At 30.9% G+C, this 72,089-nt stretch overlaps 4 long non-coding RNA genes across 4 annotated transcripts; 1 reads left to right on the top strand and 3 right to left on the bottom strand.

Moving 5' to 3' along the window:
• Window positions 1-39,275: 39,275 nt before the first annotated feature.
• On the bottom strand, window positions 39,276-40,609 carry LOC128997257 (uncharacterized). Its single transcript, XR_008491113.1, has 3 exons — window positions 40,504-40,609; window positions 39,933-39,992; window positions 39,276-39,371 (listed from the first exon to the last, which is right to left on the bottom strand). It is a non-coding gene; the product is annotated as an uncharacterized LOC128997257 (long non-coding RNA).
• Window positions 40,610-46,894: 6,285 nt separating this feature from the next.
• LOC128997258 (uncharacterized) lies at window positions 46,895-48,373 on the bottom strand. Its single transcript, XR_008491114.1, has 3 exons — window positions 48,269-48,373; window positions 47,584-47,643; window positions 46,895-46,990 (listed from the first exon to the last, which is right to left on the bottom strand). It is a non-coding gene; the product is annotated as an uncharacterized LOC128997258 (long non-coding RNA).
• An 8,687-nt stretch (window positions 48,374-57,060) lies between these two features.
• On the bottom strand, window positions 57,061-59,503 carry LOC128996117 (uncharacterized). Its single transcript, XR_008491021.1, has 3 exons — window positions 59,390-59,503; window positions 57,735-57,800; window positions 57,061-57,167 (listed from the first exon to the last, which is right to left on the bottom strand). It is a non-coding gene; the product is annotated as an uncharacterized LOC128996117 (long non-coding RNA).
• Window positions 59,504-65,559: 6,056 nt separating this feature from the next.
• On the top strand, window positions 65,560-67,161 carry LOC128997063 (uncharacterized). The gene is made up of 3 exons (XR_008491087.1): window positions 65,560-65,686; window positions 66,394-66,453; window positions 67,014-67,161. It is a non-coding gene; the product is annotated as an uncharacterized LOC128997063 (long non-coding RNA).
• The last annotated feature ends 4,928 nt before the right edge of the window (window positions 67,162-72,089 follow it).

Raw genomic sequence — 72,089 nt, 5'->3', positions numbered from 1 at the left:
GGGGGACAAAACACTATCCGTTCAGATTCATACATATTAGACATTAAATGTCATATATAAAACATTTTGTAGATTTCCCACATTGATAACTGCTTTCATTTTTAGGTCCACGTAGCCTGAATACTTACCCGCATTAGAATTATAATGTGTAAAGCATCCATTCCAGTTTAACCAAAAAGAGGCCTTTCTTTACCAAAATGTTGATACTCTCTTCTGAATCGTTGAGTTAGATTAGAAAAATGAGAGTCTACAACAATCTTTGGCCGCTAAAACATACGGAGTTAATTTTAATACACGAAGGTAACTCAATCTATACCAGAATTAGTTAAAAATTAAGCTGTAAGGTAAAAATAAAAATAGCCTTAATGAGATCGAGTACAATCTTTAGTTTGGAGATATTGTAACTACTAACTCAATTTTGGTTAAAAATTTAAATTTTTCATTTTCTTAACTTTATCAGGCCTTAAGCCCTGAAGCAAAACAAACTCCTTGAAGTTTTTAATGCTACCCTTTATTTCCTGTTTGCAATACTCGATCCTGAAATAGTGCCAGAGTGTACTAGACAAGTGAGTGATGAACTGAGATTGGAAATTCCATTCTCCACTCTAGACATTATTGTTCTTCACTATACATTTATTATTAATTTAAAAGATTTACCAAAATAACCTTTATTTGATCATGTATCTTAGGTAATGCAGTGAAAGTATTAAGTACAATGTGTAATGGTGTACGGACAATGTTCAGACATTTTAGGAGCTTATGATATACGTAAATCTATTTGTTCTAAGGTATTTGAAGATATGGTTGCGTAGGTAGAAACCAACTAATATATACGTCTAGTAAATAATAAGAGAAACAAACACAAACACGCATTTAATTTATATAATCTAAACAATGACGTCAAAATGTCTGTTTTTAGAGTTATTAATTCATTGCAGTGTCATACTAGGTATATACATAATTCTATAGAATACTAGTTTTAAAATCAAAGCTTAGGCATTTATCCTACAGATATGCCTTTTTGTGGATTTGTACTTTGTATGACATATCGTGAAATGCCTTCTTCCTTCTTTCTTTTAAAATTTAATTTTTTCAATAGTGGGGGATAATAATGTCAGGAATATAACAATATAGCGTAAACGTACAGGCTGATTCGGAATTTCAAAGTTACAATTTAGAAACTCTGTAAATTAAACCCATACAACCTATCATCATAGGGTGAGGCTTAATTGAAAGAGGAGATTCTTAACTTTTTTTGACTTCACTTTGGTAAATAGAGTTGCAAAGTTAGACTCTTCAGAGATGTTAAGATTTTAATTACGATTTAAAAATAAATACATACTTTTACCTGTCTGAATCTTAAAACTTCATGCACTATGTTGAATTGTCAACAGTTTTTAAAGTAACATTACTAGGGATTACTTAGTTCTATACCTCTCAGTTATTGTTGTCCACCATTATTGTAAGCTGTGAGGAACATGATTTCGATAGAGCATAAGTGTTCTGTATTTATGGTTTCACTGATTTTAAATTGTGTAATTAATTTTAGATATAGGTAGACAGGTTTAAAACATCAAAGAATTTAGAAAATTTTGTTAATTTAATTAAATAAAAGGTTCAACTAAATAATCCAAACTCACTAGGACCAAAAAATATGTATGATAAATTGTATCATAAATTAGTAGTCCTATAGTTAAGCATACAGGCAAACTTCAGTGGTGTTCTTTCTTTTCTCCCCAGCTTCTTTGAAAACTTGATCACAAGCCTTATTTTTGCACATAATACCCCTAATGCCATTCAATGTCCCACATTTTGGTCATTTACGAATACCCCTAAGGGTTGATCTACCAAGATCAGAGAGGAGTGCTTTTAACCTGTCTTCATTTGGCATTTCTTCGAGTAGAATGTGTATTCACTAGCCTACAAAGAACAAAAAAAAAATAGGTTATGAAGGGCTCACGTCAATAAGTAAATTTATAGTTATATGTAAACACTACCACTTCAGTCTTATAACCTATAAGTAATTGCAAAACAAACAAAAATAACAAACAAGTAATAGCCCAGTAACTTAAGTTAAAAATCAAGGCCAACAAAGACATGAAAGATGTAAAGCTGATTTTTTGCATGGTGATAGTGTATGATAGGAAGAGTGTTTTCTGAAAGTTCCCCGAATTTCCCCCCCTTGCTTCGCCTTAAAACCCCCCCCCCCTCCCCCCAAACACCAGGTTGAAAGTGTAGTGTTTTACTAAAATTACCTATATATTTTGATGTAAACGAGCTATCAGCATAATTGTTTTTTCTTTGGACTCCCCGTTAAATTTACTTTAATAAAATAACCTTACATGTATCATTATCGCTATTGGGTGGGGTTTTATATGTGATAGAAAAATAAATATTATTTTACTTAAAACGTGAAGTTGTAGATTAGGCCAAATGTCGGTTTTGCAGTAGGTAGAACGTCAATGTAACAAAACTTTTTGCCTATTTTATGAGCTTTCCAAAAATGTATAACAATATATATTTCAATTTAAATTGTTACCACATGAAGCCATTTAAATCCATGCTTCAAACAGCCACAAAGCGCACTTAGCGTTAACATTCCAACTTGTCCAGTAAATATTACTATCTATTCTATATACAGGGTGGCTGAAAAGTAACTTGCACCCCCTTTAATTTTTCAACCATTTGAGATATTCGAAATCGGTTTGTGGCAACCTTCTTAGATATGAGGGGCTACAATAGTTATGTTAAATTTTGAAAACTTTGCCCTTAGGGGTAGCGGGGATAGGGAGTGGCTCAAAATTTTCAAACGACAAGTATAGTCGAGTTTGGTATCATTTTACAGGTCTTGACATAACTAAACAATTAACATAAAGAAAATTGAAATCGGATTACTAAAACAAAATGGCAGTTAAAAATTTTAATAACCATTGTTTTAATAATTTTTAGCTGTCATTTTGTTATAAATGGTCCGATTTCTATTTTCTTGATGTTCATTGTATAGTTATATCAAGACCTGTCAAATGATACCAAACTCGACCATACTTCCTGTTTGAAAATTTTAAGCTACCCCCTACCCCCACTACCCCTATGGGCAAAATTTTTAAAATTTACCATCATTATTGTGCCCTTTATATCGAAACAGGTTGCCGCAAACCGATTTCAAATATCTCAAATAGTTAAAAAGCTAAAGGGCGGTGCAAGTTAATTTTCAGCCACCCTCATGGTTATTTGGATTTGATACGTTTTTGGGTGCCATTTTGTTATTAGTAAGCCGATTTTCGTTTTCCTTATGTCAATTGTTTTGTTTTGTTAAGACCTGTAAAATGATACCAAACTCGACTATACTTGTAATTTTAAAATTTTGAGCTACCCCCTCCTCCGCTACCCCTAAGGGCAAAATTTTCAAAATTTACCATAATTATTGTAGCCCCTCATATCTAAGAAGGTTTCCGCAAACCGATTTCAATGTTAAGGGGGGGGGGTGCAAGTTTAGTTACTTTTCAGCCACCCTGTATAGTTCAGTTTTAAAAATCTTTGTACAACTAAATCTAGAGTTCTACTGGATCGATTTTATTAATTATTGTGCTGTTGGAAAGCTTAATTTATTTAGATTTGCAAATAATTATGAAAGTTTATTTTTGTTATGATTTATGGTAAAAAAAAAAATGTTTTCTATAAAAACACATTGAAAACGGTGTTTTTCACATTTTTTATTTGGGTGCGACTTTTGGCTGCTTATTTTGAGTATTTCAATAAGTGCATGGTACCAATTTGTAGGAAATTTTATTCTCTTTAAGAATATCACCTCCCACTCTGGTCGATTTCCTCACCATTTAAAAGTTATTTGTAAAAAAGCTAAGCAACCTCTTAATTTATAGTAATGATAAAATACTGAGTAAGGGATATTTTTGTTAAAGTTTGAACAACTAAATCTAGACTTTTACTGGACCGATTTTGTTAATCAATGGGTCATTAGAAAGTCTAATTCATGTAAATTTGCAAATAATTATGAAAGTGTGATTTTATCAAATATTTGTGGTGAAAAATAAAAAATACAATTAAAAACTGCTTTTTCAAGTTTCTGTTTTTAAGTTTCTATTTGTAGCCAGCTTTTGCCTGCCTTTATTAAGTATTTTCTAAAAATGCATAATAGTTATTTGTATTAAATTGTATTCTCTTTCAGAATATCACATCGACTTTGGTCGATTTCCCCTCCATTTAAAAGTTATTAGCAATAAAGCTAAGTGATCTCCAAATTTTAAGTGGTGAAAAAATACTAAATTTGATATATTTTTGTTAAACTTTGTACAACTAAATTAATTGTATAAATGATTGTGTAAAGCATTGATTGTATAAATTCACTCCCACCCTTCATTGTCGAAGGAACTGATGATGATGAGGGAAAAGAAAGTTGATATGTACTGTATCTGATAGTTTATGCCTTACTTTAAGTGTTTTTTTAACTGCAATTTAATAAACTTGTTGAGCATATATTTTCCTTTTCTTATAACTACTGATTTCTTCATTTTCAATCCTTGTGAGTACTTATTTTCTTTCTATTTTTTTAATTCAGTGTTCTTATTTTGCTTGTTAAACATTCTCACAGGGTGTGTAAACAATAAATAAATAAAAAAGTAATCATTTAGTAATATTTTTACTGAACAATTTGGAATGATGCGCTAAGTGAGCTATGTGGCTGTTTGAAGCGTGAATTTAAATGGCTTCATTCGGTAACAACTTAAATTTAAATATATATTTTTATACACTTTTGGAAAGCTCATAAAATAGCGTACGACCTACTGCAAAACCAGGGTTTGACCTAATCTACAATTTCATGTTTAAAAAAAATATATTTTTTGTTATATCACAGATATAAACCCACCCAATAGCGATAATGCTACATGTAAGGTTATTTTATTAAAGTAAATTTAACGGGGAGTCCAAAGAAAAAAACAATTATGCTGATAGCTCGTTTACATCAAAATATATAGGTAATTTTAGTAAAACACTACACTTTCAACCTGGTGTTTGGGGGGAGGGGGGGTTTTAAGGCGAAGGAAGAGGGGAAATTCGGGGAACTTTCAGAAAACACTCTTCCTATCATACACTATCACCATGCAAAAAATCAGCTTTACATCTTTCATGTCTTTGTTGGCCTTGATTTTTAACTTAAGTTACTGGGCTATAAGTTAATCAGCCAGCATTCATCACATAACTCTAATATCAACAAAAACATCAAAGAAGAATGTTGACATCACATTCACATTAATGGTTGTGTACATAATGATTAACTTATTTGATACGTCTAATTGTATGACAATGTCAATAATATTTGAAAGGGTCCGAAAACCATATAAATTTCTACAGAAAGTTGAATAAAGATGAATTTTGTTGTTAATAGATAACAAAGAAGCTTAACTATAACGTATTTGAATTTCATAACGAGGCAGAATATTATACAAAACTCTAAGAAAATCTTTCTTTCAGTTTTGTATTTCATTGCGGCCACTAATGACTAAAGCCTTCGGCAGCGAAAGCTTGGATCTCTTAAGTTTTGTCCCATTCAAAAATTACATGAACAGGGTTTGTTCAGTATCATTTTATTCTCTAGAGTAAAAATTGCATTGAAATAAAATTGACATAAACTATTGACATTTCTTTTGAAGCTTTGATATTTCATATTGTGTTATTGTGTTGAAATGTAAATGCAATTGAAACCTTTTTTACATTCTTGGTATTTTTTACATGAAGCTATTCGTTTAGGAGTTATAGCGTGTATCTTACAGTATTTATCCTGTAGCCTCTAAACAAGTGGGTTTAAAAAAAAGCAAGGTATAAATTAGTCTTACAATTGCATTTACATTCTAAAAATACAAAAAAAACTCCTAATTTTAAAATTAGTTGCCATTTTGGAAAATGTTGGTAGTTTAAGAATGGGGTTAACATTTTAAATTTATTTTATGAACTTTGTAGAATGTAGATACAGTTTTAAGACTTGTTTATTGCGCGCATTTCCTCTCCAAAACTACTCGTTTACCTTAAGGATGACAATGTACACTTCAGTGTTACCTTAATATTCGTCAAGCTAATATTAATTTTCATCGAACTGCCAAATCCGTTAGCGCAGATGATCTTATTATGTCGTAAGCATGTAAGAATGGTGACACGTCCCTTGTTTTGGGTTGAACGTAATTATAAAATAGCAGAATCCACAGGTAGAAAAAATTATTTACACTACATTTTTATATTAATGAACAGGATCATAACATCATTTTAAGGAAGAAAAATAGGACAACAAGAGTTGGTTTAAAAGTAATAAACAGTAAATAAGTAGATCATGTAAACATGGGTTCACGAACGGTATAATATTAGTTTAAGGTGAATTATATAAACTGGGTTTTTATTTTCGATGATTAAAGTTGGCCACGTGTGTCACAAAGTAACATGATAGAGAAATTAATTAAACAATGCATTTGCAGAACAAAGGTATAAAATTAATTTAACACTATACTAATGGAAATGATGTCAATAAAATATAGAACTTTGCATTGTTATCAAAAAAAGTGTTGGAAGTTACAATTAATAAGATAAATTAACTACTTCCGATAACTACAAGTTCTGTTGTTGAACAGAACGTCAAAAGTAGTTTAAATTTTCCGCTTGAAACTTTATACGTTGCAATCTCATTAAAACTTCATACTCCACTAAGTATCCTTAACTGCTGGTGTTGCTGCATATAATTTTAACGTTTAATTGTATGCAGGTTTCTATCACATGAAAAGATTTCATTAGTATTTGGACATAAGTTGTGACCTAAAATTTCTAATACAACTTGAAATGTATTCGACTCCAAGCAGCATGGTAGCTCATATACAAGTGTACCGTTGTGGTGTTGCTACATAGCTTGTTTAAATAATGGATTACCCAAAGTACGTGTGGGTAATCAATATAAGGGCCAATCGAATAATATTTTTTATTTTTTGATGAATCTGCAAAACCAAACTTCAGAAATAGGATTACCTCTTCAATTAATTAGATCAATTAGCCGCCACTATGTGTGTATTTCAACCGAAATATGAGTGTAGGATGATTGGCGAGATCTTGTAGTCTTGTTAGTGACTAAGGCCGACATGTTCCTTAGACACAGCTGTTAATTAATAGCCCACACAACCAATGGCAACTAAGGGACCTACAGTTTCCTCCTAGAAGCTGGATTACAGGATGACGCCTCCGTCCCAGTTATTATATTCAGAACAAACAATCAAACCTAACCACATTCATGCAAGTACAGTTTGGTCCGGAGCTTTGTTGCTTTTACAAACCATTCACTGTTCATAAATTATACCTCAGTTATCACCTGGTAGATTAATGGTATCGATAAGCCGTTACTTTCAGGAAGCTATTTGAAATGTACATACATTTATCTCAGGTACCTGCAGTCCGCATGGAATCAATTCGTATGATAACGTTCTTCAAAATTACAAATGAAATCTAATGTTACAATGTCAAAAGATTTATTAAAAACATATGACGAGCTTGGTTGATTGTAATTTCACGTTCAATTCCTATACAATTGTAATTTGGGTATTACTTACAATATTGCTACGTATAAATGGATAAAAAATTTACGTATTGGTATTTCCAACACGAAATTAGAAAATTAAACAACCCCTTATAAAATTATCATTCAGGAGAAAGAGGGAAGCAACATACGTATACGCTATTGCTTAATACTTAGGCCTTGTTTCGTCACTAAACCAGGTTCCTTATCAAAGTAATGTAGTCAGAGGAGATGAAATTGCAGGTAGCTTTGACACATTTAAGCAACCCCACTCTTCATAGAGTTTTGATCAAATTAATAGAAATGTTTGTATATAGGTTATGCAGTGTAAGCTATATTATGTATCATAAGCTATACATCGACCTACACTTAACTGTGTGTTCCCTTGTTAGGCTGAAAAATGTTTCTGCATAAAAGCAAATCTTCACATGTTAGTGTCAAGAATGCTTGTAATATAAAGTATAAATTGACTCCCACACTTATGTAATAATAATGTGACTAAAAAAATTTAAAAAAATGTAATAGTAAAAGGACCAGAGGTGAGAATATAATGTTAGTGAAGCCACAACTATGGTGTCAGCCAATTTCTTTAGACTATAAAATTCATTACAAAACGAATGTTATATCAAGCGTATAATGAACATATAGTAAAATAAAGCTGTAGATACAAAAGTTTCTACTTAACACTGACAGAATCACAAAGATGCAAGAGACAGACGTGACTCAATAACAAGACGTTGACGAATCTGTCACTCACTCCCAGCGTTCTTGGGTTTAAATAATGGGAAGAAGGCGTAGTAATATACACTTTGTTGAAATGCCTGTGATATTGAAATATCCATTACCGAGAGTGCATTTATTAATTTGGATCTAGATCAATTAAAATTAATGCACTACTACAGTTAACAGCTGTGAACATTTATTTTTCTTATTTAAAACAATAGAGACAGCTTTTAATGAAATTCTTGAAATCAATTTTGTAATTATGATATGACAATTATATTATATTACTATTATTTATTGCCTTCTCTGCACAAATGTAAACAATCTGCACAAATGTAAACAAAATACATGTTGAATATTTAAGGTTTTCAGAATTTTTCACCGAAACAAATATTATACTTAAACATAATATATAAGGTACCAAATAGAAACTCTCCTGGTTATTTTATTGGTGGAACCACACTGATCGGTAAAAGAATCACAGAGAAATTGGTGAACATTCATAGAAAAAAAAAACATCGCCACAAACAAATTGAGAACCTCCTCCTTTTGTTGGTAGTGGGGAAGTCGGTTAAAAACAATAGAGACAGCTTTTAATGAAATTCTTGAAATCAATTTTGAAGGATTAAATGCAAATATCTAGTATTTTTTTAAGTGTTGTATGGGTTCTAAAACTTTCTTACCACGAAATACCGCATACATTTGAAACACAAAAGCGAATACGATACATCTGCAGACGTAAAACAATATATTCCCGCTGCAGGGACGGTGGTGAACCGTTAACTACTGTGGTCTGGCATCTTACGTTGGTTTGGTTGTTTACAAGAATTACTATTCTTGTATTAAGAAAACGGACAGCATTACATATCATGAATGACTGTTGAGATAATCTTTTTTTGGTAATATTAAAAATTAAATCCACTATTCAGGCCTCAAGCCAATTGTTTGACGAGAGAAAGATCAGAATAAGAAGTAGGCCTATAATTTTTATTCTTTTAGTTATTTAATGAAATAGTTAAAACAATGGTATACATTTTAACAGCTTGATTACTGCTACACTTAGTAATAAGCTTTAAGTTTTGTGATTTATAAGGTCACACGGGTTTTTTATACTGTCTAACCCTTTCCTAGAGCTACTTAAGATCTTCATGAACAAAGCTTGCGTTAGCAATATTCGTAGAATTTTATCTTTAGAATTTTTAAACAGTTTATTGGTTTTTACTTATGGTGTCTGATTGAATTTGTCTTGTTTCGTTACATTAGGAAATCTGTTTTGCATTTTACTTTTACATGTATTAATAAAAGATTCAGCGTGAGAAATTGAAAATATATCAAAGTATTGATATTAGCTAAACACTATTAATACGCTATATACTATTTAAATTTATGTGGTACATTTCATATACCATCTGATTTGTAGAGGAAGGAACAGAGTATTTATAACCATCTCTTCAAACAATATGGAATTAAAAATGGGAATTTGATGTAATTTGAGTATCTAGATTGATTACAAGACTACACATAATTTGGCTTAGCATCTATCGAAACTCCGTATTTCTTGAATCTGTTAGCTGTCCTTTGTGTTGTAGTCCCCACTTAATAATATTAGGTGTTAATTATTTCGATCAATTTTTTTATTTCCACTTAGAAACAGCGTCTTACGAAACAATCTGCGTCTTTTGTGCAAACAACAGTCGGTGTAAGAGCATTACTTCGAGTAAAACTTAAACCGAAGTTTGATTGAATTCGCCAACAATGTCGTATGTTTATGACGTCATAAGTGGTCATGTCATAGCTATAACAAAGGTCATGACATGGTTTGTGCTGTTGATCCACGTCATCAATACAGGGTTTTCTAATCCTTTGTCCACTGAAAACAATAGGGAATCATAATAGTCCATTGACTGAATGATTGATTGATGTAGAGTTCAACATCAGTCTTTAAACTTATATTTGTTACAAAAAATAGCAAAACTTTATACAGCCCATAACAATATACAGTAAATATTAAATACAATGTCTTTCGATAAACTTTTTCACCAAAAAAATTTCTGGTTCATCCATTCATTTCATTTTATAAAGAGGTTGGTTACCTCTTTTAACCTTGCATTTGCCCGTCGACATAGACAACAGATCTGTCCGTGGAACGTAAATGGTTATGATTTTAATAAACAGCACTTTTCTCTGAGTGTGCGGTTATTTATTATATGGGAATAAAATGAATTATTGCGATTAACAATTTCAATGAATGGACTGCGTCTGTAATAAATGGATAAAACATGCCAGCCGAATCCCAGTTAAAAGATATGTCACAGTAGCATAGTGGTTAAATTGTAAAATAAATACAACGCTGTGGATATTTGATTTACTTTAAAGTAATGCTGAAAGTATTATTTTTTTGGTAAAAGTACATTTGAAAAATATATGTGGGATTAAACACTAAGTAATCTAAATAGCAACAACTTTTGTTCTATATTTATCACTGAAGTGTCTTCTTATAATGATTTATGTAAATCAATCAATTATTCAATTTTACACAAAATTCTGTATTTGAAAAATCAAAACACGGTTTAACCTATGTTTTACGTACGCATCTTCTTGTGATTTCATTGAATGACCTTTTTGGGATGCAATGTTTAATTTATTCGAATTTTATAAAAAAAATTAATATAAATTTCAATCTATTTTGAATACTAATCTAACAAGTTAAGACCCTCAAGAGGTTTAGATAGGATAAGAAATAGATGAATGACATTGAAAATTACCAAAATTACCTAAATCCATTACCTATACTCCATAATAGCTTATTTTTACTCATAGAACAAGAATAAAATCAAATAAAGAATATAATAAAGCTGCATATTAAAAAATACATCTGCCTCAGAAAACATGGCGCCTAGCTATTCTCTGTTAACTTATCGCATTTAATCTTAAATTTCCTTAAACATGTCAGATTTATTCCCCAATTAAATAAAGGTTCAGTAAGTACAAAGGTTGGTTCTCTAAGGAATGCCATAAAACGTTATTAAAAAAATTATGTTAACAGATTTAGTCTGAAATAAATAGATCTACAAAATTTAATAATAATTCCATAATAATCAGATGATTCTTAAAAACCCCAACATATAGAGGATGGAACTTTACAACCTACTACCAAATCGGATTAAAAATTTTACAGACAAAAAATTGACTACCCAAGTGAAAAGCTATTTCCTCGAACGCCAAAACTACAGCTTTAATGAATTCCTGGATGACCATATATTTAATGGAAGGCAGTAGAAACCAGAATCTATAAACAACAATACCAGAAAACAAGAAAATGAGAAAGCAAAACAGAAAAAAATATGACGCCTCCCCCAATCTTGACGACTGTGGAGCAGAAGAACAGCGCAGTAAGCAGTAACTTACTGTAACAACATATTTATTTCCAATTCACGAATTTATAGTATCTGTAGTGTGAAGAATGATAAGAAACCCCGGCATGACAACAATTCTATATGATTTACGACGTTTGTGGTTTAATATCCGCTACCCAGGCCAGCTCAATCACGTCTAGCTACTACCATAATTTATTTATTTTTAACGATAAGTTGGTTAAAGATTATTTTTAATTTTTAAATACATTAAGCAATAAATATTTCAATAAAGCATCGCAATCGTCCCTGTCATTAGTACACCTGACTGGCCTGAAATAGGGTGTAGCCTATAATAATGAAAGTGCAATGTATTTTAAAGTGCGATTGAATACAAAATTGGTTACGTTTCTCTTAGAAAAACCTAACGGTATTTAACTACAGGATGCGACGACTTGTTCTGAATTAATTTCGATTTAGAAATATCACTGATTTACACAAACTTAAAAAAACATGTAATTTTTCTTGTTTATAGCAACTAATGTAACAATACATTTTCGGAACCCAGTATCGTGAATTTTGCTTTAGCAACTTCGTGGAGTCAGTTACCAAAATGAAAACACTGTAGTTTATAAAAATATATAATGTCTCTGATTAAGTTTCACACTTTGAGCCAGGTATGTGATTAAATAAGATATTTTTAAGATGTATTTACTCGTATGTTTGTTAATGAACCGTATTAGTGTGACTACAAAACAAACCCACAAAGTAATATCAACAAAGCAGTTGAAGCTAACGTAATCCTTTTATTAAAATTGCAAACTGTAGCCATAAACCATCATCCATGGCAATAGGACCCCCCAAATAGGATATCCTTATTTTTTCTCAAAAATAGAAAAAATTATCGTTGTACAGTAAAACAAATAAATTATTTACCATTTCTTGTTAAATAAATTCAGAAACCCTTTAAACGAGTATGAGTTAGATCATTACCAGACCGCCAAACACCGTCCACAGTGCAAGAGAATAAAGTAGACTGCTCAATTTGGAATATAATTCAACGAACGGCTTAAGCTATAGATAACAGAGTAATGCATTGTAATAAAAAACATTAGATTGCCGCAAATAGCTCCAAAATCTGGTATAATTAAATCATTGGAACTAATTTTATTACTAAAGAGAACCTCTTTATAACTATGGCCATTTCTAGGAGGATCGCCAATTTATATTGCAATTTAACTTAATCCGCTTGGGCATTTAATTAAGCTTTTATATTGGTATGGAAGCCGTTCATATTGAATATGTGAATTCATTTAACATTTATATAAAGGCAAGAATACCATGAAATGAAATAGGCATGAAACATAAACTAAACTAACCCAATATAAATCGTATTAAACCTCGTACAAGAAAAGTTTATATCATACTTTGGCATTGTCAGGAGGTTTATTTGCGTAAACTTAAAACAACACGATTAAGTAAATTAAGTTGTACTACATATATTTACCTTTTTATATCACTCATGTAAGGTTTATATAAGTCACCTATGTGGATGTTTGTATCATAACTGGTCGTTATGCAATTTATGACAAGTAGAGGACTGTTCTATTTCCAATCCAAGAATATTAAACACACATCTTGTTTCAACAAACTATTTCACAACTAAACCAATGTTTACAAACATATGTTTACAAAAATCATCTGTCAACAAAACATATTTAAACACAAATATATCATATGACTAAAAGATACCCCCGCCGCAGCAAACCTGCAAACTAAGCGAATTTCAACTTGTCTGATTACATTTTTACTAAAATATTTCCATAAATAAGACATATTATTCCCTATTTAAATAACATTAGGTTTAACAAGTGCTTAGGTTTGCTGCTACGGGGAAGGTAAAAAGTGTTTTTTGACCATACATCAATAGTATAGGATGAAATAAATAAATTTGCCAAATTTTATCAATATATACCCATAAACAAGTAAACTACAACAATTTTCATATTCTCCATAAGAATAACATGGGAATTTTTAATTACACTATTTTTGAATTTTCTCCGTGACCGTTAGGCATACAACAGCGCTTCAATATACTAAATTATTTCTTTTTTTAAGCTCTACAAAACGTTTTAGAAAGAAATCACAAAATTTTTTGTTTTTAGGTTCAAAAATGGGAAAAACCCATTTTTACCCCATACAACCCCCCATAATCCCCCGTTCCCATGGTCCGATTATGCTGGATCGCGAACTCGTTCGAATAAACGTAGGTTTACACGTTTGTACCAAATTTCATCAAAATCGGATCATTTTTGCTCGAGTTATCGCGCCAACGGACACATATATATGTATATATAAATATATATATATATGAATTTGAACGGATGGTGTTTTTGGCCTCTAGGGACCTCAAAATGAAAAATTAGATCGGTCTCGGGTCCAGGTCTTACCATGAGTACTACGGTAATAGCTTATTCCCTATATGGGAAATTCGCTAAAAACAGACTTAATACACAAGGACGTTTGTCATTTCGTTGCCAAGTGCCCGATACTGCGTCATTTTAAAATTTTTTGTTCGGTTTAGAGGAGTTGAACTGGGATATTTTCATATCCTTGCTAAACGGGGCTGATTAGATGCGGCTTGCCCGATTCCTACAGCAAGCTTGGCGGTACAGGTGGGAAATTATACAGGAATTTAATTAATTATCTTCCTCCCAGCTCTGAGTAGGCCTACTCTCTTGTTCTCTTAAGAAATTAAGTTACAATAAAATATATGCATGGTATAAGTAAACAGCCAAACTCCGGGAAAAAGTTCTATGGGTCAAAATAAAGAGAAAATCAAGAATAAAATCTTTCTAAAATCACTTCGTTAACCAAATATCCGCCATTTTGTATTTTTTACATAAACATTTTTTATTTTTGAATTTTGCTAACCGATCATTATAAAACTTGGTATGTATGTAGGTTAGGGTAGAAAAGACCAATGTTAAAAAAAAAATCATAAATTTTTAAACATAAATTAGTCAAAAACGGCTAATTTTATAAAAAAAAACTACAAGAAAACTTGTATTTAGTATTTTTAATTCCCTATCAAAACGATAGGAAATTAAAAATGCTAAATAAAAGTGTTTATAAAGATTTTTCATAAAATTAGCCGTTTGTAAGTAATTTAAGTTTAAAAATTAAAATGGCCGCTATTTTAAAATTTTAAGTTGAATCAAGATGATTTTTTTAGGAGAATGAAGAATGAGTGATAGTTAAGGTAATAAATGATTTATCAATCAGGGAAAAGGTAGATTAAAAAGGAATGAACCATTCAAAAACAATGTCTTTCTCGAAAATGGATATTCAGCTAATTAATTGAACATGGCCTGTGTGGTCTTTGTATCTGATTATTATACGTTTCATTTACCTAATTACATAGTAATAGCTATTAATCAGATCGATGAATCTAATTTGACTATTGAACGTTGCGTGCAATACGAATAGCGACAACATCACTACCTATGTCATATGTTAGATTAACATTCTATAATTAGTAAAGTTTACTGTTAAGTATTGTTCATATTATGGCAATTATAGCAAGTTTACAATTGATATTTGCAAAAAAATATTCATAAACTTCAGTAACATAATAAAACATTTATTTTTTCAAGAAATTGTTATTCGCTATTTTTGAAAAACATTCTTATTTCGCTTATACTTGTCTTAGGAAGAAAACTACCATGGTTATTCTATTTATTTCAAATTACACAGGCAAATTCAACTCTAAAACCTTAACCAAAGCATTACAAAGGCTTCGCCCATTTAAACAACTTACGATATGTGTGTTTGAGTTGTGTGTTTGAATTGATAAAATAAATAAATAATCTAATTTAAGTATTGCCTATCTTTCTATTCCATATACATTTTTCTAGTTTTTCATAATCAACGTATTTGAACAGAATGGGCCTAAACTTAATGTTTCATAAGTAAAGGTGTTCAACTAACAAATACAAAAGGCAATATTAAGGACGAAATATTGCCTCAGTTACTAGGTCAGTACCTCAGTGCCCAAGTACTGAGATGGTTTAATAAACAACCCTGAACTCTGAATTCGATTAAAGGTACAAATAGGTACAAATAGAAGCAACGAGTTGGCAATAACCATTTGAATTAACCTCACTATTTATATTTTATTTAATATATTTGATATAATTAGATAAATGCACTAGAACATTGTATTTGCTCCAAAATTATTAAATAAATAATGTAAAGTATGTCTACCTGCAACCGTGTTTTAAACTAGCCTTTTCAATTCCGCTCTTGTAATTAAAAGATTTTCTTTACCGCATTTATTTACCTTACAGCACTAGTCACGGACCAATGAGGTTCCAGGATTGAGAGAAAAGTGGTAAAATTGTAATGCTTTGACCGTCAATTTATCAGCTGTGAACACCAATTTAATGAGTCGTTGCATCACTGTCAGTGGCAATTAGAGGTTATAAAATAAAACATAACCACTCATGGAGTAGTTTTTTTTAAGGAATTGCCTAGGATTCGAGTCATGGATGGGCATAGTTAATTTCCATTGAACCCCTACATCGAGTAATCTTCAGTGTAATCTATGCTCAATAGTTACAACTGTTGGTTTCCCTTTGTACTGTATTTTGTAATTTGCAGTATACTGTGGATGGCTTATTATAAACACGTGTTACAAGTCTTTCGTTTACTTTTTTCTTGTTATTTTGTTCAACCAACATGGTTACTTAGCAACCCTGGCCAATTAAAAAAATTATACTTTCCATGAATTTTTTTACGTAATCAGATTTTTATTGGCAGTTTCAACTGCTGTAAAAAATCCTTTGAAGCAGCTTATGATATCTTTTTGCAAGCATACACGGACTTCAAGCTAATACATTAAGCATAATAATAAAAAAACAAGCTTAGGTAAAGTAGTTACGCAGCTGACATAAATAGTGTTTGAGCGATCGTTGCGTAAACTACTATTTGTGTAGTCAGTTGTTTATATCGAATATGTAAACAATTTTATATGATGCAATAAATAAACAGAAGCACCACAAGTTAAATTAAAATTAAAATGAATTAACCATACATTAGTTGTAATTTAATTAGTTTATCTAATCACACAACGTTTCGTAAGGGTTTATTCACTATAAAACCAACATTGAGACTTAACAAAACACTTAATTACCAAGAATAATCTCGAGATCTTGTTAAAATAAAAATTTGGAACCAATATTATTAATAAAGTGAAACCCTGGTTTTAAACATGAACATTTTTAGGAGTGTTGTCAATTTATATTGTAATTTTACAAATTCTTCTGGGACATTTAATTAAACTGCTTAATTAGTAAGGAAGCTTTTCATATCGAACCTGTGAGCTAATTTAAAATTAATAGTAATGGGACAATAGCACCATGCGATGGAAATTGGCATGCATCATAAAGTAAACTCACCTCACTCATATAAATCTTATCACGTTCAAGAAAAAAATGCGTTTAAGGAAGTAATAATAAAATGCTTTTATTTGGACTTACGTTGTTACATAATCTAGACGACGATATACTAATACTGAATCATTAAAGAACATATTGGTTGTGTGCTCTGCTCTACTAGTTGATTACATACACTTCCGGTTCAATGCTAAATGTAGGTTTGATTATTTATCCCTCTTCACTTCAGCTCACCTTACCCTACAATCCCAAACCTTCAGCTACCACATTGGTGTCAATAGTTACATATGTCCTAACCGATATTGACTTTGCACTTAAATCAGTCCACCACTTGATATCCTCAAGTGTGTTTAGGTTGTTCTGAATGGAAATTCAGTTCTAATTTTTAGTTAACTTTGAAGTCACCATACATAAATTATAGTAATTGGATTTTACGTATCTCATGACGCGATGCAATACTACGTAAAACCCCTTAATGCAAACGCCATCTATTTAATGTAACAAATTAATTATAAATAATATACATTATTTTATTTCGTGTTTAATTTTTTACTACCTCATTCCCCACTACTATTTTTGATTAATTTGGTATAAGGGGTTACCTACAGCCATTTCTTAAAATTGAAAAGATTCACATAACAGCATTGTTGTTTTACTTAACAACACGGATAACGGACCAATGAGTGTCAAGGATTGAGAGAAAAGAAATACAATTGTAATGCTTCAAACGTCAACTAATCAGCTGTTTAGACCAATTAAATTTTTAATGAGAGATGCATTTGTGTTTGGTACAATGATTCGTTGAACCACTGTCTGTAGCAATGAAAGGTTATAGATGAAAACATAGCCTATCTTGTAAGTTATGAGTTAGTGATTTAGTAGTTAAACAACTGTCGTAGAGTGTATGTAAAACTGTACGTAAATAGTGTTAATGACACTTGTAGACTTTTTTAAGCCACTCGCCAAGGCTCTTACCTTAAATTTTCTACTCGTGTCGTTAACACTATCTTTACACGATCGTTGCGTAAACTACTATAACACAAGTTTTGATACAAAAAATATTTCACTATTCAATACTTACATAGTTAAATACTAAATCACGATTTCCATAGAGCACTTTTTCCTCAAACAAAAATTCTAAAAGAGACTGATAATTTTATTCTTAATATGTCTTTGAATAGTAAAATAAAGGAAAACAGGAATACAAGGAATAGAAACAAAGTATAGCTAATAAAGTTGTTTTGATTCCATCAATAAAATGATTGAAAAAAAATTATATAAAACTGTCAAAACAATATACTTTCGTACACAAAGCATAGTTAAAATACTACTAAATGTGAACTATAAATAATGTTAATGTTAAATACATGTTTTAGATGGATATGAACAGAGTGAATTTTGTAAGAAAATGTTATGAGGGAAATTACAAAAAAATAAAACCTTGAGTCATGTAACTTAAATTGAAAAGTTAATATACGTTCACATACAATACTATAACAAAATTATAGTAACCTAGAAAGGTTTAAATTGTCTTCTTCGATCACCTAATCAGCTACTCTTGGCAAAGTGTCACCCAATTGTACTTAATCATTGCCTTATAAAAGAGACCCTCTTTACTTTGCTCGAAGAATTCCATCCTCATAGTAAATCTAATAAAGCAAATTATATTTATATTTTAAAGTGTAAATTATAGTAAAATATGAAGTATTAGTTAACATTAGAAAAAAGCTTGGTTGTTATCACAATTTCAGTATTTCTCTTCACAGATGGTCAACTCACAGTGTCTTTTAGTTTCCAGTTATTTAAATAACGCATTTTTAAATGGACGTTCGTGCTTTAATTTTTTAAAGAGATTTACATGAATTAAAGCAAATTTACTGCAGTTTTATTTTGTGCTAAAGAATTTTTTAATTCAATTACTCTGAGTAGCATAAATTAGAGATTCATTAAAACATTGTTCTACTTATTCAAACTTTACCTCTAATGATTACAGTCAGACAAAGTCAGGGCTTCAATTTAAAGTAGAAGGATTATAACATTACTTTTAGCAGACTTACTATTTGAACATGGTTGTCCTGTTATTTAAATGATTTATCATTGAGACTTCATCAGGTATGCTGGAATGGCAACCCAGCGAAGAGTTCTAAAAGTATGCAGAACATATTCTGGCCTGATATTTTACCTGCTGCTCACGTGCAATATTGGTATACTTGTACATTTCATTTTACTGATGAGATATGGACGGTGAAATACTGGACTTTAAATTCAGATCATTAGAGCATCTACTGGATGGTAAATTATTTCCCCCAAAAAGTTTTCAATAAATTTGAAATTAGCAATGAATTAGAAACTGAGTTAGTTAATCATAACTATTTGCGGCTAAAACGATCTTAAATTAATTATATAGTAATAATTCTATAATTATTTAAATTAAATTTTTCATTATAAGTCACAGGCTCAATTTGCATATGATGTCATGATTTGTGTCATAACAAGCCATCAATACGGGCGTTGTGGTAAATTTAAACTGGGTTTTCTAACACTTAAATAGCTGACCAATGTGTATTTATGAATAATAGTTAATTACACATGTTTTCTATGCTGTGAATGAGAACATGGATCTGTAACTAGAGTCTCTACAGTCTACAACCATTAAGATGCATGTAGTTATTTAAATTCAATGGGACATACGATTGGTAACATTATTATTGTTTACTGATGTTTGTAATCATGATTACATTTTGTGAAGATAAAAGAATAATTGCTAGCTAGAAATTATGTTTACATATTATATACTTATTTATTTTGCACTTAATATTCAAACAATATCACAAGATCCTAAAACAAGCCAACTTAAGTATTGTTTAAAATTATTAAAATTATAGATTTTTTTTGTCCTAGGACGCTAGGCACGAGCCTGGGATTGTTTTTCACATTACTTAAGGCTAGACCTAGGGGTTGCGGCAGTATCACTTAGATAAAATCCATTGATGACTTGGCGGGGATCGAACCCGGGACCTCAGGGACTGAAGTCCCGCGCTCTAACCACTACGCCAGCTCGCTCCCCTGTAGCTAATATTGAATATAACATACATTTTAATAATGGGGTTTGGAATTCAATAAGAAATTCAATGCAAAAGAAATGAGTTTTTAAAAAGAATCGTCTACTGCAGCGATACTCAACAGTTTTCCACGCTTCTACGACATTAGCAATTTCCTGTCCCAGTTTGTACTTGTTGATTTAAAGAAGGAAGTGTTCTATTATTGTAGTTCAGTTTAAGGTAAAACACAAAGAAATTCATTTTGCACTTTAAGCCTCCCTCGTTTTGTAAACATAGTAATTGGAAAATGGAAAAAAGAAACCCGCAGACAAAGCAATATTTACAATAGTTATTTGTGTAACCATTCCTTGAAGTAGCACTTTTCTGCAATTGAGAGTAATGTTTACGCACGAGCCGCAGGCGAGTGTCGAAAGGATTTCAAGTGTAACAAAGGCACTTTTCGCTTACAGTACACATTATATTTCTCTTTCAATTACTATAAGGCATACAAATAATTAATCTTTTAAACTCTAAACAACACGATTTAGATTAGGTTAAATCCAAGCATTGAACGAAAATTGAATGTATAATACAGAATTTATACGAACGAATATTTAAATTTGTAAATTGTAAATCTTAAACTACCATGCTATTCTTATAAATTAGTTAACTGTTGTAGTTTGTTCGTTTATAGATTTATTATGATCAAACTTGGAAAATTAGTTATTTTATACTAAGTTTTTGATATTTTACTTTAAAAAAAAACCACACTATAATAGCCTACCTGTAGCAGTAAACCTAGGTACCTGTTGAACCTAATTTTATTTATGTACATTTAATAAAACATCCAATCAAATGGAAATTTGCTGATTCTGCAGGTTTGCTGTGGCGGAGTTGTTTTACTCATAAAATAAGCTTCAATTTTTAGATTTTATAGTATCACACTATTTAACTAAATGGGATAAATTATCATAATTCTTCAAAGTAACGACCAATTTCCATGTGTTTCACATATTTTTGATAAATAGAAAAAACTAAATATACTTAATAACAAATAACTCAAAAACCGTTGGGTTTAGAGAAAGATGGTAAGTACAAGAAAAGTGTATTTTTAAATGACCTACATTTTGTATATTTAGATTTTTCCTGTATCTCTAATAACAAAGTCCCTATAGCGAAAAATACAGAAATATGCCACCATTTTCCAATATGGCGGCCGTAGCACAGCTTCAATTTTAGGAGACTTTTAGTATGTTCAAAAGGAAGGTACACCCAACATCTGTACCAAATTCCCCGGTTGTGCTAATTTTTTTAGGTTTATGGAATTTTTCTCTTATTTTTACTGCACTATATGTGTTTTTCATACATCAATGTATCTCATAGTGTAATCACACGCCTACAATCTAAGAATTCAGAGCAAACATTACTTACATTTTAAACGTTACTGCTGCAAAGGCATCATGTTGATGGCAACGACACATTTCTCTGTACTGCGCTAAGCTATCCGTGTGTTTCTCACACTCGTTAGACTTTACAAATATTACTTTTTAAATGTATTTACTTGTATGTTAGGAAGTTATTTCACCATATTTATCCATCAATTCTCATGCAGTGTGGTAGAAAAGTACAGAAACTGTTTAATATATTTTCCACCAATGTATACAAAGTAATGAGTCTTTGTATATCAATATTAGGCATACATTTCTACTGTTTTAAACTGTTATCACTTTTTTATCCCCCTCGTGGACCGCCCCACGAGGGGTCAGACAAAATTTTTAAATAGCAGCATAGGTCGAGTTTGTTATCTAATTAATGTTCTTATTTAGTAGAACACATTGCCGCAAACTCGAACTCAAAAGGACAACTGAGTAAAAAATTGCTGAGTCTTTCACATTGTACTGTGCTTGTTTTTTTTTTGTAAATGTTTACTATTAGCCACCCTTATTTTTGTACTTCATTGGTTTTATGCATGTAAAAATTTAAACATCTTTTGGAATAAATACAGCTGTGTGTTCGTTTGTTTTGCTAACCACACTATTATTTTTAATAGCCAAAAACATCATCCATTGAAACAAAAAATCCATCAAGAATACACTAATATATTAAAAACACTTTACTATTTTATTATATTTTTAAGGTCATTAGTTTTTATGTTGACATACATAAATAATATTATCTCGTTGGTAGGCTAAACTACACTTGCAAACACTTAAGTTATATATTTATTTAATGATTAATTATATTTATGATTATATTTTACTGTCAAGCGTTGTGGCCTTAGAGCTTGCCCTTTATTTTCCAAGTAGCTCTGATTAAGCTTCACGATTTATCAGAAACACAAGATCGGTCAATAACGTCCACTGTATCTCCAGCTCAAGACAAGTTGATGAAATCACTTTGTCTGTGAGACAGCCTCTTATATATTGTTAAAAATGTCTTAATATTTCAGACTGTTCATTTTCTACGAGCTCAATTTTTTTAAAGCATACTTTTGTTGATAATTATTATTCATTTTTAATTAAAAAAATATTTAATAATATACGGTATAAGGAGTTACAATACAAAGAACATCAAACAAATAAATGTAAATAGTAATTAGCATAATTTAAGTTTAACTATGAATAGAATGTACATAAATTGCAGCCAAAAGCTGTTATTCTCAGGTCCTTTAATGCGGTATCCAAGATTGTTAATAGGCTACATGAAGTCTGATACAAAAATAAAATCTCCTCAAACATATTAGACACAAAGTAAATTCAAGGTAAGATGTTTTTACAGTGTATTGTCAATTCGTCTGCCATTGAAAAAATCCAAACCTTTTAATATCACGATGTAGACGTTATGTCTTAATACAATTCCACGAAATAATTAAAAACCAAGATGTTAAAAGTCAGTTTGCCGGAAGGATATATTAAAATGCTATAACTTTAATGCACATACTGTCCACTATGTCTGGGATTTAGCAACTTTAATTTAGGCAAGTTTAGGCGATTTAGGCAATTAACTGTATTGAAATGTCGGATAATAACCATTCTCCGACATATTTCTTCCTCTTAACCCGAATATGTTGGTCCTGTGTCAGTATTCTCGTCTATTTTAACAAAACACACAGTCACGGACGATGCACTAAGACAAATTGTAACGTGAAAAGAGGGACGGTGTATATTCTACAAGGATACCAGGTGTTTTAGGAAATAACTACACAACACACAATCACAATTAAATTGATGCATTTGGCAGCGGGGACCATTAACGTTGTAATGTTGTCAAGGGAGAACGGTAAACTGGCTTATCGCGAATACTGTGTTGTTAGACTGGCTTGTGAACGAACACAATATATATAATTTATTTATTGTTACATTGTCAGTTACATCGTTTCAGTCAAAGTAAATAGGGGAAAATTTGTAAAAGCTCATAGTTTCATTTAAAGCATTGAGATATATTTACTTTTTAACAAATTAAAAGATTATTCTTCGTATAGTAAACATAAGTGTGTTTGATGCTACGTCATCCAATGAGAGAATGGAAAGTAAAGAATTGCTTGTTTTTAACGCTCTCAGAAATACCACCGTATCCCTAAATTAAATGCTTATCAACCATAGATCATATGTTTTTACATTTTTTATTTTGTTTAAGTTTTAAGTTTGATAACATTTATCTTTAAATGTCAACAGTAGTAAAGTGTAAACTGCAGATAGTTTGTATTTACAAAAATTCAGGCGGTAAAAGGCATTTTAAGGGCAAATTTTATTTCTATAAATCATAAAGTCTACAATCCCTCAAACCCCACTGCATAGCAAAATTACGATGCTGCATTTTAAATTTAATATATATTTGACAGGATTGTGGATATTGGATAGGCGAAAATATTTGTGGAACTTTCGGTCGCCTCGTTTAAATAACTCACTTTCTTTTTGTAATACATATCCTGACGTTTAGGACGTTTAGGCCGATAGGATGGTTTTGTGGACATTTTTCATACAAATTATAAGCAAGAAATGTTATTAGATATACACGCCTTTAAGAAAAGTAATATAATAATTTAATCAGTAACGGTATTAGGACACTAAATGTGAATGTATTTGGTTACTTTTATATTGACTGATATATTTAAAATTCAAAGGAAAATGTCTTGGATTGTTAGATAGACAAGCGATCTGTTTGCAGACTTAAAGAACGGTGTTACATCGACTAACGATCTAAAAGACATTCTCTGGAGACATTGGCTAATGATGTTGGTAGATGGAGTGTTCGCTAAGGTAATGCGTCTTAGGAACAACGATTTGGAGGGAACTTTTAACTGTAAATTCTTGGTCGACGATTACGATAGAGAATATTACTACTAGTACCTAGTGTAGTGTGACCTAAGTATTTTCACACCATTAAATTACTTATTTGGATATACGTTCCTGAACTCGTTCATTATAAACTCGAAAAAATATTCCCTTGCACCTCAATCAACATAAAATACAACATTAAGCACTCATTGCAAAACCGTTTTTATGGAAAATCTTTCATTACGCTAAGCAGTTACAACAATGGATTTTCAGTGACTGCAATAAAAACTTTACAATCAGCTGTTTCAGACTGTGTGCGTGTCAACAGTATGCAATCATCATTAGGATAAACTTTAAAATTCAAAATGTAAATACAAATATAATTATTAATAAGTTAACAAAACTTGTAGGCGACGACCAATACATAAGAAATTACAAATAGTTTAGTTTAGTTTAGGTTTAGACCTACTGTATTTATTTTTTCTTTTGTTTATTCTAAGTAAAAATGATTATGATAGCTAAGGCGGTTTGTGGCAAGTACTTATTTTGTAACAGACTAAATTTTGCAGCAAGTCTTATCTCTAATTTGATTAAAAATAAGTTAGTCGAAACGTAAAAATATACATTACATTAATGGGACACACTGCATGAACGAACAACAGAATATTTACATGACAAGTATAATCTCATTCATTTTAAAATTACATAAAAACATGTTTTTTAGAATGTATAAACTTTGCCCTATATTCATTACTTTTCTAAACGATTTATTGTATTTTGAATTAAGGGGTTTGATAATATCCAACGTATTTTTTTCTTTTTTAAACATTATGCACATTACGCACATTATGTTTATGTTTTACAGTAAGCACTTTTAATTTTTGTTCTCGCGAGTCTAATAAGTAATTTATTGAAGACGTTTGCTTTTTTTGTGGTATTTTCAAAATTCGTATGAATGCAATATTCTTTGGCAAAAACGTCTTTGATGTTAACGTAACAAGGAAAAGACTTTGTTATTGGCAAGCTGTCTCAAGCAACACACTGTGTCCTTGGTAAATATTAAAATGTGTTTTGGTGATATACAATGTGAAAAAATGTTTAGTGTATAATGGTCTTAGCATAAAATCAAAAGTATTGCAAACTAATAAATAATTTGCATCAGTTTGCATTTAAAAATAACCGTCCACATGTTATCAAGGAAAAGAAAAATACCAAACGGGGAACGTATATCGAGAATTCAATCACTTTAAAGCTATAAAAACCCTTTGGATTTTCCATAGACAAGGTTAGCTAGGGAAGAGCTTAAATTAGAAAGTAGAAGGTTTAAAAGACAAATTGCTCACTGCAGTAAAGTTCAAAAGTTAGTCCACGTTCCGGCAACGGGTTTTCCCTGCTTTAGTTCATACTTTTTTGATTAAAGAAGGAAGTACGTTACTGTTAAAGTTCTGAATAAGGGAAACTGAAGACTTTAAATTCTATTATCTAGATAAAGCTAATAAATTCACCAAAAGCTTACTTTATTATTCCGATGGAATGTTGTACAGTATAGCGAGACCATCTTTTATCTAAACGTTTTAAGAAACAAAATGTTGAAATAAATTGATAAAAAAAAAACATTAATTTAGATCAATCAATCAATTATTTAAGTTGGGGACGCCACTATGTGCGTATTTTAACCAAAACATGAGTGAAGGATGAGTGTAGGATGAGTGGCGCGATCTTGTAGTCTTGTTAGTGTCTAAGGCCGACATGTTCCTTAGACACAGCTGTTAATTAATAGCCCATACAGCTAATGGCAACTAAGGGACCTAAAGTTTATAGTGGAATCCGAACCACATTTTTCCCTTGTAATTTACGAATTGGTCTAATTGTCAGGATAGTACTGCGGATAGTCGTAGTACTCACTAGTGCGGACGTTAATCCACACCAGGGAGCATCGCATCCACAGTGCATCCCTATAAATATCCACAATAGATATAGCCTACATTATTTTACAAAATTATAACGGTACAATTATACTCCCGCTTTTCCCAAATATATTCTATATCATGCCACGAAAGTAATACAGACTATGAAACTATGTAACAGTGGATTGTGCTAGAAGCAGTTTTGTATATGAGACTTTACAGGGTCATGGGCATTTCATAATGGTGCAGTACATATATGTTACTTATTATGCAACATGAGCTTGAAATAAGATATTTAAAAATAATAAAAGTGCACATTGTATATTTTTTTGGCCAGTACGAGTGTCTCAACATACATTTTAAGTTCCATAATTAGTGTTTCTAAGGGAATAAATTGAGGTTTTGTTAATAAACAGAAGAATAACTTACAAAAAAACAAAAACTGTTTGCATTACTTTTAACAGTGCGTAACGGATTTTCATTAGTAATTGAGTTTTATGTTAACTATTCAATGTAGCTCATAAGATTATTTTAGTTAAATTTTCAGGTAACGACATATAAAATGTGCCCACTTTCGATCCATCATACCCTACAGTTTTTTTATAAAACAAATTTGTTATGACTTTAAGAGAAATGTTATCACTGTAGCTATCTTTAAAAGGAAAACATATAAATTTATGAAAGCAAAAAAAAATTGTAGTGGATTTCATTAATGACTATGCGCTAAGAGTAGGCTACTTTTATTATTTTTTTAAACGTCCTTTAGAGATGACGACAGTGTTAGGGAAAAGCGTCGGAGCAAGCTTTATGCCTATACAATGATTATTCATAGTAACACTTTATGTTATAATATTTTATTTAAATTTTTATTGATAAAAATTAAAAGTTTTGTCCACAACAGTTGTTAGTCTATTACTACTTAAAATACAAAGGACAGCATGTGGTTGAAAAAAACTATTCAAATGACGTAAGGTTTTATTGTGGGATACTTTTAATTTCTCTATTTGGACTTGTTGAAAACAATATTTCCAGACATGTCATACATCAAACACAGACGCACAAATATGACAGCTTGGCTAAACAAATACATTTACTGTCAATTCCAGATTTGCAATTTTTCAACATGTATGTCAATCTGTCAACCAGGGATTCATTTGATACCAACTGATAATATTTTACTATTTGATGCCCTAACTAGGAGGTTATGTATTATAAACTAACAAATTAAATAATAAAACTTATAATATAGACATAGGGAGGACTTATGACAAAGTCTTATAACCGCAAAACTCACACACAAAGCCGCAAAGCTATAAAGAAGTTTGGTGTATATTTGGTGTAAAATGTAAATTTCCTGTGAAGATTATGGTGTTATCTACCTATAAATCTATCAAAACCAATGTAAAAGAAAAAAATAATCAAATATGGAATATTTGTATTCATTATCTTTATGCATTTCATAAATCTTTAAAGTTAAACTCAAACAATCACCACCAGTTGTGCCAGATAAAGCATCTAAACAGTGTCTTTATCACGTTAATTAATCACGTTCTACCAAGAGGCTCCATAAATATTCTATTACAAAGAAAAGGTCCTCAGACATAATACATTTAGGTAATATGTGTTGTAAATAATATAATTAATCGCTCAGATGACACATTGAGCATTATTCATTGTAAAATTACCATTTGAAAAGTTTGAATCTCACACGTACTGTAGGCTTAAGTATTTGGATTTTTTTTCAACTACAATGGTGCCATTGCAAAATCTAAAATTAAAATAATATATATATATTATTTGTTTTTCTGCAAATATTGGGAATTCATTTCAAATGTATAAATTAGTTAATTCCCCTTTCACTGCGTAAGGTTTTACTGGGTAGGGTTGTATATTAATATACAATATAATATACATAACTAGGCCTAGAAATTGATCCAAGATTTGAGAGATTCTAGAAAATTTTCTAGTATATAGTATTTTTACTCTTTTTAACCAGAGAAAGTTTTCTCCCAAGAGAATAACTAAAAATTATAACAAGTGAATTACAACATGTGTTTATTTATGAGAGTAGTTTTATTTTTATTTTCTTTTATAAAAAAAAAAATTTTAATAGTGTTGGAAAATTTTTTTTAACGTATTTCAATAAACATTTTTATTTTTAAGAGTTGTTAGCCTCCGGATTACGTTTGAATATTTATAATGGTTTAAGTACCTGCATTCATTTTTATAATTTTGTTAAGTAAAAACTATGGCAATGTTATCTTGTTGAACTAAAGTAAATCTTTAATGGTTTTCAGTAATTACCAACTTTTAATTGTTATTTTGTTACGCTATTGTCATACCAACCAATTAAGAAAATATTAAAAATCTACAAATTAATCAGTTAATTATTACGTTTAGCTAAACTCCTAAACATTCAGTCCAACGTGTACAGTGAATCTAAACCTGTTCTATTTCTTATTTAAATAAGAATTAAAAGATCAAAAGAAACTAAACTGTTTTAATGAAGACACTAATACAAGACAATATTATTAAAGAAAAGTAAATAAAATCATATGGTTAAATATTAATTCAATAACCATAGAGGTTAAACATCTTTCCCTTTGAGTTTCTTTTCAGAGGTTAGTCAGGAAAACGTTTCGTAGGTCTTATAATTCTGCCTCTTGATGATTGTTTTATTGCAGCTTCTTGATTGGGAGTAGTTGATCGTGAAAAAGGTTTACTTTTATCTTGAGTTATTCTAGATGGTGTAGTAGTTGTTCTTTCAGCATTATTTGATAGGGAAGAGTTGTTTTGAGTAACAGTAGTAAATGGCAGAGGATCTGACGTTGTATCTTTGATGGATAAAGGAATAGGATTGTTCGGTTTGGTTGTATTACCTTTGTAAGGCAAAAGGTGGTGTCGATTCCTTCTCAACGTAGTGTTTCCTGTCTTAACCCAGTATGACCTTGGCTCTTGTCCTAAGCTGATAATAATACCCTCTCTTTTTAGGTCTTGGATCCATACTTTTTTACCTACAGGCAGCGATGGAAGTTCTTTTGTAGCGTAGCGCCTATCGTAGTTTCTCTTGTAAGATGCTTTGTAAGTATCTTCTTTTTCCTTTAGTTGAGAGAGATCGGGTTTGATTTCAAGTTTTTTAGGTAAAACAGGCAGGTTATCTCGCAGTGATCTGTTGTATATTAGCTGAGCAGGACTGTATCCACTTGTGGATAGAGGTGTATTGCGGTAGGTTAGGAGGGCTAAATATGGGTCATGGGTCGTCTTTGTTTTTCTTTAGTACACTCTTCGCTATTTTGACTGCAGCTTCAGCTGCACCGTTACTTTGGTGGTAGCTTGGACTGCTCGTCACAAGTTTAAAGTTATAGCTTTGAGCAAACTTTTTGAATTCAGAGTTTTCAAGACCAGTGTATCTGGTAGCAAACTGTGTACCACAATCAGATCGTAGCTCAATTGGTATACCGTGACGGCAGAATACAGATTTGCATTTTTCGATTATTTCAGCAGTTGACAGGTTCTTTAATGTAGCTATTTCAAAATAACGTGAAAAACAGTCAGTGATTACTACGAACCATGTTCCTTCAAGTTTAAAGAGATCAATCGCTGCCTTTTCCCAAGGACGAGATGGAAGCTCACTGGGCAAAAGGGGTTCATGATGTTGTGTTCTATGTTCAGTACATTTGGGACAATCATTAACAAATTTCTCAATGTCAAGTGACATTCCTGGCCACCACATACTATTGTTGGCTCTAAGTCGACATTTCGTTATGCCTAGATGGCCTGTATGTATTCTTGTCAACATTTCTTGTCTAAGAGTTGTCGGGATTATGAGACGTTCTCCTCTAAGCAATAGTCCGTCACAAAAAGAGATTTCATCCCGAACTGTGAAGTATGGCTTAAGATTATCGGGAATCTTAGTTTTATCAGGCCATTCAGTTGAGCAGTAAGATTTAATTACCCTGAGTTCTGAGCTAGCCCGCTGTGCCGATGCAATTCTATCAAGAACCATGTCAGTTACATAGGCAATGTTTCTTGTTACTGTGTGGATGGCCAGTTCAACTTCCTCATCTAAATCATAACTCTCATTAGCTGCTACAGGACTTCTTGAGAGACAATCAGCAGTGGCTAAATGTTTGCCAGGAGTGTATGTCACATTGTAGGAATATCTCATCAGACGAAGTCTTAGTCTTTGAAGACGGGGAGTCATATCATTGATCTCTTTAGTAGTCAAAATACTTACCAAAGGTTTGTGATCTGTTTCTAGCGTGATGTGCTTGCCCACAATGTAGTCTTTAAACTTGTCACAGCTCCATGTTAATGATAGAGCTTCTCGTTCAATGTTAGAGTAGTTTCGTTCGGTTTCGCTCAGAGTGCGTGAAATATAAGAAATAGGCTTCCAATTCCCATCTGATTGTTGTTGTAAAAGTACTCCACCCAGGCCTTGTGTAGAAGAGTCAGCAGAAATCATAGTCGGTTTATTTTTATCATAGAATGCAAGTTGAGGTGGAGAAGCCAATAATTCTTTCAATTCATCGAATGCTTTTTGTTGTTCACAACCCCTAGTAAATCATTATTGTGAATTTCGCCTGTTGTCAACTTGTATTTATTGTTGCTATTTATTGTTGTTTTTGTTTTTATTGTTGTATTTATTGTTATCTCGTAGCTTGTTACTGTTCTGAATTGTTAACATTTGCTTCTTGTTAGTTCCCAAATTGTATCTCAATCTAATCATCTATGTATTGGCGTCAGCCGTTGAAACGATAAATAAATAAATAAATAAATAAATAAACCCCAACACCATTCGTTTTTTCTACTTAGTAGGTCGGTAATGGGTTTTAGTAACCGGCTTTTGTTAGGTATGTATTTGCCAATGAAGTTCACCATACCAAGTAACCTTTGAACTCCTAAAATATCTGTTGGAGGAGCCATTTTTCGTATAGCTTCGACTTTGGTCTCATCGACTTTGATTCCTGATTCAGATAAATGGTGACCTAAGTAGGTTAGCGAGGTTTGAGAGAACAAGCATTTGTCTTTGTTTAGGGTGAAGCCAGCACCTTCAAGTTTGGTAAGTACTTCTTCTAAGAAATAGTCATGTTCTTGTTGAGTTTTCCCCCAAACAATTATGTCGTCCATATGCGCAAGTGCATTCATTTGACCTTTAAGGGTTCGATTCACGCATTCTTGGAACACTTCTGGTGCAGATGTTATTCCAAAGGGTAGTTTCAGAAATTTAAAACGTCCAAACGGTGTCAGGAACGTTGTCAAATCTTGGGATTCTTCGTCCAATGTGATCTGCCAGAATCCGTTATTAGCATCCAATTTAGAATAGCATTTTGCTTCTGAGATTTGGGCAAGTGTTATGTCGATGGGTTGAATAGGATAGTATCTTCGTTTGACGCATCTGTTTAATTTAGTAAGATCTACACAAATGCGAACTTTGTTAGAGTCCTTCTTTGGCACAACAACCATTGGAGAGCACCAGTCTGTGGCATGGTGTACCTCAGCGATCACCCCCATTGACACCATTCTTTCAAGCTCTTCTTTAGTAGATTCCCAAAGAGGAAGAGGAATCCGACGAGGCGTGTTGATTGCAAATGGATTGGCGTTATTTTTCAGTTCTACTTTGTATTTGACATCAATGGAACCTAAGCCTTCAAACAGTTTGGGGTGTCTGTCATACCAGTCATTACTGGATGGCTGTATTTCGTTGATTCGAGCAAGTAACTGCAAACTTTTTATTGCAGGTTTACCTAGAAGTGGCTGGGAAGTGCCCTTAGAAACATTTATAGTCTCATAACATGTTTTGTGATTATGTGATAATTTTACAGTAGCAGTTCCTAAAATTGACAGAGCTTTACCATTTGCGCCACTAAATGTTTTGGACGTGGGAGTGAGCCTGATTTTCTTATTCAGTTTAATGTCGGAAGGCAAAATCGTTACGTCTGCTCCTGTATCAATTTTGAAAAGAACATCATCACTGTCATTCATATTTAACACTACAGACCATGGATCATCACGCAAGTTTTTTCCTACAATGCCAATGAATGTTTGAGGGTCTATGTACTGAGAGCAAACATTTTCAATGGGTGTTTCAAGGTCAGTATCATCATATTCAATTTGACTGACTTTGTTTGATTTGCAAACATTTGGAAAATGACCAACTTTTTTACAAAACCCACATTTGTATTGTTTAGCTGGACAGTTGAATCTTTTGTGTAAAACTGTCGAACCACACCAAAAACATCTCTTTTCGACATGGGACAGGCTTTTATTGTCATTAATCCGCTTAAAATTTTGATCATTGTTTGATTTATCGGGAATAATGTTTGTCTTAATGAAATGTTGAGTATTTTTATTTATTAATGCTATGTCAGTCAAGTTAAGAGTTTGTTTCTGTCTTGATAGTTCTTCAGATCTACGGATAGTGTTTATAGCTGTGTTTAGTTTTAATTCGGGTTCAAGTTGAAGACGATCACTTAGTGTTTCGTCCCGCATACCAATAATCAAAACCATCAGAATCATCTCCTCTTCAATTTGACCCCAATCACAGTTTTTTGCATGATTGTGAAGGTCTGTGATAAAGTTCTCAATCGGCATGGAACCTTGTGTAAGTTTTAGAAACCTAGCCCGTTCAAAAATTAAGTTCTTTTTAGGAAGGAAATGATCGTCAAACTTCTGTATAACAGCTTTGAAATTAGATTTGTCATTGTCATTTAAACTGAATGAATTAAGTATGTCCTCTCCCTTTTCCCCCATACAGTAGATAAGCATGTCAATCTGATGCTTTCCAGAATGTAGAGCTAAATTACTAAGGGAATAATACCTCTCAAAACGAGTCTTCCATGTCTTCCAGTCGTGAGGATTGAAGGAAAAGGCTTCAGGAGGCTTAATGTTTAGGGATACGGGTTCTTCATTCGACTGCGCCATGTTCTATTTCTTATTTAAATAAGAATTAAAAGATCAAAAGAAACTAAACTGTTTTAATGAAGACACTAATACAAGACAATATTATTAAAGAAAAGTAAATAAAATCATATGGTTAAATATTAATTCAATAACCATAGAGGTTAAACAAAACCCTAAAAACAAATAAAATCATGATATTGAATTAAATGGTTCTAACGAATAGGGTTACTTAGATTTTGAAATATAAATTTGACACAGTTTATTAAAACTACAACTTACTACTTATTATTACCTATTGTTGCAATTTCATAATATGTATTAAAAGTATTAAAAAGTATTGATATTGTTTTTCCATTCAATTGGACCTCCATTCTTCAAGGACATATAAGCCGGTATACCTATTTATCAGTAACACAATACTGGTCAACAACATAATTTGTACATCTTCAAGTCTAGACAAGTTGATGATATCACTTTGTCTCGCAGATAGAATCTTATTTGTTATCATCATTAACAAACATCCAATCATCAGAGTGTTTTTTTGTACTTAATAACATTTGTAAACTATTGTATACTATGGTAATACAACATAAGGCTGACAAAGTTAAGTAGTTTTTTTGTTTGTTTTAAACACAAATGTACTTTTTGTACAAATTACAATGACTTGCAGACAAAGTATAAACATATAATAACTGAACTGACAATTGATTTTCAGTTTGTGCCTTTTTCACACAAATTCCATGGTAAAAGTTTTTTAATGGATTGATTTCAAACATCAAATATGGAAAATAACTATACAAATTATATATAAAATAATATATTATATTCTGTAAGATAATGTGGTATATAAATGTACAAAAGTATCGCCGTTATGAGATAGGAACACATCTAAGGCTTATTTCAACCTAAATATGAATATAAGATGAGTGTGGCCTGAGTGAAAAGCCTTGTGTACCTTTGTTACTGACTTAAGTAGTGTTTTATTTAGTCAAAATGTTTTATGAGCTGTAGCATATATTTACCTTGACTTTGAGCTTAACATGTTCATTTGATTTCTTATGTTTGTGTTCAAACTGAAAAAAATGAAATGAAATGAAAATTGTTTATTTTTTCAGGCAAAGTTACACTGTAAACTGCGGTAAACTGTGTTTACTTTCGTACGATATGCTAAGACAGGATATTACCACCTAAGTTATGGAAACAAACACTTGTAATTCCTGTTGGGACACTCTAAAGTAGTTTAAAAGCGAAAATTGTTAGGTAAATAAATTATAAAAATTTTTAAACTTTTACATTAAATAACGGTTCTTTGACAGAGGGCCAGGCTTATAAGTAGCCATGGGATTGCATCACAGCTAGAACAGCTTATTGTGCCCTCATTCACAGGTCCTCATTCTCCGTCAAATCCCAGGTCCTTGGTGAACCATGACCTTTTGACTATGATTTCCTGTTCTTCCCTTTGATCTCTAGTCGATCGGCCAAGGGATCATATACGCAGACCTTGTAGAGCTTGGCACAAAAATATCACGTGGAAGGCTGTCTCCTCCGCCTCTCCACGTTTCCTACATAACAGGATTTCAACTTGAGTTCCCATCTTGTGTAGATGTCCGCGGAATACCCAATGGTCGCTGATGAAGCCAACCACCTTCCACAGGACCTTTCTATTCAACATAAGGGCATCTGCCGCTATCACACCGGTGGTATCTGCAGCATTTTCAATAATATTATACCGCTGTTCTCATAAAGGATCAGAAACTGTGAAGAATGTGTTAAACCTTGCCTTTTTGTCATTTATTTCTAAAACATCATAAAGTCTGACTATTGTTACTTCACCTTCATATATTATTACTGTTTTGTTACACTTTAATTGTTAATTGTCGTATTTTTCTTTTTTCTCTAAACTATCTTTCGTAAACTGACATGTACTATTGAAAGAACAAATAAATTGTCATCATGTTTAATTATGCTTTATTTAAGCAAAATTTGCTCATAGAAGGGTATAGGACATCAAACTGCGAATTTCTAATTTTGAATCAAATTTCAAACTGATAAGGACGCAGGAATACATACTTTAGCAATGCCATTGCCACATGCTTCCCCTATGACGATTTAATAAAAGGTTACCCAAATAAAATTGATTTTTACGGATTTTTCCCATGGAGTATAGAGAAAGAAATATTGAAAAGTAAAAAGTGAGAATGTTTACAGTTTACATGGATACCAGGTGTTTTTGGTAGCCAACTACACAACACTCAATTACAAATCAAATTGATGCATTGGACAGTAGGGGCATTTACGTTGTTTTAGTGGTATCAGGGGGGAGTATTAAATCTTTGGAGTATTAAATACCGCTGGAGTATGCTTATCACATTCTTTCAATTTAAATTGTATATTTTGTAACTTATTCATTTATTAAATAAATAAAAAAAAACTTTAGGTTACTAGTAAACACACCTAAATTAACCACTTAGGTTTAAATATTAAAAAGCCAAACCAAGTTAGGTACGCACATAATTGAACAGTGGTGAGGTACTATTCCATTTTGTAAGACATACTAAAGATATGAATGCCTTTAATCTTGACGTTAGATTTAAAATTCCCATATTAATTTTATGGGGAAAAATAAACCATCATAGTTTCGTATTTATAGATATATTTTGGTCTAATTTGGGAAAATTATAACTAATTATATAAACATTTTTTTCAAAAACACTTTTTACATTCCCCGCAGCAGCAGTCCTTGGTATTCGTTAAATCTTATGTTATTTAAATTGGAAATACAAATTTCTTGTTTATGGAAAATGAGGAAAATCAAATCAGCCAAATTGAAGTCTGCAGGTTAGCTTCGGTAGCGGGTATTTATCATTAGTTTGATCATAACTAATTCTTTTCAATTTTGTTTTTTTTTTCAGGAAGATAATGTGTTTTATTAACATGCTTATTGATGTTACATACCAAACCTATCAAGGTTAGTAAATATATATTCTATCATGTGCGGTTGGGTATATAATGCAATAGTTTTGAGAATGATTTTTTTCTACCGTTTATACAGTATATAAGTTATCTTGAAATATACAGGGTGTCCCGGAACTCTCTACCAATATTTTACGGCATTGATCCTGGGTAAGAAACGTACCTAAATATCATATTTAAATTGTCCGGAAGTCCTTAGTTACTCACACAGCCGCCATTTTGTTTTTTCAATTATTATAATTTATTTTCTAAAGAATGGTTAAACATACGATATGGAAACTTTGCACAAACATTTATGACAACTAGACTGCCTAGTTACAAAAAATTATCACGATTTTTCAAATTCATAAAACAAACTGGCGGCCATTTAAAATTTTCTTTCTTAAATAACTCAAAAACCATTGATTTAACAAAAATTTTAAATGGCTGCCATTATGTTTTATGAATTTGAATAATCGTGATAATTTTTTGGTAGCTTTGTCTAGTTGTCATAAATGTTTGTGCAAAGTTTCCATTTCGTATGTTTAACCATTCTTTATAAAAAAATTTATAACTGGAAAAAACAAAGTGGCGGCTGTGTGAGTAACTAAGGACTTCCGGACAGTTTAAATATGATATTTAGTTATGTTTCTTACCCAGGAGCAATGCCCTAACATATTGGTAGAGAGTTCCGTGACACTCTGTATATTCATGATATTACAATGTCAATGACAAATAATGGAATAACATTGACAATGGAGTAACATGTAAAAGTAATACAAACTTTAATTTTGTTATGTAGAGTGGATCCTATATTGGCGTCAGCATGATTAATTAGAAACACAACCGAATTTGTGAAACACATGATTTTGTTACCAATGGTTTTTGATGCAACCCAAATAACAAATGCATAGTCCCTGTTTACTAACAAAAGAATCTCATAAGCTGGTAGCTCTAAATCTTTTGCATCATTTCAGATTATTTGATATACAAGCTAGCAAAGTTTTTAACACGGTTTAGTGCTACAGAGAATTTATTTTGAATAAGATTTAAAATTTAATTCTTTTAAATACAACCATTTCAGAAAAATCTCTTAAGGTATGTGGAAAAAATTATTGTTGACTTAATAATCTTTACATTTTATAAAACCTGTAGTATTTATTAGGTATTGAAGCCACACCCAAAGACTTGATTGCAATCATTGATCGGTATAAAATAGATAATTTACTTTTAATTCATTCCTCAACTAAACACCTCTTTCAACTTGTGAAAACACGACATTGATTTTTTTTTTCACAATGAATACTAAATTACACTAAACCTTGTAGACAGCAAAAGCCGATCACCGATGAAGTAGGGAGGCTGGGCCTCCAACGTACGAGCAGGTTTCCTTCATAATTATCTGTATCTGTAATTTGGGTTGCGAAAAAAACACCCAGTATAAAGAAATGAACGACCCAATACTGTGAGGAACCTAACCAGATGTGTAAACACTAATTTTTCTACACCGAACAAACATGGAATTTGATACAATAACGTTCATTAGTAGGGTCATTGACAATGAGTGTTGCGTTCTGGCATAGACTAACCAGTTCTAGTAAGTTTACTTTATTTGGAGTGAATTGTTCCAGATCCCTTTTGATATTATATTGAATACTCAGTAAAAAAAGACATTCCACGGTCTTTAGAGAAAATAAATTATTTACAACGAGGTGAAAACGTGAGCAACAACAAAACATATATTTGGATTTAGGAATTTATAAACCAAAATTATGTGTTGAAATAAATTTGAAATTCAAAGTAAACTAGTTTACTACTTCATCATTTTGTAATTTACCATTAATCGACCTGAATAGTCAAATTGTAGATAAGTTTACTTGCTCTCTTGCAAATGCTCCAGCTTAAAAAAAATAATGTATTGGTACTTTATGCTGTTTTTAAATGCAAATTTTTAGATTTTTGTGTTTTCTGTTTGGTATCACAGTAATGGTTTGAATCAGTTAAGATGGCAAAGTTTTAAACAGAATAGTAAATAAGCGGCACAAATACAAGTGACTTTATATAATAAATTTTATCACATTAGACTCGATTTTATAGTACAATTTTTTTCAATAAAACAAAAACTGCTGGAATCTATATGTATCCAGGGTTTATAATGTTATATTTACAAAGAAATTGAAGGCCACCGAGTCATGTTCGGCATCCTGACACAGTATAGTTTTATTGGCGTGAAAAAGTACAAAAAGTAAAATAGTCTGAAAACTGTCATTCCGACTAAGGTAAATGTCACTTGTATAATAATATGTGGCTTTAAATACCCTGTTATATAAATGGTGTAGTTAAGGAACGAATAAATGGAAGCTCAATGATTACTGCAGTAAAACCTTAAGAAAGAGAGTTATACTCGGATATCTCTCTCATTTGTATTATAATGGAGATTTTGGTTTGGACTTTTGCAAATCAGATTTAGAGCGTGTTGAAAAAATAACTATAAATATCAGAGTAAAAAATGGACTAATTGACATTAAATTGAATAAGGAAAGTTTACGTTTACCGTGATTTTCGAGATATTATTTTACTGACGAAAACCCAAATGCTTTAGCAAATTTTAAACCCAAATTTTAATAGCCATGAAAATGACGCAATGAAATAGATACAGCAAAGTGCTGTATAGTTTTAGGATTGTGCATAGAAATTAAATGTTAAATAGCTCACCTCGTCTTGAAAAAGTAAAAGCGAAACAATATTATCGTACACAAACTAAAAAATACACAATAAAGAGATATAATTAGCTGAAAAATAAATAATGTATTCATTACTATTTTTCCTTAACCAAGCAATATAGGTGAACAAATCTTAACACGAGAATTTAATTAACAAAAATAAAATGGTTTTAATTTTATCTTTTTCTATCAATGAAATCATGATAAATATAATAAACGTTTGCTTAATGTTAACTCCAGTTAAAAAAATATTTTAATTTTAAAACCAGAACCTTATCTAGAATGTTATTAGGTACGTAAAAACTTATGTCATAATTTTTTTACGTATATGTTTCTAGTATTTAACAACTAAGGTTCTCTAAGGTTTCAATAAACATTCAAAGATTTTTTTATATAGTTTAATAATCTCTTATAGAATGATGTACATCATAAGCTTTGGAGTAGTCACTTTTTCTTTTTCATCGTCCTCCTTCTGTGAACAAAAAGAACATGTCTCATATTATTATATTGTCTAAAATATCTTTCGCCTATCCATAATATTACAACAGATACGAGTTTTTGAATTTAGTTTCCCACACAAGCTGCAGAGATAACTTCTTGACATTGCAGGTATTTAACGCAGCTAAGTTATTGAGTCATGACAATCGGACGACTTATTTTACTAAAAGAAAACAATATAATTTCACATGACTCTGTTGTTACGATATGAAACATGATACACAATTAGATTGAACTAAACTGAAAATTAACCTAACTATAAAGGTTAATTGTAAGTTTATCTGTATTTACATTTCTTGTCTATACAAAACACTAAAGTTTAAATTGTTGTGTAAACGTAATATTTCAATAAAGAATAGAACTTACTGGATTACACAAGAGAAACAACTGATACGCTATTAATGTATGAAATAAATTTTATTATAAATCAATCCGTCTTAAAGCTGTTGTGTTAAAGTTGAAATTTAATTATAAAAAAAGATTATATACACTTTGTGTTTGTAATAATGCAATGCAAATAAACCATAATACTTACTGTGCACACTTTTAGATTACTTTTTCTTGCCGTCAATGATGCCCCCTCTAGCAAGGACACCTAAAAATAAATGATTTATTCTCGTGTTTGCAAATTCAATAAAGACCTAAAAAATTTTACAACGACAGTTGGATCGTCCCTTAAGGGTGCCAATTTTGAAAAGAAATAGGAAAAAGCGGATAAGCTATTCGTAATTAGGACTGTCCCTTTATGCTGTATTCAAATCATTATATTATTTAAATCATAATAATATTTTAAATCATAATATAAAAACAAATCAATTCCTCACATCAATATACTAGGTTAAAATGTGTTTATCAATTGAAGATTCAATTCAATAGCTATATTATCAGTTATGGTTTATATCTTAAAACTGAAACTTTACACTCTAATGTACCTTACACTCCAAAGAAGTAATATAAAACTGAAAGATTATTCCATAACTCCAAATAAAACCACTCCTTTTGAAATTATAACCTATATTATTTTATTACCATCTATTTCATAGTTTAAAACTGTAAATGTATTCTGCAAACATCAACATAACATCTTATTGTATCGCTAACAATACCTTCCATGAAGACAGCTGCGATGACAGCGGCGACAACGAAACTTTGGATGGCAGACATTGCTAATGATTTGCTGAAAAATATTAGAAAAGTGTAAACATAAAAAAACAGTTTGGCACCATAGTAACTTTTACTATGATATAGACAAGATTTATTTATCTATAACTATACTTATTTAATACGCAAGCAGCTTTTTGTGATAATCACTTCTCCGATACTACTGAACCGATTTACATGTTATTGGTGTCATTAGAAAGAGCGTAAACGTGAAGTTGTGCAGGAAGCTTTCTTTTTAGGGATATATTTAGAGAGTGAAGCCCTGGGGCCCTTTAATGTTTCTAATTTCTCGATAAAATTAACATGGAAACAAAACTCGTCGTGAAACTCCAGCTCTTGTCAGAAAATAAAAGTAAAAGGAGAACATATGTTAATTGTAAACAGTCAATATGTTTGCTAATTTAACAGTCTGCTAAAAACATTTACTAAATTAGTTGAAATGAAATATTTACTATTTTAATTTGGGTTAGCGTATATATTATATAGAAAAAAGCGAGAGAGTCTGGATTGATATACTAAAAAGAAAACTGAATTAACACTGTGCTGAATTTCTTGGTAATCATTGAAAGAGCCGATTTGCAAACTATGGAAACATAGAAAAGCAAGAGAACATCACCAAGGATGAAAAAAAACTATATTATTTGAAAGTGTATATGCTTCTAGAAATGTACCCATTTTTGTTATTAGAAAATATTAACTGAATTTCTTTGAAGCCATCCAATTAAACAATGGTATTTACGAGGGACCACAAGGGAATAGTATATTAATTTTAAACACATATACTAATATAATACAGCTTAAGTTTCAGATGTTTTGGTATGTATTTGGTAGTATTTATCACTTTTGGTAACCTTAATTATTACTTTTGTTTATACAGTTAAGTTGTGATTTTTTAAAAAGATTACATAGTTAAATTATTTATAAGTCGTAAATGAAAGTTAACAAATGAAACAATTGTACGTACAGCATCATATCGAGATATGTGTTAGAATTTCAGAATTTTATCAGTATAGTTATCCTGTTATCGAGTACTTGTATTACCTATTCTAGGCATAGACTTATCATACTCACCAGTTGTTGGCTTCTGTGGATCATACACGGCAGATCTCTTTTATAGGACTGAAACTCTTTGTGACGAAAATTTTATTTACTGAGTGTTGCATTTCACAATTGAATTTCCACGTTTCTCAAACAATGATACAGCGAAAACTACATTCCACTAAACACAAAGCTTTTATAATGAGGGATTCTAGTGTAATTTCAGTTGTTTTATTTCGTTTTGAATTTTGGTGCCTTTATTTATTTTCGATCTTAGGTTTTTATTTATATACCAAGCATAAAACAATAACTCTTAATATCACAACAAAACGAACACGGTATAATTTGGGAACTCTGAGAATTTTACAGCGGTTTATTCAATGGGGTTTTTATGTTACGTATATGATTAAAATCTTTCATTACTATGATCTGACTAACATTTGTCAGCTATAAGATCATTAGCTAAGGAAAACTATAATTTATTCAATTTACAACAGCTAATTTAAAACCAAGGATTTCATTAAGAGTACAAAAATATAAAATGTAAAGATATCATATTTGTAAGCTAAAATTCCGTATTCATTTCAGAGGGTTATTGAATGCACCATAAATTATAGCTTTATTAAAATACCAAAATACAATATAATACTAAATAACTAGATAGCGTATTAAACAAAATGTTGGTAGTTGATTGTTCAAATTTTTCAATTGCCATAACCAAACTTGTACAGTCAACGTAAACTATAATTTTAAATAGAAAGCCTAGCCCCAAAGTATGCTATTAGTTTGGAAATGTTCCAAACAGTTATTAAATAATATGACTATAATAAAGACATCAACAAATTTATCACTTTAAACACATGGTCCCAAGTATGTAATGACTCAATTCTACTCTTGTCATTAAACATACCATTGAAACGTCTTTTAGTGGCTTAAGTAGCACAATAATTATTCGCAGCACTAAGACTAATAACACTTACATGATGCATAACAAATTAAAATTTCGGGTTTTTCCAACTACTAATATATGTAATATACTTTAAGGCCAACCCACAACCATTAAAACCTTATTAAAAATCTTTTATAGTAAGCTCCGTCAACGTTAAATATTGGGGAAACCTACTTTTGCTGTAAAATATTAAGTGCTGTAGCAAAACCAGATGTTAACGAAAGGAATGCTTTACTAAATATTATAATATACGTACGATATTATTAGTACTCCATAGTAGCAAAGTACTATATAATTTTAGGATTGTGCAAAGAAGTGAAATTTTAAATAACTCACCGCGTCTTAAAGATGGAAAAACTAAACTATATTATCGTACACAAACTAAAAAACACTATAAAGAAATATGATTAGCTGAAAAAAATAATGTATTCATTACTCATTTTCCTTAACCAAGCAATATAGGAGAACAAATCTTAACATGAGATTTTAATTTACAAAAATTAAATGATTTCAATTTTTCTTTTTTTTATCAATGAAATCATGATAAATTCAATAAACAATTGCTTAATGTTACCTCCATTTCAAAAACAAAGATTTAAATTTAATAATCAGAACCTTCTCTATAATTTATAAGTTACGTAAAACTTAAACCATTATGTTTTTACTTATATGTTTCTAGTATTGAACAACTAAGGTTCTATAAGGTTTTAATTAACTTTCAAGCTTTAATTTATAAAGTTTAATGATTTATTATAGAATAAGGTACATCATAAGCTTCGGAGTAGTCTTTTCTTCTTTTTCATCGTCCTCCTTCTGTGAACGAAAAGAACAAATGTCTCATATTATTAACTAAATTCCACATATTGTTTTATAAAATTTGAATACAATAACAAATCTAATATTGTCCAAAATATCTTTCGGCTATCTATATTTTTACAGTTTATGTTTATGTCAATTTGTCATTGTTTCTTCAACTGTTTAATTTTGCAATGACCTAAACTAGAACTTTAAATAGAAAGCCTAGCCCAATAAATGCTATTAGTTTAGAAATGTTACTAACAGTAATGAAGAATATTACTATAATGAGGAGCATATTATTAAAGTGTTCGATAAATCTCGCACTTTTAAACACATGGTCCCGAATACGTTATGAACCTGCACTTAGACTTATCACACGAACATAATGCATAAAAAATTCCAATTTGTTTATCTTAATTACAAGTTTATCCAAAGTGTAAACGATAGTTTTGAATTGTCTAGATACACGTAAAGTGTTAAAAACAAATTCTTCCCAAAGACTTCATCCTTTTAACATTTAAAGTTTAAAACATTGACAAAAGATTAGCATTAAAATTAAATTCATTGACTTCATAACAGGTATTGTTTGTAACTTTCAAAATGGTTAATTACTTAACTAGTTTTCATTGATTTAAAATCCAACATAATTAATTAGTTTCCATTTTTAAAATGATTACAACACATATTTTGGTTTGTTTATTGTTTCCTTGTGTTACATATTTATGTACAATATGTAAAATTTAAAATGTTTTTATTTGCATTTTGCAAGGAATTTTATTTTATATTTCTGTAACCTATTCCATTTAGTTATAACTAGAGTTATTAGAATCGAGGTCAATATTTTATTTTATTGTAAGCAATCCAGTCCTTTGAATTTTCATTTTCAATACGCTCACCTGTAGAATTTGAACTTTGATCGGGATGCCCCCCCCCCTGACCGACTAGATAGTGAGCAGCATCAGGTTAGATGTGCCTTGGACCGCTCGTGTCGGGATAACATTCTCTTTTTGTACTCTTATACTCTTGTATAGTTTATGCCTCCAAATTCAGTGTAATTATTGTGATTGTCTCAACACCCTGTCCACCACATCATAAAGACTAACAAAAATGATAGAGAGCCCTCACTTCACAGCGACATCTCAGTTTGGAACTCTCTACTCATGATTTGGTTGTACAGATATTTTTAAATGGTCCTTCGGATACTAAAAATTACTCACAAACATTTAACACCTTATTTATTGTTTCTTGGCTTGTTTGTTGTTTGGCTGCTCAGCAACTTTCTTGTAAGGCGTGGTAATTGATGATAAATGTATTACCTATATCACCTGTTCTATGGGACCTGCTATGTGAGTAATAAATATCACATTGGCTTGCCTGTCCGATTAGTAAAAGGGATAACAAGTATGATTAGGCTTTTGCCGGTTAGGTATGACGGACTTTGTGTGAAAACCTTTTTACGTTTCGTCAAAAAACTTAATTTGTAGTTGGTGACCTTGAAATATTGATTATTTTTGAGTGATGTTAAAACCATGAACAAATCATATAATACGTAATTCAAGAAAATTTAGATTTTGCCATAATTTTAAGTGATGTATTTTACTTAAAAACCTTAAAGGTCCATATTATTATCGTTTCGATAAAAGTACGATATGGAAGTAAAAATATACATAGGTATATAACGTTTTTACTTTTATATTTTAGTTCCAATTGTTCTTCTTACTTAACTCTTATAGTAATTAATTGAACATTTTATGTTTATAAATAAAAAATTCTCTCGGTCCTTGTAATGAAAAAGTTGCAGTAAACGTTGATACATCGCAATGGATTAAGGAAGTACAATATCTTGAGAAAGATAAATAAAATGTAAGTTTTCGCTGCCGAGGGTGTTGGTCATTAGTAACTGAAATGAAACACATTACTCAAAGATATTCCTCGTTGCGAGAGTGTGGTTTGCACTTTATTCTCGTTTGTTACATGACAATTACTAAGAATTCTCTTGAGCTCATTTAGTTGTAGACTTACAAGGAGTTTTTATTTTACCCAACCCCATTCGTACAGTCACAATAGTAACCTCAACCTTTTGCAGATTGTATCATGTCTATGCTATGTAATCAGGCATTTAGGTATTCCAAAACAGTATACATACATTGTTTTTTGGAAAAAGTTATACAATATTTGATTTAACTAATAATGTTTTATCAATTTTTGCAACACACAACAGGTTCACGGCGTAAGTAAATATAATTTTATGGAGTGATAGGAGCCCTTATAAGGATGCTACATTTACGAAAAGTAGATACGTTATGTTTTCAGAGTTTGTTTATTTAATATTTAAAGGTCACTGAAACACATTAAATCTAGGAATAGTGCAAATGCAAATAAGTCATTAATTTTAATACTTTTTTAGTTCAATATAGAGTAACTGCAAGTAATTCATTTTAATAGATCTTGTGTATTTTTACTATTTCTAACTACTCATATTTGGGAAAGTGTAAATATGTTTACCAGTAGTGATAATTGTTTATTATTCCAACAATGCTATTAAACAGCTCACAATAGAAATGGTCGACAAAATAAAATCAGCTGTTATGAGAGCCTTGCCTGAATTAGACCTTCATCCCTCTGTAGCTCGCAAATGGTTAAGAATATCAAAAGATACTCCAGAATAAAAAAAGTCTTTTAACTTACGTAGTTTTAAGTACATTTTAATTTACTTAAAACTAAATGATTCTAACATAAAAACTTAAGTTTACCATCATACTATCAAATTCCGGCAATTTAAAAACCTTTTATTTACTATTTTTAAAACCAATGGCATTTTCATTATACAAAGTGTGATGTAATATTTATAGGTTACAAGATCCCAATGCAGGCAAAAATAAAAATACACCCTATATTTAAAAAATTATATTGAATAAAAAGTTGATTAATATTGCTCTTAAAACGTATGTCTGAATTTAAATGAATGATTGCATGAAAGTTAACGTACAGTTTACATCTTTTAAAGACCAAAGGCACAACCATTAGTTACTTATTTAATATCTTTAATCGTAAGCTCCGTTAAAGTTCAATATTGGAGAATCCTACTTTACCGAAAGGAATGGTTTACTGGATATTATAAGTTTACGTACGATGTTTTTAGTACTCCATACCAGCAAAGTACCGTATAATTTTAGGATTGTGCTCAGAAGTGAAATTTTGAATAGCTCACCCCATCTTGAAGATGAAAAAACTAAACAATATTATCATAAACAAACCAAAAAACACTCTAAAGAAAAAAATTTGCTCAAAAACTAAATAATGTATTCATCTTAACAAGAGATATTAACCGACAAAAATGAAACGGTTTAAATTTTTGTTCTACCAATGAAACCATGAGAAATATAATAAACAATTGCCTAATGTTAACTCTAGTTTAAAAACTATGATTTTAATTTGAAAATCAAAACCTTCTATAGAAGATTATTAGGTACGTAAAACTTATGACATTATTTTTTACCTATATGTTTCTAGTATTTGACAACTAAGGTTTTCAAAGGTTTTAATGAACATTCAAGCATTTATTTATATAGTTTAATAATCTCTTAAGGAATTATGTACATCATAAGCTTTGGAGTAGTCCCTTCTTCTTTTTCATCGTCCTCCTTCTGTGAACGAAAAGAACAATTGTCTCATATTATTAACTGAATACATTATATTGTCTTATAAAAGTTAAATACAATAACAAAACTAATATTGTCTAAAATATCTTTCGCCTATCCATAATGTTACAACAGATACGAGTTTATGAATTTAGTTTTTAAACACAAGCTGCAGTGATAACTACTTGACATTGAAGGTATTTAACGTATCAAAGTTAATAAAAGTTATTAAAGTCATGAAAATCGAACGATTTATATTACTAAAAGAAAACAATATCATTTCACATGACTCTGTTGTTATTAAATCAATATGAAACATGATACTAAATTATATTAAACTAAACTCAAAATTAACCCAACTATAGATGATGGTTTTTTCTAGTTTAAATTGTTGTGTAAACGTAATATTTCAAGAAAGAATAGATCTTACTGGATTACATAAGAAAAACAACGGATAAGCTATTCATGTATGAAATAAACGTTAATATAAATCCATTTGTCTTGAAGCTGTATGTTAAAGTTGAAATTTAATTATAAAAAAGTGTTTATACACACTTTGTTTTTGTAATAATGCAATGCAAATAAACAATAATACTTACTGTGCACTTGTTTATATTACTTTTTCTTGCCGTCTATGATGCCCCCTCTAGCAAGGACACCTAAAAATAAATTATAAAACTTCATGTCAGCAAATTCAATGATGACTAAAAAATATTACAATGACAGTTGGATCGTCCCTTAAGGTTGCCAATTTTGAAAAAAATAGAAAACATCGGATAACCTAGTCGCAATTAGAACTGTCTCTTTATGCTGTATTCAAATCATTATGTTATTTTAATCATAATATAAAAAACCGATCAATTTCCGTCATCAACATACGATGTTTAAATGTGTTTATCAATTGAAGGTATAATTCAATAGCTATATTATCAATAATCGTTTATATCTTTATATCTTTATTTTCATAAAATTCATAACTATTGTTTCATAACTAACCTATTGTGGCTACATAGTTTTGCAATTAATATGAATCTGCTATTTACTGTCACAACTGTTCTTTGAATGTAAAAATCATAATATGATCATCTGACTGTTTTGGACTGTTTTGTAAATGTTGTATTTTATTTTACTGTAGTTCTTTCTTAATACAAAAGTGTTTCAATGTTACAATCTCTTCTTTTAATTAACTTATTTTGTGTTAGTATATTTATATTAGGCACAAGCCTTACCATATATGTATTTTGCACACATCAACATAACATCTTATTGTATCGCTAACAATACCTTCCATGAAGACAGCTGCGATGACAGCGGCGACAACGAAACTTTGGATGGCAGACATTGCTGATGATTTACTGAAAAATATTAGAAATGTGTAAACATAAAAAACAGTTTGGCACCCAACGCTTAGTTTAAATTTACTATTATATAGCAAAGATTAATTTTTCTATATCTATGCTTATTTAATACGCACTCAGCTTTTTGTGACAATCACTCCTCCGATACTACTGAACCGATTGACATGTTATTGGTGTCATTGGAAAGAGCGTAAACGTCAAGATGTGCAGGAAACTTTCTTTTAGGGAAATATTTAGAAAATGAGGCCCTGGGGTCCTTTAAAGTTTCGAATTTCTCCATAAGATTAACATGGAAAGAAAATTTGTTATAAAACTCCAGCTCTTGTCAGAAATTAAAATTAAAAGAAGAACATATGTTAATTGTAAATAGTCAATATGTTTGCTAATTTAACAGTCTGCTAAAAACATTTACTAAATTGGATGAAATGAAATATTTACTATTTTAATTTGGGTTAGCGTAAATATTACAATAGAAATAAGCGGGAGAGTCTGGATTGATATTCTAAAAAGAAAACTGAATTAACACTGCCCTGAATTTCTTAGTAATCATTGAAAAAGCCGATTTGCAAACTATGGAAACATAAGAAAAGCAAGAGAACACCACCAAGGATAAGATATAAGAATTAAAAAAAAACTAAATTATTTGAAAGTATGTATGCTTCTAGAAATGTACCCATTTTTGTCATTTGAAAATATTTACTGAATTTCTTTGAAGCCATCCGATTAAACAATTATATTTACGAGGGACCACAAATTAATAGTATATTTAATTTAAGAAAATACACTAACATAATACAACTTAAGTTATTAATGCTTTGGTATGTATTTTGTAGTATTTATCACTTCTCGTAACCTTAATTTTTACTTTTGTTTATGCAGTGGAGTTGAGATTTTTTTTAAAGATTACATAGTTAAATGTGTCGTAAATGAAAGTTGACAAATCAAACAGTTACACGTACACCATCATACCACGACATAAGTTAGAATTTCAGAATGTTATCAGTATAGTTATCCTGTTATCGAGTGCTTGTATTAGCTATTCTAGTCATAGACTTATCATACTCACCAGTTGTTGGCTTCTGTGGAACATACTCGGCAGATCTCTTTTATAGGACTGAAACTCTTTGTGACGAAACTTTTATTTACTGAGTGTTGCATTTCACAATTGAATTTCCACGTTTCTCAAACAATGATACAGCGAAAACTACATTCCACTTAACACAAAGCTATTATCATGAGGGATTCTAGTGTTATTTCAGTAGTTTTATTTCGTCTTGAATTTTGGTACTCTTATTTATTTTCCATCTTAGGTTTTTATTTATATAACAAGCATAAAACAATAACTTTAAATATCACAACAAAACGAACACGGTATAATTTGGATACTCTGAGAATTACACAGAGGTTATTCAATGGTTTTTTATATTATGTATATAATTAAAATCTGTCATTTCTAAGATCTGACTAATATTTGTCAGCTCTAAGATCATTAGCTAGCGAAAACAATAATTTATTCAATTTACACCAGCTAATTTAAAACCTAGGATTTCATTAAGAGTACAAAAATATAAAATGTAGAGATGTATCTGTAAGCTAAAATTCCGTGTTCATTTCACAGGGGTATTGAATGCACCATAAATTATAGCTTTAGTTAAGTACCAATAAACAACATAATACTAATTACCTAGATAGCGTATTAAACAAAATTTTGGTAGTGGTTTTTTTCAAATCTTTCAATTGCAATAACCAAAATTTTACAGTCAACGTAAGCTCAAATGTAAAATAGAAATCCTATCCCAAATGTATGCTATTAGTTTTGAAATGTTTCTAACAGTTATAAAAATATATGACTATGATAAAAGCATATTTTAAAATATCGACAAATCTCGCCCTTTAAACACATCGTCTCAAGTTTGTAACGACTCACTTCTACTCTTGTCATTAAACATATCATTTGAAGCGTCTTTTAATTGCTTAAGGAACACAATAGTTGTTCGCAGCACTAAGAATTATCACACGAACATAATGCATAAAAATTACAATTTCGGTTTTCTTAACTACTAATATTTCCAAAGTGTTCGACAAATTCTATCTTTTAAAGGTCAAACAACAACCATTATACCTTATTAATTATCTTGTATAGTAAGCTCCGTTAACGTTATATATTGGAGAAACCTACTTTTGCTGTAAAATATTAAGTGCATCATCAAAACAGGATGTTAACTAAATGAATGCTTTACTAAATATTATCATTTACGTACGTTATTTTTAGTACTCCATAGAAGCAAAGTACTATATAATTTTAGGATTGTGCACAGAAGTGAAATTTTAAATAACTCACCGCGTCTTAAAGATGGAAAAACTAAACAATATTATCGTACACAAACTAAAAAACACTATAAAGAAATATAATTAGCTGAAAAAATAATGTATTCATTACTTATTTTCCTTAACCAAGCAATATAGGTGAACAAATCTTAACATGAGATTTTAATTTAAAAAAATTAAATTGTTTAAATTTTTCTGTTTTCTACCAATGAAATCTTGACAATTGCTTAATGGTTACCCCGTTTCAAAAACAAAGATTTAAATTTAATAATCAGAACCTTCTCTATAATTTATAAGTTTCGTAAAACTTATACTATTATCTTTTTACTTATACTTTTCTAGTATTTAACAACTAAGGTTCTCTAAGGTTTTAATTAACTTTCAAGCATTTATTTATATAGTTTAATGATCTAATATATAATAAGGTACATCATAAGCATCGGAGTAGTCCCTTCTTCTTTTTCATCGCCCCTCCTTCTGTGAAAGAAAAGAACAAATGTCTCATATTATTGGCTAAATTCCACATATTGTTTTATAAAATTTGATTACAATAACAAATCTAATATTGTCTAAAATATCTTTCGGCTATCTATATTTTTACAGTTTATGTTTATGTGAATTCGTCATTGTTTCTTCAACTGTTTGATTTTGCAATGACCTTAACTAGAACTTTAATTAGAAAGCCTAGCCCAATAAATGCTATTAGTTTAGCAATGTCACTAACAGTAATAAAATAATAAATCTCGCACTTTTAAACACATGGTCCCAAATATGTAATGACTCACTTCTACTCTTGTCATGAAACATACCATTGAAACGTCTTTTAGTGGTTTAATACCACGATAATTATTCGCAGCACTAAGACTTATCTCACAAACATAATGCATAGAAAATTACAATTTTGGTTACGTTAATTGCTAGTATATTCAAAGTGTTAACGATAGTTTAGAATTATCTAGATACACGTAACGTGTTAAAAACACATTCTTCCCAAAGACCTTTCAAAATCCTTAACATTCTTTTAACATCCTTTCAACGTCCTTTTAACATTTTAAGTTTAAAACATTAGCAAAACATTAGCCTTAAAATTAAATTCATTGACTTCCTACCTAGAATTTTTCGTATTAAACATAACAACTAAAATTTAATTGTGCTTTAAATGTTATTCAGTCAGGAAAATGTGAAACTGTTATGCTTCAACGCAACATTAAGCATGAACAAAGTTTAAAAAATATTTTCACATAATGTGTTTTCCTAATAATAAATAGTGCACGATCACCAACAAATTTTGATTACAGGATTTAATCAGTGACTAAATAACACTAATTAAATAACTCCAGGATTACTTAAGTATTACACAATCTTAAAATAATAGAGTACAGGAAAAATTCTAGTATACTTATTATTACTTCACCATCTTCATATAATTGTGATAAAAACTTGTGAGAGTGTTATGTCATTTGTAGGCTCAGCTTGACAAGGCAAACAATTTTTTCATAAAAGGTATTATTATATTTGTAACTTTAAAATGGTTTAGTACTTAACTAGTTTTCATTGATTTAAAATTCAACTTAATTAATTAGTTTCTATTTGTAAAAGGATTACAACCCATATTTTGGGTTGGTTATTGTTTCCTTGTGTTAGATATTTAAGTACAATTTGTAAAATTTAAAATGTTTTTATTTGCACATTGTAAGGTATTTTATTTTATATTTCTGTAACCTAATCTATTTAGTTATTACTAGAGTTATTAGAATCGAGGTCAAGATTTTATTTTATTGTAAGCAATCCAGTCCTTTGATTTTTCATTTTCAATACGCCCACTTGAAGAATTTGAACTTTGATCGGGATGTTCCCCTCCCCTGACCGACTAGATAGTGAGCAGCGTCGGGTTAGGCGTGTCTTGGACCGCTCGTGTCGTGATAATATTCTCTTTTTGTACTCTTATACTCTTGTATAGTTTATGCCTCTAAATTCAGTGTAATTATTGTGATTGTCTTAAAACCCCGTCCGCCACATCATGAAGAATACCAAAATGATAGAGGGCCCTCACTTCACAGCGACATCTCAGTTTGGAACTCTCTACTCATGATTTGGTTGTACAGGTATTTTTAAATGGTCCTTCGGTTGCAAAAAATTACTCACAAATATTAAACGCCTTGTTTATTGTTTCTTGGCTTGTTTGTTGTTTGGCTGCTCAGCAACTTTCTTGTAAGGTGTGGTAATTGATGATAAATGTATTACCTATATCACCTGTTCTATGGGACCTGCTATGTGAGTAATAAATATCGCATTGGCTTGCCTGTCCTATTTGTAAGAGGGATTACAAGTATGATAAGGTTTTTGCCGGTTAGGTATGAAGGAATTTGTGAGAAGACCTATTTACGTTTCTTAAAAAAAACTGAATTTGTATAAAGTTACTTTGAACTAATAATTTTTTTTGAGTGATGTAAAAACCAAGAACAAATCATATAATACGTGATACAAGAAAATGTAGATTTTTTCGTAATTTTAAATAATGGATTTGACCTAAAAACTTTAAAGGTCCCGATTATTATAGTTCTGATAAAAGTATAATATAGAAGTAAAAATATACATAGGTATATAACGTTTTTACTTATATATTTTAGTTCCAATTCTTTCATCTTACTTAATTCTTATAATAATTAATTGAACATTTTATGTTTATAAAGAAAGTCTATGAAAAAAATATCTCTCGGTCCTTATTATGAAAAAGTTACAATAAACTTTAATACATTGCAATGAAGTAAGAAAGTACAATATCTTGAGAAAGATAATAAAATGTAGGTTTTCGCTTTTGAAAGTGCTGGTCATTAGTAACTGAAATGAAACACATTACTCAAAGATATTCCTCGTTACGATAATGTGGTTTATACTTTATTCTCGTTTGTAACATGAAAATTAAATACTAAGAATTCACTTGAGCTCATTTAGTTGTAGACTTACAAGGAGTTTTTATTTTACCCAACCCCATTCGTACTGTCACAATAGTCAACCTTATTCTTTTAAACATTTACGGTGGTTATGTAAATGCTAAGCCATTAGGTATTTATAGGATGTAAAACATTATGTATGCATTGGTTATTTTGTAACGAGTTATTTTTCCTAGGGGGGTAAATATTTGCTATTTGGCCGCGCACCGATTGTTGAGGTAGGCAAGCGGCGGCGGCGAACCTGGCTAGCGCCCTTTGACCCGGCTTATCAGTTCGGATAAGCTTGGGTATCCTGGGACTGCTGGACAGCGGAGAACGGACATTCGAGTCGTGGATCCCGTGCAGTAGAGAGCGAGCGTGTGTCTAGTGAGACGTCCAGTGGTGTACGTGACAGTGGTGTCGGAGTATGCTGGTGGTGTGATCGCGCCGAGTGTTCGTGTTAAGTTGGGTACTGACCCACTTGTGGTGAGTGGACGACTTGATATTATTAGTTTGATAATATTAATATCTGGTTTTATTGCGAGAGTTAGAGTTGTAACCGTGCTGGTCAAAGCCTGACGGTAGTTAGGATTTATATTAGTCAGGAATAATATTAAAGTGTATTCCTGACGGTTCTGGGCAGGTGCTAGAGCGCAAATAATATAATTTAATTGACTGTAGTAGATATTATTTTGCGTTGTACCTAGGGTTAGTTATATTACTAATAACTCTGAGGCCCGACAGACCTAGGCTGCACGATTTAGCGTGCGTAGTTGGAAGCACGAGGCCAGTAGGCTAGTAGCTAGTTTTATTAGCCTATTAACAGAAGCCCGGCTAAGCAATATAACGTTGATATAGTAGCAGTAGTGGTTGTAGCAGTAGGGTTGGTATTGATTAATCATTTAATTATTTTAATTTAACCTGAACAGCTTGCTTAGTAATCCAACACGTTAGCTTGGTAGCTTGGATAGCGGAGTACCAGCTATCAGATAATATATTTATCTAGTGTTTGGAACGTATTTAATATTTATTTATCTGCTACTAAGTAGCTCAATATTTTAATAGTGCAATTGCCATTTAGTCTTGCTTGTTTGGCTTGGTATTTATTGAGACCAGCTACTAGTGGTGTAGTCACTCTACCTATAGTGTACTGGTATATTATTATGTGGTACGATTATTGAGTGAACTGTTTGATTCTTAGCTTGGGCATTAGAGTTGTGTATTGGATTATAGTGGCCTAGTAGACCCCGCCTGGTGATAACACGCGTTGTGGTTTTTATTGGCAAGTCGTCGTATAACTCACCGTGTTTTAGGCACTCTGGGCTTAACTATTGGATAGTTAGGACGAAGCCCGAGTTGCGTAGTCAGCAACGACCCCCTAGGAGTGTGGAGAATCGGCGTAGGTCTGGTAGTGATTATTGCACGTTTGTTGTGGTGACTTGTTTTTGACTTGTTCACAGTGCCCGTGTATGAGCCAGTCCTATACCGGTTAGACCCGGCTATTGGCCTAGTGGTTTCCCTGACCTTATCGCAGACCCTGGAACTTTACCCAGCCATTGTAGGCTGAGCTATCCCCGGCAAACGGTTGCGACTGCACTTTTAATATTATATTTTTCCAGTGCAGAAAATCTCGTCGCAATTTGAATAGGTAATAATATAATGATTCAAATAATAATGATTTATAAAAATTTTTTGCAACAAACATTTTCAATGCGCAAGTAAAAAATTTTTATGGAAAGGAAGGGACCCTTATAAGGATGCTACATTTACGAAAAGTAATTACGTTATGCTTTCAGAGTTTGTTGATCTAATATTGAAAGCTCATTTGCCTAGTAACAGTAGTGTAATAGTAGTAATAGTATGTTGTTTTTAAATCAACGGTAGGTTTAAAAGGTAATTGCTTGTTAAATCACTTAAACGGGTCTACGTATTCTTTGAAAAATCTATCTTTGTATTAATTTAATGTAAGATTTTTAATTCACTTGAAAATTTACTAAAACAGTTAAGAGGCCACCATGCCCAAAACAAGCCATTCAAAATAGAGTTAGTTTCATAGCCCACAGATCCTAGAAAACTTATGTGATTAGTAAAGTTTAGTTTGGAATCTGTATTAAAAACTATTTCAATTATACACTTTCAACTACTTTTCTCATTACTATTGCATAATACAAACAACAGTTTGTATATAATTTGTATTAAATGAAACATACTATTCGTCGAAACTTCCATTTTGTGAATATCATGCTGTCAGTATCACTTCTTAATACAAGAAATGCAAATAAGTTTTTAATTTAAATACAGTACTAGTTCAATATAGAGTAACTGCAAGTAATTCATTATAATAGATCTTGTGTATTTTTACTATTTCTAACTATTCATAATTGGGAAAGTGTTAATATGTTTACCAGAAGTGATAATTGTTTATTATTCCAAAAATGCTATTGAACAGCTCACAATGTTCGACAGAATAAAAACAGCTGTTATAAGGGTCTTGCCTGACTTGAAACTTTATCCCTCTGTAGCTCGCAAATGGTTAAGTATATCAAAAGATACTCAAGAATAAAAAAGTATTAAATTTTAATTTATTTAATCTATAAGGCATTCTATTATAAAAACAAAAGTTGACTGTCACAAAAATCAAATGCCGGCAATTTAAAAACCTTTTATTTACTATTTATAAAGCCAAGGAAAATTTCAAGATTTAAAGTATGATGTATATTTATAGTTTACAAGATCCAAATGCAGGCAAAAATAAAAATAAACCCAATATGTAAAAAATTATACTGAATAAAAAGTTGATTATTATTGCTCTTAAAACGTATGTCTGAAATTAAATGTATGAAAGCATGAAAGTTTTAACGTACAGTTTACCTCTTTTAAAGACCAAACCACAACCATTATTACCTTATGTAATATCTTTTATAGTAAGCTCCGTCAACATTAAATATTGGAGAATCCTACTTTACTGTAAAATATTAAATGCTGTATCAAAACCAGACGTTAACGAAAATAATGCTTTACTGGATATTATAAGTTTACGTGCGATGTTTATAATACTCCATAGCAGCAAAGTAGTGTATAATATTATGATTGTGCTCAGAAGTGAAATTTTAAATAGGTCACCCCGTCTTGAAGAAGAAAAAACTAAACAATATTATCATAAACAAACCAAAAACACTCTAAAGAAAAAAAATTGCTCAAAAATTAAATAACGTATTCATTAAATCTTAACAAAAGATTTTAGCCTACAAAAATAAAATGGTTTAAATTTTTTTCAACCAATGAAATCATGAGAAATAAAATAAACAATTGCTTAATGTTAACTTTAGTTTAGATGTTTGATTTAAATTTGAAAATCAGAACCTCCTCTAGAATATTATTAGGTACGTAAAACTTATGTCATTATTTTTTACTTATATGTTTTTATAGTATTTAACAACTAAGGTTCTATAAGGTTTCAATTAACATTCAAGGATTTTTTTTATATAGTTTAATAATCTCTTATAGAATGATGTACATCATAAGCTTTGGAGTAGTCACTTCTTCTTTTTCATCGTCCTCCTTCTGTGAACGAAAAGAACATGTCTCATATTATTATATTGTCTAAAATATTTTTCGACTATCCATGTTGTTACAACAGATATAAGCTTTTTGATTTAGTTTCTAACACAAGCTGCAGAGATAAGTATTTGACATTGGAGGTATTTAACCCAGCTAAGTTATTGAGTCATGACAATCGGAAGACTTATATTACTAAAAGAAATCAATATCATTGCACATGACTCTGTCGTTATTAAATCGATATGAAACATGATACGCAATTAGATTAAACTAAGCTCAAAATTGACCTAACTATATATGTTAATTGTAAGCCTACCTGTATTTACATTTCTTATCCATACAAAACACTCCAGCTGAAATTGTTGTGTAAACGTAATATTTCAAGAAAGATTAGAACTTACTGGATTACACAAGAGAAACAACTAATAAGCTATTAATGTATGAAATAAAATTTAATATAAATCCATCTGTCTTAAAGCTGTTGTGTTAAAGTTGACATTAAATTATCAAAAAAGTGTATATGCACTTCGTGTTTGTAATAATGCAATGCAAATAAACCATAATACTTACTGTGCACACTTTTATATTATTTTTTCTTGCCCCCGATTAGAGCGCCTCCCCCTCTAGCAAGGACACCTGGAAATAAATTGTAAAACTTCGTGTCAGCAAATTCAATGATGACCTAAAAAGTGTTACAATGACAGTTGGATCGTCCCTTAAGGGTGTTAATTTTAAAAAGAAATAGGAGAAAGCCGATAAGCTATTCGTAATTAGAACTGTCTCTTTATGCTGTAAGTTTATTCAAATCGTTGTATTATTTAAATCATATTATTATTTAAATCATAATATAAAAAAAAATCAATTCCTCACATCAATATAAGGTACGATGTTTAAATGTTCAATTGACGATTCAATTCAATAGCAATATTATCAGCTAAGGTTTATATACTTAAAACTGAATCTTTACACTCTAATGCACCTTACACTCCAATAAAATAATATAAAAATAATAGTATATTTCGTACCTAGGGCCGAAAATGAGGTTTTGCTGGCTCGAGATAGTTTTTAAGTTCGAGACGAAGTCGAGAACAAAAATCGATCGAGAGCTGCAAAACCATTTCGGTTCGTGATACGAACGCTATTTTTCACCACACTATACCCTATTATCAGTATTCACCACTATAAAAATGCACACTGAAAGTCAACACTACAAATTTAAGGTTATGTGAAGAAATAATTTGGATATTTAGGCCTACTCAGGGGAGGTATAGAAGTGCCTACGAGGACAGCCTTGGACTTCTTATTAGCTGAAGTAACGCCATTACCGTAATAATACGGTCTTAGACAATCGGCCTCGGTGGTCTAGAGGTCAGCGTGCCGGGTTGATATGCTGAAGGTCCCGGTTTAAATCCCGCTGAAAGCACTAACTTTTTGTCCAAGATTTTTTCATTATCAGCAAGTTTGGTTCGGTTATGACGGATTAGTTTTATTATTAAGTCATTATAACATTTTAATTGAGCAATTTCTAGTTTTATTTAATAAACAGAATTATTTTTTATTACTAAACTTTTGTTATATTATTTCATTATCAGCAAGTCTGGTTAGTTCGGTTAGGTTATGATAGTTTAATTTTATATTTAAAAAAATATAAAATTGTATTTGAGGCATTTATAATTTTATTTTATGAACAGAACTATTTTTGCGATTAGTAAACCTTCATTGCCAAAGTGCTCTCTACTACAGCGCTGTTCACGGAGGAATTTTGAACTAATGTCTCATTCGTACCTCCCCTAAGTCAGACCCAATAATTTGAGGAATCAGCAAAAATAAAAATAAATAGTTGCCAGACAACGGTGACGATAACACAATTCTATTGAAATGCTATGGATTTTGATTTTGTATTTAAAATTCATTCATGTTTTAAGTAAGTAAGCGGGCAGCTGATTTTGCAGCCCTAGGGATGTAAAAACCTGCTCGGTCCCCAAAAAACGAAGACAGCTGGCATGGCCAGCAAAACGTAACTTTCAGCCACCACTTAATTAACATATGTAAATCCGCTAAAAACATCATAGTGTGGTGAAAAATATTTTTCAATAACTCCCAATAAAGCCGCTCCTTATGAAATTATAACCTATATTATTTTATTTTCATTAATTGTATAGTTTAAAACCATATATGTGATCTGCACACATCAACATAACATCTTAGTGTATCGCTAACAATACCTTCCATGAAGACAGCTGCGATGACAGCGGCGACAACGAAACTTTGGATGGCAGACATTGCTGATGATTTGCTGAAAAATATTAGAAATGTGTAAACATAAAAAAATAGTTTGGCACCCAACACGCAGCCTGTATTTTTAAATGTAATATGACATACTCGAAGACAAGATTTATTAATTTATATTCTATACTTATTTATTACGCAATTAGGTTTTTTGACACAATTACTCCTCCGAAACTACTAAACCGATTGACACGTTTTTGGTGTCAATGGAAAGAGCGTAGCGTGAAGCTGTGCAGGAATTTTCTTTTTAGGGAAATAATTAGAATGTAAGGCCCCAGGGCCCTTTAAAATTTCGTATTTTTCTCCATAACATTCTCCATAACATGGGAAACAAAATTTGTTAAAAAACTCCAACTGTTGTTATAAATTAAAAGTGAGAAGAAGAGCATATGTTAATTGTAAACAGTCAAAAAGTTTACTAATTTAACAGTTTGCTACAAACATTTACTAAGTTGGTTGAAGTGCAATATTTACTATTTGAATTTTGTCTGGTGTAAATATTACAATGCAAAAAAGCGAGAGAGCCTGGATTGAAATACTAAAATTAAAACTAAACACTGTGTTTAATTTCTTAGTAATCATCGAAAGAGCCGATTTGAAAACTATGAAAACATAGGAAAGTCATCGAACACCATCAAGGAGAAGAAATATAAATGATGTTTTCTTTTTTGTTGATTTACAATCGTTAGTAAGGAAAACCTAATGCGGCTATGAGTAGGGATTTTTTAGAAAACGCTAAAAAACAAGATCAGCTTTTGAAAAACTATAAGATATTTACAAGAAATGTCGATTATATCGATCTGTTATGTACATCTTCAGTATTTACATAATCTTTGAGTCGAATATTTTAAAGCCATCAGAAATTATAAATGTTATTCGTTTTAAAATAACGCCTGTAATACTACTTAGCAATTGTTCGAATTCTAGCAACAGGTACACTAGTCTTAACAAAACAGTTAGGTATCAAACGGTTATAGGTGCCATATATACGAAATTTCCTAAACGCTTTAACATATTATGATTACCGTAGGGGAAAATAGAACGCAAACCCTTTCATTATATAATCTTTAATTTTCTCGTTATGTTCAGATGTAAATATACACATTTTAATCACAACAAAAAACCTAAAGTACTCAAAAGTAAATATATGTTTATAGAAATGTACTCATTCGTTAGGTCATTAGTAAATATTTACTGAATTTCATTTAAGCCATCCTCAATTGTATTTACAAGAGAACACAAGGGAAGAGTATTATTTTTATTTTTAGCACATATACTATTATACAGCTTTAGTGAATAATGTTGTAGTATGTATTTGGTGGTATTTATCACTTTTGACTAAATTAAATATATTTTTTTTTTATACAGTTAAGTTGCTATTTTTAAAATGATTATATAGTTAAATTGTTTATTAATCGTAAATGCAAGTTGACAAATCAAACAGTTGTACAGCATCATATCACGACACAATTTAGAATTTCAGAATTTTATCAGTATAGTTATCCTGTTATAGATAACTTGTACTACCTATTCTAGTCATAGACTTATCATACTCACCAGTTGTTGGCTTCTGTGGAACATACTCGGCGGATCTCTTTTATAAGACAGAAACACATTGTGACGAAACTTTTGTTTACCGAGTATTGCATTTCACACATTGAACCAACATGTATATCCAACAATGCTTTATCAAAAACCACATTTCACTAAACAAGGTTTCATAATAAGGGATTCAGTGTTTCTATTCATTCTTGTTTTTTTCGTCGTGAATTGTTTGCTTTTGCTGTTTTCATCATATGTTCCTTTTTATACCAAGCATAAACCACTAACTCAAAAATATTACAACAAAGCTACTGTATTGTACATGGCGTTTGAATACTCTAAAAAGTATTGTTCGGTTCATCCAATGATTATAATTTCTAATTAGTTTTATTTTATAAATATAGAAATATCATTGGTAGTAGAAATTTAATTTCACAGGGGTATTGAATGCATCATAAATTATATCTTAAGTAAAAACCAATAAAAATATAATATTAATACGCTTATTTAAGAGAATGTTATTCAGTTCCTTTTTAACTATGCTTTATATACTTTTTCAACACAGTCTAAATATACTTTTTGAAAGTCCAGAACTAAAACGCGACTGGATAAAACGAAGGAAAGACTGGAAACTATAAATGTTGAACCAATATTTACGTTATTTCTTGTTCCTCTACTTTCAGTTGTAGTTTTTACACTATAACTTTCTTTTCTAAGGTTTTACTGCAGCCATCAATGATCTTATATTTGTTTCTTCACCATACTATTTGTTTGGAAATATAAAGAAAATAAAACATAAATATGCACAGTTTCCAAAATATTTTCCATTTCATTATGAACACTAAAACTATAAAATATTGGTTCTGTTTATACAACCATTGTGTTTACAATTTATTTTCATCTCAACTCATTAAAAGCTTTATTGACATAGCAAACAGAAAATAATAAAATAAAAAATCTGCATTTGGAAACTGTGGTGGCTTACCAATAGATATTTTTTCAAGCCGGGGCATTATGCAAGAATGCATGTAACCTATTCTACATCGTTGACTTTTGAGTTGACGGGAGGAAACAATATATTATGTATATCAATGTCAGCTAGTAAACGAAAAAAACACTCTCTGTTTAGAAACCGTTATAATCTTCATAAGTAATTAGTAGTAATCTTCTAGACTAGAAACGCGATTTCACTGTTTATAGTCCTGCAGCTGGCTATACTTTAGTGTGCAAACTTGCGTATACTGAATATTGTTGCATAACCTTTTCGTCTAAGGAGTTTAAAAACCTGGATGTTTACCTCCTACCCCCCACGTTTTTTGACTACGACGTCATAAATAGGGCGGCAAGGATTTCTTTTAAAGTAAATAATCGCGTAATATTTGTTGGATTGGGATAAGCTTTTTTTTGTTTGAAAGATAAGCTTAAATGTAATTTTCCTTACATTTACACATTTGTTGTATAATAAGTACATTTTGTTTAATTGAGCAAAACCCGTGTTTTTAAATATTGTTGTGTTATTTTTGTAAATAACACAATTATAGCAAAATTACTTATTAGTCTGTCATCTAGAGCTGTGTGCAAGTCATATATTTTACCATTTAATGTGGATGTAGGTGTCTAAAGAAATGTTTTCAATTCGGGTGTCACGTCTGCACTCGCTGCATTTTCCGGTTATGACGTCATCAAAATGGCTCACATGTTACGTTTTCTCCACCAATTTTACTTAAAAAAGGACCATTATCCCATTTTATACAAATAAAAGCACAACAACCCATGTAATTGATCTAAAGGAATATCCCCAATAAATGAAAATGCGTTTTTGAACATCACATCACAGCTTCTCCGCTATTTTAGAAGAATATTCTCCATTTTTAATCTTTGAAAGCTTTTTGATTATAAGGCAAAATGCGAGGATCACGATAAACTGAGAAACGTTTTTTTTTATATTTTACGTTATTGATAATGACATTCCCTTTAAGGAAATATGAATTGTTTGTAGGTCTTAATAAGTAAAATTATTATCAAAGTTTTATTTTCATTCGGTATGGATAACTTAATGAAGTCACAGAGCTATTACTTCCTATGCTAAAGTAAGAGTATTATTTTCTGTAGAGATTGGTCCAGTTGAAATTGCTGATTTCAAAATGGGACTGTCCTTGGTTAGTTTTTAAATCCTGGCTTATTATTCACGGAACCAGTCAATTCTAGTCCGGTGAAAAACTAGTAACTAGTAGATTACTAAGTATTTGAAACTTTATCAATCTAACATATAATAATTCAACCCAACGTATTCTTATATCTCCCATTCCGTTTTCTGTGCAATAAATTGAGTATAACAATAAATACATTAAGTTTAACCACATGCAGTTGCTTATTATCAAACAAAAAAAGTATTTAAAATAATGACTTATTTTAATTTTTGTAACTAAGAATTGTGATATTGACAGCATGGAATTCACAAAATGGACGTGTCAAAGAATAGCACGTAAAATTTAATACGACACAATATATAAACATCGTTAAAATGTGTAAAAGAAGGAGGGTGAATATTGTGGCAGTACAAATGGGGTTGGGTAAAATAAAAACTACTTGTAAGTCTACAACTAAATGAGCTCAAGAGAATTCTTAGTAATTGTCATGTGACAAACGAGAATAAAGTATAAACAACATTTTCGCAACGAGGAATATCTTTGAGTAATGCTTTTCATTTCAGTTACTAATGACCATCACCCTCTGCAGGAAAAACTTACATTTTATTTATCTTTCTCAAGATATTATACTTCCTTACATCAATGTACTTTGTTTGAAAATTTTCATAACACGGACCAAGGAATATTTCCTAAGATGGAAAATAAATAAAGACACCAAAATTCATGACGAAATAAAACAACTGAAATAACACTAGAATTCCTTATTATAAAAGCTTTGTGTTTAGTGGAATGTAGTATTCGCTGTATCATTGTTTGAGAAACGTGGAAATGCAATTGTAAAATGCAACACTCAGTAAATAAAAGTTTCGTCACAAAGAGTTTCAGTCCTATAAAAGAGATCTGCCGTGTATGATCCACAGAAGCCAACAACTGGTGAGTATGATAAGTCTATGACTAGAATAGGTAATACAAGTACTCGATAACAGGATAACTATACTGAGAAAAATTCTAACACATGTCGTGATATGATGCTGTACGTGTAACTGTTTCATTTGTCAACTTTCATTTACGACACATAAATAATTTAACTATGTAATCTTAAAAAAGAATCTCAACTTCACTGTATGAACAAAAGTAATAATTGCGGTTACCAAAAGTGATAAATACTACCAAATACATACCAAAACATTATTCACTTAAGCTGTATTATGTTAGTGTATGTGCTTAAATTAAATATACTATTCCCTTGTGGTCCCTCGTAAATACCATTGTTTAATCGGACGGCTTCAAAGAAATTCAGTAAATATTTTCTAATGACAAAAATGGGTACATTTCTAGAAGCATGTATTAATTTCAAATAATTTATTTGTTTTTTTTTTGTGATTAAAATACGTTTACATCTGAACATAACGAGAAAGATTTAGATTTTATAATTAAATAGTTCATCCTACTTTCCTCAGTGATAATCATTAAAATATGTTAAAACTTCTAGAAAAAATTAATTCATTGCGCCTGTAACTTGTTTGATACCAAACTGATTTGTTAAAACTATTCTACCTGTTGCTCGAATTCGATCAATTGCTAAGTATTACAGGCGTCATTTAAAAACGAATAACAATCACAACTTTTTATGACTTTAAAATATTCTACTTAAAGACTTTGGAAATACTCAAGATGTACATAACAAATCGATATAATCATAATTTGTTGTAAATATCTGATCATTTTTCAAAAGCTAATCTTGTTTTTTAGTGTTTTATAAAAATAGCCTTACTCATAGCCACATTAGGTTGTCCATAATAACAATTAATTATAAATTGTAAAAAGAACCATTATTTCTATTTCTTCTCCTTGGTGGCGTTCTATGATTTTCCTATGTTTTCATAGTTTGCCAATCGGCTCTTACAATGATTACTAAGAAATGCAGCACAGTGTTTTAGTTTTCTTTTTAGAATATCAATCTAGACTCTCTCGCTTATTTCTATTGTAATATTTACGCTAACCCAAATTCAAAAAAATAAATATTTAATTTTAACTAATTTATAAAATGTTTTTAGCAGATTGTTAAATTAGCAAACATATTGACTATTTACAATTAACATATGTTTTTCTTTTACTTTTAATTTCTGACAAGAGCTGGAGTTTCATAACAAGTTTTGTTTCCATGTTTATCTTATAGAGAAATTAGAAACTTTAAAGGGCCCCAGGGCCTCATTTTCTAAATATTCCCCTAAAAAGAATGCTTCCTGCACAACTTCACGTTTACGCTCTTTCCGATAACACCAAAAACATGTCAATCAGTTCAGTAGTATCGGAGGAGTGATTGTCACAAAAAGCTGCGTGCGTATTAAATAAGCATAGATATAGAAAAATAAATCTTGGCTATATCCATAGTAAATTTAAAAAAAATGGGCTAAGGGTTGGGTGCCAAACTGTTTTTTTATGTTTACACTTTTCTAATATTTTTCAGCAAATCATTAGCAATGTCTGCCACCCAAAGTTTCGTTGTCGCCGCTGTCATGGCAGCTCTCTTCATGGAAGGTATGGTTAGCGATACACTAAGCATCGTTAGGTAAGGCTTGTGCCTTATATAAATATACCAACACAAAATAAGTTAATTAAAAGACGAGATTATAACATTGAAACACTTTTGTATTAAGAAAGAACTACAATAAAATAAAATATAACATTTACAAAACAGTTCAAAACAGTCAGCTGATCATATGATAATTTTTACACTCAAAGAACAGATGAGACAGTAAGTAGCAGATTCATATTAATGGCAAAACTATGTAGCCACAATAGGTTAGTTATGAAACAATAGTTATGAAATTGATGTAAATAAAATAATATAGTTAATTTCATAAGGAGCGGCTTTATTGGGATTTATGGAAAAATCGTCCAGTTTTAAATTTTTTTTTTGGAGTGTAAGGTAGATTAGAGTGTAAAGTTTCAGTTTTAAGATACAAACCATAGTTGTTAATATAGCTATGGAATTGAATCTTCAATTGATAAACACATTTAAACATCGTATGTTGATGAGGGAAATTGATCGGTTTTTTATATTATGATTAAAATAACATAATGATTTGAATACAGCATAAATAGACAGTTCTAATGGCGACTAGCTTATCCGATGTTTTCTATTTCTTTCCAAATTGGCACCCTTAAGGGACGATCTAACTGTCATAGTAACATTTTTTAGCTCATCATTGAATTTGCTGACAAGTTTTATAATTTATTTTCAGGTGTCCTTGCTAGAGGGGGCCTAATCGGGGGGAAGAAGAAGTAATATAAACAAGTGCATAGTAAGTATTATGGTTTATTTGCATTGACATATTACAAACACAAAGTGTATATAAACTTTTCCTAATTAAATTTCAACTTTAACGCAACATCTTCAAGACAAATCTGTATTATGTTTATTTTATACATGAATAGCTTATCAGTTGTTTCTCTTGTGTAGCAGGAAGTTCTGATCTTTCTTGAAATATTACGTTCACACAACAATTTAAACTGGAGTGTTTTGTATAGACAATAAATGTAAAAACAGGTAGGCTCTCAATCAACATCTATTAGTAAAGTAAATTTTTAAGTTTAGTTTAATTTAATTGTGTATCGTGTTTCATATCGATTTAATAACAACTGAGCCATGCGACATGATATTGATTTCTTTTAGTAATATAAGAGGTCCGATTGTCATGACTCAATAACTTAGCTGGGTTAAATACCTCCAATGTCAAATACTTATCTCTGCAGCTTGTGTTGGAAACTAAATCAAAAAGCTTATATCTGTTGTAACAATATGGATAGTCGAAAAATATTTTAGACAATATAATAATATGAGACATGTTCTTTTCGTTCACAGAAGGAGGACGATGAAAAAGAAGAAGTGACTACTCCAAAGCTTATGATGTACATCATTCTATAAGAGATTATTAAACTAAATAAAAAAAAAATCCTTGAATGTTAATTGAAACCTTAGAGAACCTTAGTTGTTAAATACTATAAAAACATATAAGTAAAAAATAATGACATAAGTTTTACGTACCTAATAATATTCTAGAGTAGGTTCTGATTTTTAAATTTAAATCATAGTTTTAAAACTGGAGTTAACATTAAGCATTTTTTTATTATATTTATCATGATTTTATTGGTAGAAATAAAAATTGAAACCATTTTATTTTTGTAAATTATAATCTCCTGTTAAAATCTCTCATTAAAAAATGAATACATTATTTTATTTTTGAGCAAATTTTTTTCTTTTGAGTGTTTTTTTGGTTTGATTATGATAATATTGTTTTGTTTTTTCTTCTTGAAGACGGTGTGAGCTATTTAAAATTTTACCTTTGAATACTTCAAGCAAAATTTAAAAAATGGGGGTGATGGGATTGCTTATTGGTTCTATTATCGAATTTTTTTGAGTACTTTTGGAAACAATATGTTTTGGACATATCCTTTTTGAAAATGACTATCCATGAAACATTCCAAAAGAATCTGCATTTGGAAACGGTGATCGCTTGCCAATAGACATTTTTTCAACCCGGGGAATTATGCAAGAATGTGTGTAATCTATGCTACATCGTTGACTGGATGAACAATATATTATTATATATCACTGTAAGCTAGTAAACGAAAAACACTCCCTTTTTAGAAACTGTTATAGTCTTCATAAGTCAGTACTCCGTTCTAAGCTAAAACACGATTTCACTGTTTATATTATTACAGTCCTGCAGCTGTAATTCAGTATTTTCTGCTTCGTAATCAATTGAGTATAACAATAAATACATTAAGTTTAACTACATGCAGTTGCTTATTATAAAAAAATAGTATTTAAAATAATGACTTATTTTAATTTTTGTAACTAAGAATGGAGATATTGACAGCATGGAATTCACAAAATGGAAGTGTCAAAGAATAGCACGTACAATTTATTACGACACAATATATATAAACATCGTTAAAATGTGTAAAAGAAGGAGGGTGAATATTGTGACAGTACAAATGGGGTTGGATAAAATAAAAACTCCTTGTAAGTCTACAACTAAATGAGCTCAAGAGAATTCTTAGTAATTGTAATGTAGCAAAAGAGAATTTCTGTATTAATAAGGTATGACAATCTTGTCTAAAGGTTTAATTGCAAGCATTTCTTGGTATAAGCTGGAAAATTTTCTTTTTTTTATTCTCCCACATAACATACTCTTTGGGAAACCACCTGTTAAGTATTATACAAAAAACATTCTCAATTACACTAAACCTTGTAGACAACAATGCAAAATATATATAAGCGGATCACCGACGAAGTAGGGAAGCTGGGCCTCCAACGTACGAGCTAAGTTTCTCCCAAATCAGTGAATGAGTAAAAGAAATGACCATTGCAAACCTCTGTTTGTCAGCACTGGTATCTTAACAATTGTCAGTCATTAAATTTTTATGTCAGCCGACCATGTGAAGGCAAATCTACATAAATTACCTACAAGAAATACTGTTCATAGCCATGGTACAAGACATCGCTCTGACATACCTTTCTGCCGGCTGTCAAAAAAACAAAGATTCTTCCCCAACGCTTGCCCTGAAGATTTACAACCACCTGCCTACGTCAATAAAAAACCAAGGGGAAACGGCCTTTCATACAGCCCTGAAAAACTTGTTGAGGGAGAAACCATACTACAGCCTACAAGACTAAGAAACTTTAAATTAATAAGCCTGTGGCAAAATCATCAACCGCCAAAGTACTTTTAACATAGTATCATATTTCAATCTATGGAAGTTTTTGTGTATATAGTGTAAATAGAAAATTGACGCAACCCATCCGGCTCGGCTGGTCTCGGTCAAGGAGGAGGTAATTAAGATAATATCTGTATATGTAATTTGGGTTGCAAAAAAAAAAAACACCTAGTAAAAAAATAATCACCTATTAGATGATTGAAAACACAAAACATAGTAGCATGTTGTGTAAGCACATAGTTTTCTAAACCATACAAACTCGAAACAATAGTGCTTATTAGTAGAGTTATCGACAATGAGTGTCGGTCGCATTCTAGTAAGTTTACTTCATTTGGAGTGAATTGTTTGGGATCGCTATTGATAATCCATTGAATACTCAGTGATAAAGACATTTCATGGGGAAATGCACTTACCTTCTTTAGTTCATGTGTTATTTACAGCAAGGTGAAAACATGAGCTAGCATACCGTTACATCAAGGAAACAATAAACTATTTATGTGTTGAAATTTTATTACATATAAAACGAATTAATTAAGTTGGATTTGAAATAAAAGAAAACTAGTTAGCTACTTAATAGTTTTATAAGCTATAAAATATAAAATAAATACGATACCTTTAATGAAAAAATTGTTTCTCTTATCAAGCTGAGCCTAAATTTTACAGAACACTCTCAAGAGTTTTTATCACAATTATATGAAGATGGTGAAGTAATATTTGTTTCCTGTATGCAATTAGTTTATGATTGTGCACTATTCATTATTAAAAAAATACGATGTGAAAATGTTTTTATAGTTTTGTTACGCTTGTGACTTAATATAATTTATAAATTGATGTCAATGTTGTGAAGAAAGCATAACAGTTTAGACATTTTACTGGCTGAATAACTTTAAAAGCACAATTAAATCATAGTTTTTATGTTTAATACGCAAATTTGATGTAGGAAGTCTTTAAAAATTAATCTATATATATAAAAGGCAAAGCCCTCACTGACTGACTCACTCACTCACTCACTCATCACTAATTCTCCCACTTCCCATTTACCTAGGAGGCTGAAATTTGGTACACTGATTCTTTAGGCATTAAGTAAGAAAACTAAGTTGTTTTTATTCTGATCGGATTCTCGGGCTCCGCCCCAGTGGCTATGGAGTTTCCCATGTTAACCTTATGAGTACTCATATTTAAATGGAATTAATGAATTTTAACAGCTGTTTCAATTAAACAAGTTGGTTCTGTTCTATGATGTTCAATAGCATTGAAGTTACTACAAGGATTACCAACAGTGTGCAGCACTATTATTTTTTTTAATTTATGACAACAGCTAATTTGCAACCAAAAGGTGAGTGAGCGTAGCGAACGAACTTCAACCTGGAGGCGAGTTAGCGTAGCGAACGAGCTAACCTGAAGGCAAGTGAGCGCAGCGAACGAGCTCCAACCTAAAGGTGAGTGAGCGTAGTGAATGAACTTCAACCAGGACGTGATTGAGCCATGCGAACGAGCTCACTTATGAAGTAAAACGGGGCAAAGCCCGCGGGTACAGCTAGTTTAATATAAAGCTAATGTTTTGTACAAAAATGTAAACTAGACAAAATCTTAAGAAGAATATGTTTTTAACACTTTACGTGTATCTAGATAATTCCAAACAATCGTTAAAACTTTGGAAATACTAGTCGTTATTACCTTACCTTACCTTTTTGGCCATTGAAACCTCAGAAGGTTTTTGGCCTCGCCAACGATGCTTCTCCACTCTTCTCTATCCACCGCTGCCTCAGGAGTAGTGCCCAATACAGCCACATCCTTCAGCACCTGACTCCTCCATCGCAGTCTCGGCCTGCCGAATGGTCTTCTGCCTTCTGGTTTGTTCTGGTCCACAGCTTTGATTAATGATGAGTTCTCTCTCCTCCACACATGTCCAGCCCATCTCAGTCTCCTGCTTTTTATCCTTGCTACTACATCTGGATGGTGATACACATCTCTCAATTCTCTATTCTTCCTAATTCTCCAGCCTTCTTCATCTTGAATTGGTCCGTATATTTTTTTCAGAATCTTGTTTAAAAAAATAATAAGTTTCTTTTCCCATTCTTATGTTAGTGCCCATGTTTCTGATCCATATAGTAGTACTGGAAGAATGATGGAGTGATAGATTTTAATTTTGGTATTTTTGGACAGAGTTTTTGACTTAAGCATATTGACTAGGGACCAGTAGGTTGCTGAGGCTACAATTACTCTATTTTGGATTTCTTTTTCCTCTTTGTTATCATGTGTTATTGTTATGCCGAGGTATTTAAACTCATCCACATGCTCAAACTCCAAATCATCCACTTTAAAATTCTCTTTCCTGGCTACTCCTTCGGTTCTAGCCACATTCATATATTTAGTTTTTTGATGGTTTATTGTTAGCCCAACATGGTTGGCTTCTTTTATTAGGACTTTTGTTAAGCTCTCTAGATCCTTTCTGTTTTCTGCAAGAAGTGCCACATCGTCAGCAAACGCTAGCACATTAATTTTAGTTCCAATATTAATTCCTGCTGCTAACTGTTTAGTCTTTTTGAGGGGATCTTCAATCACTAAATTAAAAAGGAGGGGCGAAAGGCCATCTCCTTGACGCACTCCTGTTGTTACTTCAAAACTTGAAGTATACTCTTGAAAATCAATGAACAGTAGGTGGACTTCTTTATTATATTCCCAATATTTCGAAAGAGATTGTTTGATAGTAAATATCTGGTCCGTTGTAGAGCGACCTTGGATAAATCCAGCTTGGTGGTCTTCTATATTTTCTTCTATATATACTTTTAGCCTATTTAGGATTACTTTTGACAGTACTTTATAAGCTGAGCTTAAAAGAGATATACCTCTGTAATTGTTACAGAGGTATATCTCTTTTAAGCTCAGCCTATAAAGTACTGTCAAAAGTAATCCTAAATAGGCTAAAAGTATATATAGAAGAAAATATAGAAATAAATAGAAAATATATACTAGTCGTTATGAAAAAGAAAAATTTAATTTTTATCCATTAAGTTCGTGTGATAAAAACTAATTGCTGCGAATAATTATCGTACTCTTTAAGCAACTAAAAGACGTTTCAATAATATGTTTAATGACAAGAGTAGAAGTGAGTCATTACATACTTTAGGCGATGTGTTTAAAGTTTGAGATTCTTTGATCACTTAAAAAATGCTCTTCATCATTCATAGTAATATATTTTTATAACTGTTAGGAA

This window comes from Macrosteles quadrilineatus, unplaced genomic scaffold (assembly GCF_028750875.1).
Source record: "Macrosteles quadrilineatus isolate MER2022 unplaced genomic scaffold, UCM_ALF_1.0 Scaffold_6__1_contigs__length_79288215, whole genome shotgun sequence".
Classification (NCBI taxonomy): domain Eukaryota; kingdom Metazoa; phylum Arthropoda; class Insecta; order Hemiptera; family Cicadellidae; genus Macrosteles; species Macrosteles quadrilineatus.
Note: the sequence above shows the minus strand (reverse complement) of the source record. Positions and strands in the feature narration are given on the sequence as shown.